We start from the raw sequence: 72,089 nt of genomic DNA, 5'->3' as shown, positions 1-72,089 counted from the left end.
TTTAATACAAAAAAATTAGAAAGAAACATTTATAAATATAAGAAATCTATTTCAAAGTTTGATATATTTAGTAACCCCAAACTTCAACTATGTCATGTTTTCTTATTCCATGACAACCTGAGTCAAAGGGTTAGGACCTAAAACAGATGGTCTGCTAACACTAGATTTCATCTAGCCTAGATCTAGTTGAGGAACTTTTTCAAGACAAAATGACTGATTCAAAAATGAAGTGTGTGCTGCCCATGAAAATAAAGAACTTTCAGGTCCTTGCTTCACTATGACAAGGCACAAAAGGATAAGGGAAATAATGAAGTTGTGTTTAATGGAAAATGAATTTATGAATTAGTGAGGAAATGAAAGAAGCTTTAAATGAAAGCAGTTTGCAGGGATGCCTCCCCTGAAGCTACACAAAATTGAAAAGGCATCTACCGAATCTTAAAACCGCATTCAGTGTTATCTTCTAGTCTGCCCTTTTAATGGATGATTTGTATGCAACACTTCCAAGTGAGATGAGGGTATTACAGACTACTGAATCAGACATAATCATCCTATAGACCCAGCAGGGGCAGCCTGAGATAATAGGGGGAGAGTGAAAAATCCTACATTCAAAAAGTGTTTTTCTCTGAAACCACCCAAGCAACACAGTCTCTGAACACCGCACACGTCATCGTGTGGCCTTAACCATAGCTTATGCCTTTCATCGTTAAAGGGAAAATAGCCGCAACCAAAAATTAGCCTGTCTTCCTTTAGCATTCTGTCTCTAATAAGCTGTATCCCCAAGTAGGTGGCCATTGTCTTTTGGTGGCACTACAGGCACAAAATATGCTTGAAATGAAGATACAGCTATTTTGCTTTTAAATTTGTTTTCAAGAGGTGGCATTTCGAAAGTACTGTAAGCTAATGAAAACCAATGAAGAGAGCTTTATGTAATAACCCAATCACTGAAAAACTAAAACACACAAAAAATATCATTTTATAAGCAAGAAATGGTAAGCTAACTTTAAAGGATTATGACCCTGGGAAGAATACACCCATGAGGGAAAGACTACCTGTGGGGCTATTCTCTTTCGTACAATGTTAGAGCTAAACAACAGCCTATAAAGACTGGCATGCGATGATATAGAAAGACTTCAACAACTAAAATGTCCAAATATAAAAATTAACCATTTGAAGCACCTTTCTTATTAAAAAGTTTGTGTTACAAAATACTGAAACATATTATAACTTATAATCAACTTAGACAAGGAAAATTTGTAAGCTCTTTAAAAATCTCAGAGTGTGTATTCTTTCAGCACTGGTAAATACTGTCACTACCATGCATATATAAATTCTGTTTCATGATATCTAAAATCCTTATTTTTTCTTCTGTTACGTGATCTGTAATGAAGAATAAACTTTGCTCAAAGAGAGGTACGAGCTTTAGCCTTCAATTTCTGGAAGGTTATCTCCAGATCTCTGAAATGTCCTGCCTGATAGGAGTGCCTTTGTTGGCTCAGAGACTTTGGCCACCAGACAGCCCAACAGTGTGATTTCTAACACAAGCTTTGAGTCACACCATATTGGTTCTGAACCCCTGAGGAACTAGGGACTAATGGCATTAGCTCAATCTCTAGGAGGGGCTGGAGACCAAAGGCCAGCTGTACAGGAAGTATAAAGTCAAGCCCAGGTAAAGACTCTGTACACCCAAGGCTTTCGTAAGTTTCCCTTTCTGGCAATCCTCTGTATGCATTGCCTCACACTGTGGCCAAAAGAAGGTAAAGTCGCCTATGATTCCATGGGAGAGGACAACCAGAAGTTCCACATTTGGACCTTTCCTGGACTCTGCCCCATGCATCTCTTCCTTTGGCTGATTTTAATTTGTATTTTTTCACTGTAATAAAAACTTGGATCCTAAGTATAGTGTGTTCCTGGATTAGTTGTTCTAGTGGCTTATCAAACGTGAGAGTGATCAAGGGGACCCCTTGAATTTGTAGTTGTATCATATATAGTAACTATATTATATACATAAACCCTGTTTCTCTTGGGAACCCTGACTAATCATAAAGAGAGAAAGAATTTTTTTATAAGAAATTGGCTTATGAAATTTCATAGTGGCTGGCAAGTCCAAAATTTGTAGAGCAGACTGGCAGTTTGGAAACTCACACAAGAGTTGATGTTGCAGTCTTGAGGCAGAATTCTTTTCCTGGGGAACCTCAGTGTTTACTCTTAAGGACTTCAACTGATTAGATTAGACTCATCTATATTATAGAGGGTAATTTCTTTTCCTTAAAGTAAATTGATTGCAGATGTCAACAATATCTACAAAATATTCTTACAGCAACATCCATACTAATGTTTGAATAAATATCTGGACACTATAGCCTCGCTTAATTGACACATAAGACTAGCAATAACAGTGGCCAACTGGTCTCAAGTGAGGGTAATCCTAGGGAACTCCTGACCTTATGGCTGGTGTCCGAAATGAGAATAGTCTTGTGGGGACTGTGTCCTCTGACTGTATGTTTGGCTAATTTCCAAAAACAGGCTCATACAAATATAGTCAACTGATTTTTGACAAAGATACAAAAGTAATTCAATAGAGAAAGAATAGTATTTTCAATAAATGGTGCCAGAACAATTGGGTATCTGTATTAAAAGAAAAACAAAAACAAAAACTAGAAACAGACTTTACATCTTACACAAAAAGATAACTGAGAGTGGATCATAGACCCGAATATAAAATTTTAAACTATAACATTTTTGGAAGGAAACAGGGTGGGAGTGGGAATCTATGTAACCTTGAATTTGGTGATGAGCTTTTAGATACAAGAAAAGCACAACCATGAAAGAAAAAAATGATAAACTGGACTTTTTTAAAAAAACTAAACACTTTTGAGCTGCAAAGAACTGTTAAGAAAATGAAAAGACAAGCTATGCACTGGGAGAAAATATTTGCAGATCACACATCTGATAAAGTATTTGTACCCAAAACATACAAAGAACTCTAAAACTCAACAATAAAATCCGAACACAATTTAAAAATGGGCAAAAGACCTGGACACTTAACCAAAGAAGTTATACATATGGCAAATGGGCCTAGGAAAAGATACCCAACATCATTTGGCATTAAGTAAATGCAAATTAAAGCAACAATGAGATAGCATTACATGCTGATTCAAATGGCTAGCATCCAAAAAACTGACAATATCTGTCTCTGGCAAGAATGCAGAGCAACAAGAACTCTCATTCATTGCTGGTAGGAATGCTAGGCCACCACTCTAGGACACAGTTTGGCAGTTCTTATAAGCTAAACATAGTTTACCATATGATCCAGTAATTGTGTGCCTAGATATTCATCCAATTCATTTGAAAATTAATGTCAACATAAACCTGCCCGTAAATATTATAGAAGATTTGTTGATTGTTACTAGAAACTGTAAACAACCAAGATGGTCTTCAATAGGTGAACGGATAGCAAACTGTGGGATATCCATACAATGGAATGCTATTTGGTGATTAAAAGTAATGTGCTATGAAGCCAAGCAAAGATATGGATGCACCTTGAATACATATTAATTACTAAGTAAAAGAAGCCAGACTGAAAAGTCTACATATTGTATAATTCCACAGAAATGACATGGAAAGGTCAAAATTTTAAAGACAATAAACAGATCAGTAGTTCCCAGGGAGAAGTGGCAGGTGTGTCTATGGAGAGGGGAAAAATTGATTACTTTTCATGCAGTAAAATTGTTATGTATGATCCTATAAAGGTGGATACATGATATTATGCAGTTGTCCAAATCCATAGACATCTATAGCACAAAGAGTGAACATTAACACATGCATATTAAAAAAAATCATTTAGAAAGTTGAGGGATTCCGTGATGTAATGCAAAATGCCATGAAAGAATATAACTCTATTACAAATGTATAAAAGAAGGTGAAAGAAGATGAGGGCAAAGGGTGCCACGTAAAGGAATTTTGAAAGTGAGCAGAATCTGTAAAACTAAAGTGGAAAAAAAGAAATGTGTATAACATTGTATCCTATATATGTTGGTTTCTGTAGAGGTATGGGTTAATAATTCTGAAATCATTATATATGTCTACCAGAATTGAAAAATTAAGTAATAGTAAGATGGATGGTGGTAGCCAAGTTTCTCACTTTTGGAGTGAGAAGTCACAGTTAGGCAAAGGGAGAAGGCTAGAATGATATATGTGGTGCATTAGGGTTGGAGATATCATACACAGATACAGATAGTTTCATGTAAACTAAAACAACGATACCCAAGAACAATGAGCATATCTCAAAGTCAGATCTTGGTTTCAAATACCACTCTACAATGAAAAGAAGCACAGTCTTGAATAAATAGCTGTTCTAGGAGTGGGGCAGGAAATATATAAAATGAGCCTGGAGTATCTTGTAGTGCCAGAAGGTAAGGAAGTGCTCCAAAAAAAAAATTTTGAAATGATGGCAATATGTCAAAGGGGGATACTTGGTCAATGGAAAGAATTCCCATTGGTAAAAGCAAGAACACAACTGATCTTTGATGAATGAGTAAGGACAACACATTGGAGAAAGAGTCAGTCTTTTCAAAAATGGTTCTATAACAACTGCATGCCCATATGTAAATAAATAAATAAATAAATAAATAAATAAATAAATAAATCTAAACACAGAGCTTACACTCTTCACAAAAATTATTCTAAAATGGAACAAAGACCTAAATGTGAGGTGCTAATCTATAAAATTCCTGGATGATAAAGTAGGAGAAAATCTAGGGGACCCTGCGTGTGGCAATGACTTTTAAACTCAATACCAAAAGCATAATCTACGAAAGAAATAATTGATAAGTTGAACTTCATTAAAATTTAAAAATTTTAAAATCTTATTATGTGAAAGACACTATCAAGAGAATAAAAAGACAAGCCACAGACTGGCAGAAATTATCTGCAAAAGGCGTATCTGATAGAGGACTGTTACCCAAAGTATTAAAAATACTCGTACAACTCAACAATAAGGACCTGATATAAAACGACCTGATATAAAAATGGGCAAAAGGCCTAAACAGACACCTTACCAAAAGATTATACATATGGCAAATAAGCATATGGAAAAAGCTCAGCAGCATGTGTCGTTAAGGAAATGCAAATTAAAACAAGATATCACTATTAGAATGGCCAAAATCCTGAACACTACAACACCAAATGCTTGCAAGGATGTGCAGCCACAGCAACTCTCATCCATTGCTGTGAGAATGCAAAATAGTAGAACCACTTCAGAAGACAGTTTGGCAGTTTCTTGCAAAACTAAACGTGCCTACCAAATGATCCAGCAATCACACTTCTTGGCATTCGCTCAAAAGAGCTGAAAACTTCTATCCACCAAAAAGTTGCACACAGATGTTTATAGTAGCTATATTCATAATTGCCAAACAACCGAGACATTCTTCAGTAGGTGAATGGATAAATAAACTGTGGTGCCATACAAACAATGAAGTATTATTCAGCACTAAAGAGAATTAAGCTGTCAATGTGTGAAAACACACGAGAGAATTTAGACACACATTATTAAAGTGAAAAAAAAAATCCGATGGGGTCTCATACTGTTTGATTCCAACTATATGACATTCTGGCAAAAGCAAAACTATGGAGGCAGTAAAAAGATCAGTGGTTGACAGGGATTAGCAGGAGAGAGGGATGAGTAGGTAGAGTGGAGAGAACTATTAGGTCAGTGAAGTAATTCTGTATGATATCATAATGGTGAGTACGTGTTCTAATACAGTTGTCAAAACTCATAGCATGTACAACACCAGAAGTGAACATTAATGTAAAGTATGGACTTTTGGTGATAATCATGTCAATTTAGGTTCATTTATGGTAACACATATAACACGCTGGTGTGTGATGCTGATGGGGGAGAGGCTGTGCATGTGTACGGGCAGAAGGTGTATGAAACTTTCTGCATCTTCCACTCAATTTTGTTTGGCACCTGAAACTTCTCTAAAATGAAGTTTATTAAATAAAGTATTAAATTATAGCCCAAAGTATAAAATAGATACCCATGAGTTCATATTGATATCAAAGAAGGTTAAATAGAAGAGAGTAAACAAATCTTCCATGCAATATAATTCAAAAAAATTCACATACATATGACCACTACAGTAGTTGGAACTTAACTCCCCACATATTAATTGTGGAATGTGCATAGAAACTTCCTACCAAAGATTACATTATGGAAAAAAGGAAAAAAGAAAGTGGAGAAACCTGATAAACACTACCTCAGTCAGGTGATCTAGGTCAACATCTACAGTGATAAGTCATGTTGCTAGATTGTAATCTTGATACAGTAAGAATGGTAATTTATCTCTGTGATTATCTTCTTCAAAGCCCATAATCCCAGTATCATAAACAGAAAAACCTAAACACATTCCAATTGAATGACATTCTACAAAAATCCTGACCAGTACTCTTCAAAACTATCAAAGGCATCCAAAACGTGGAAAATCTGAGAAATTATCACAAAGAGCCTAAAAAGACTAAGACTAAATGTAGCATGGTGTCCTCAGTGGAATTCTGAAACAGAAAAGGGACATTAGATGAAAACTCAAAAAACCTATTTAGGTTTTAGACTTCATGTGATAATAATGTATCTGTACTTATTCATTGGGGGTGACAAATGTACTAGGTTTGGGGTTACATAGGAACTCTGTACTATCTGCACAATTTTTATGTAAATATAGGATTTTTATTCTGAAATAGAAAAGACTTTTTTTAATTCAATGAATCTTTCCTTCAATTTTACCTTGAAATGTAATTGAAATCCTATGCCAGAAAGTGAAAAAATATTTGCAAGTGGAAAAGATATGTCTCACATTTTTTATTTGTAAACTGTACCCACCGTCCAATCTCTGTTTATTTCAGATACACAGCACTACTTGGTAATGATAAAATTCTTCTCCATCACTCAAATAACATATGGAAACAGGAGATAACCTCAGCATTTGACCTGAAATATAACTGACCACATTAACGCCTACCTACCAGTATATGTAATTGCCATAGCTGACTAATCTCTTCAAGGTTTTGACCCTGACAACAGGAACCAAATTAAAATATTTGAGTGGAGCAAGGGCGGCCTGTGGCTGTGGGAGGCATGGAATCAAAAGACGATGGACATTCTCTAGGCTCAAAAGAAGGGTGAAGACCCAAGCTGGTAAAATGAATAATCCAAAGAAGACAGCAAGGTGGTAGAGTGACTTGTGAGGCAACAGGATTGTAAAAGGGATAAAGGAAACTATAGTAGCAGCTTTGGGATTCATGACACAAAGCAGAGACTTTATATATGGTGCCTATGGTATCACCTGCCCTCATAATTGAAGTGTTCTGTCAATGATGCTGAGCCTGAGCCAAATAGGACAAGAGCTTTTACATTCCTTACCTCTCAGAGTTTAAGCTCGAGACATGAACAGGAATTCTTTTACTCAAACTTTCAGGTACACCAGTTTTGATAACTGTTAAGAATGAAGAGGATATAGGTCATAACAAAGTACACACATATGAGAAAATCCCCATTAACCCCTTGGGGGAAAGCCCCACCCCAAGAGTACCAATGAATAGAACAAACTGGTCATACCAGTGTCTCTGGCTCTCCTACTGATACTCAATGATATCTTTATGATGTCGTTCAGTCTATCTAAATCTGTTTCTCTGACTGACCTTATTTGATTCCTCATTTCTTACCTTTTGATACCTATGCTTTGTTACTTCTGCACCCATTTCTGGCTCCTTGTCCCATAAAATGGGTCAAGTCTAATCCAACATCCAGTCGTGTTCCCCAACCTTCAGTCTGGGCTGATCCACTCTTCTTTTTTTTTTTTTAATGTTTAATTATTTACTTTGAGAGAGAAAGAGAGAGCATGAGCAGGGGAAGGGCAACGAGAGAGAGAGGGAGAGGGAGAGAGAAAGAAGCCCAAGTAACCTCCATGCTGTCAGCATGAGCTGATGCAGGGCTCAATCTCACAAACCATGAGATCACGACCTGAGCCCAAACCAAGAGTAGGATGCTTAACCGACTGAGCCACCCAACCCACCCTTCTTGATAGCACCACATAGAATCCAGGACACCACCCTAGTTTGTATATTTCTCAGAGATTTTATCTCTATAATGTACTCTTTGATATAACTGAAATATTCTAATTTATTCTTGTGAGTCCTCCTAAAATAGGTTCATCTTAAGAATCCTAACTGTATACCACTTGTTAGTGTGCAAAAACATTTCACATCTATGTATTTATCTAATTCTCCTACGAAATCAATGAAGTAGTCAACTAGTAGTTTCCCAATGTTAAACCTAAGTTCTAAGAATGTTACTTGCTCTAGATCCCATAGCTAGTGGAGAGATTTCAAAATCCTAAACCAAAACTACAGTCTATCAAGTGCAACATATTCTGTTAGTCTGGTTTGGGAACCACAATTGATAAGACTGGTGTGAAAAACCTAAGATCACAAATATGTCAAGTGAGAACATTTTTGTTTCCTCTGCTATTTTTGAAAACTACATCTCCACACTAACCACTTACACTTAAAATTCCCTTAAAAGTAGCTTTTTTCCCCAGTTGCTCCCTACCACCAACTGTAGCCAGACTCTAGAATTACTGTGGAGATTAATTATCTATAGGAAGCAAGAATTTATGATTAACCTCCAATTACAATCAGCCACACAATAATCCTATTTTCCTTCCACCATTTCTACATGTATTCAATGCTCATATTTTTTGCAGACTCTTGTCACTCACTGCATGATGAAATTGTTACCTTTACTGCTTCTCTTACTCCTCACTCTATGTCATTTAAACATGGTTACAGCAATCTCTTTTTACCATATTTGGTATATAACTTTCAAATAGAATGCATTTTCACACTCTCCTATTAGTCTTTATCTAAATCTAAACTTCTTAGCAGAGCATTTAAGACCCCAATAAATTATCCTGTTTTGAAATTCATCTCTACTCCCATCCATACATTTCAATCAAGTCAGCATCTCATTGTTCTCCCAAGTAGGTGCTGATCACTGATTGCCCTATCCTGGATTTTATTTTACATTTCTCTCCAATAATTAATATCCTTCACTGAATTATGATCACAAAATTCAGATCTCACCCTTTTAAAATAATATATCTGATTGTCTCTTCTACTATCTGTAAATTCCTCTCTGATAATGCTATTTTCAGAATATATGTTTCTCATCTGGAATAATTGTGTTTCAGATGTCCAGAAGGAAATACATTCTCTGTCCTCTGCCAAAACCCATGCTGGGCACTTAAAACATGAAATATGCTCTTCTTATCTGTTGCTTCAGAACAATCCAACCCAAACTTAATGGTATAAAACAACTGCTTTTTTATTAGGCTCACTAATTTGGAGGCTCACAAATTTACCGGGACACAATGGTGTCATTCACCTTCTCCAGACTCTTGTCTGGAGTCTCGGCTGAGAGGGACACAAATGACCAGCAGCGGAAAGGGCTGGCACTGATGCAAACACTTCCAAGACCGTTATTTCATTCACATGGGTGGTGTTTGGGCTGGAATCACTCAAAGGCTTGGCTTAGCTAGCTCTGTCGATCAGAACATGTACTTGTGGCCAAACCGTGTGACTTGGGCTTCTCACAGTGTGGATTCTGGGTTCCAGGAAGGAATGTTCCAAGCACAAGCTTTCCAAGAGATGATGGCAGAGGCTGCAAGCCTTCTAGCCTGGCTCCAGAAGCCTCTGCAGCATCAGTTCTGCCACATTCTATGGCTGACAGTCCGGACTTAGGTGGCAGCAGGAAGGAGTTAGACGACATTTCTTGATTAGGATGTGGTAAGATCACACTGAAGAAAATACATGAGATAGAAGATTTGTTGTAGCCATCTTTACACCATACCGTCTTACAAAGTACCATAAGGCAAAAATAAATTTTGTCAGGGTGCGTCCTGCTTCCCTCAGTGTTCCCAATATGGACAGCATAATCTCCACTATCAGATCATAATTGTAGACATAGTTTGAATGGCCAACATAACTTTTTTTTTTTTGGTCTAAGAATTCGTGTAATCGTACGGTGCTGTTACATGTGGGGCCCAGCATACCCTGGCTACTGGAAGTGAGAGGGGAGGGACACAGCCAACCTGACTAATCATAAAACCCAGTGCCTTTGTAATTAGTTCTTAGGAACTGAATGTCTTGCAGGACCAATCAGTCTTTTCTGAAGACAAAGGTTAGAGAGAGAGTATCTATTTCCTCTAGTGTTATTAAGCTAGAAACAGATAATTGTGCCCTCTGGTAGCCTCCTTAGCTAACCGCATGTGAAAAGCTCATCTGGAGTATAAAAAATTCAAACTGATACATAGTTAGAAGCAGAGTCGAGGGATGAAGAGAAAAGCTTGATAACATCATTAGAGTCCTAGATTCTAATGTGCATGAAACTAGATCTACCCTTGATTTCCAGTTTATACAACCCAATAAGTTCCCTTTTGTGTTCACAGTGATTTAAATTGAATTTCCAACACCTATGCTGAAAAGTCCTTCTGATCTGAGTAAAGTTTACCTAGTTCTGTCACCTATGATTAAGAATACTTGAAAGAAAATCTTTAACAAGAAATAACTTTCAATCAAAATGGTTTATATGAGAAGGAATATAGAAGGACAGAAATTCTCATACAGATATCCCAGGTACACATTAATAAAGCAACTTTGGATACTACAACATAAGTTATGATGTTAATTTGCTCACTTAAGAACTGGTAAGAAACCTCGGAAATGAAGACCAAAAGAAAATTTTTGAATTTTTGAATCAATTGAATCTGGGTTTCTCTTTACTTACTCATGTCATAGATCCACTGTAACTTTTCTGTATGCCCAATAGTAACCTCACCCCCACAGCATCTGGCACTAGAATTAAATCCTCTACTTCATTCCAGGACTTTCTTTCTAGTTTTTGTGCTTTTACAAATCAAGATTGACCTTTTTGAGGTGCATTGATGAAGGAGGGAAAAAAATCCTCTTTCTTTAGTAAAAAGAATCATTCTCATTGATGGGGATTCATACTGAAAATAACTTTCCTGCTGACGAATTAACATGATACTTTCTGGATAGTATTGCTGATCATCACCCTTGTGGCAGTAATTTGGGTAATTTCCTGTTTACCAATTGCTTATGCTGTTTCACGCTGTCTATACAATGGTTACTTGAGTGCTACATGTCTAGAACTGGACTGAGCACTATACCACACAAGCACAGTAATATATGGTCCAAATACCCACAAACCCCAGTGCAAGGCCAATACTGACCCACAGAAGCCAACTAGACAACAAAATATTATGTAAAAAACTCACCGAATAAAGATACCAAATAAAGAGAAAAACTCTGTTCTTTCATTGCAAGAATTGAAAAAAAAATAATAACCCTAAGTAATACACTGGCATTAGGAAAGTGATACATTAGGGCATATTTATTAGGCAGTACTGCTGAATCTTACAGCTAGGTAAAAGACAAGCAAAGGGAACCACAAGGAATATATTGAAGCAAGCTAGATTTGGGAACATAAGAGCCATAGACTACAATAATGGAAATGAATGTTGAAAAAAAAGAGACACTATTGTGTGACCCTGAGAAACAAAGCTCGAGAGGTCTGGATTACTGAGTTGAACATCATCAGAACTGATTCCCTAATTGAACTCATAGACAACAAATAAATTCTTTGTAAGGACAATAAATAATATCTACATCCAAAATTTTAACAAAAGAGAGTTAAACAGAAAAAGAGAGTTTCTTTCTCCCTTCTTTCCTTCCTTCCTTCCTTCCTTCCTTCCTTCCTTCGTCTTCTTTCTTTCTTTCTTTCTTTCTTTCTTTCTTTCTTTCAATGTAAAGAACAGTTTGGTTGAACCACCAGGCCCCCAATCAGGCAATCAGGTTAACTTGGATAACTATGTCTATTTGACCCTGAGGAAAACTACAGTTGGCTTATCAGTGGTCAAAGAATGACTTTCTCAAAAGCCTAGTGTTTTTAAAAATAATTAAGTCACAATGGACAATAAAAAAATAATGAAGCCTATCACCCACAGTAATATTTAGTTTCTAAATACAGGCAACCACAGCATTGGCTTACAAATCTGAAGCGTAGCTTGGGGGCCTGTGCTGTTCTATTTTCAGTTCTGAATTTTCAGATCTGTGCGCCTTGTGGCAGAATGACTACCATGCAAATTCCCCTGTGACTCTGTGAAGCTGTAAACCAGCTCGTTGCAGCTGGTTTTGTGCTCAGCACTGTTACCAGGCAGCATGGGAGGAAAGAAAGAATATATGGCAATCATTCCTAAATTTTAGTGTGGGTAAGAGTCATTAGGAGCCTTGTTATAAAAAACAGATTCCTAAGCTCTATCCCTAGAGATTCTGATTCTATCAGTCTGGGATGGGCCCAGGGATCTGCATTTTAATAAGGACTCCCCAGGTGATTCTGATGCAGGCAGCCCATGGAGGACACTTTGTGACACTCTGATCTGTGAAAATTATAAGGTAAGTGCTCCATCCAGCATGTCCCCATAGCAGGCAGTGCATTCTCCATTATGTCAGGGAGTACATCATATTAATGTGATTTGTTTACATTTTGTATCGCTAGACTGTGAGCTTCTTGAGGGCACATCTTGGTCAATTAATTTTATGTCCCCAGTGCCTGGAACAGTGGGTTTAATGAAAGATAATCTAAAGTTGATACCGCAAGTGCAAACAGAATGGTTCTCAATGACCAAAAGAGATAAAAGAACATTTCAATTTAATTAAAATTTACTGTTTGCCAGGTTATTCCCCAGCTAATATCTAGGATCCCACTCTGACTTTTTGGGGAACTTTCTTTTTCCTCCAATCTAAGTAAATGTCCTTAAATTGAATCACCACTTTCTCATATTAATTCACCTTTCTATCCAAAAAGGACTTTTGTTTTCATTTTTCTTTTCTGAGAAGTGGGCAACTGACCAAATGTGAGCTAACCTTGCTACTTCCGTTCCTAGTTAAGGTCATGGAATTTATTCAGAAATAGACACAGGGTGGGGCGCCTGAGTGACTCAGTTGGCTAGGCATATGACTTGATTTTAGCTCAGGTCATGATGTCACAGTTTGTAGGATCAAGCCCCGCATCAGGCTCTGTGTTGACAATGAGGAGCCTGCTTGGGATTCTCTCTCCAGCTCTCTTTGCCCCTCCCACACACATGCATGCTCTCACTCTCTCTCTCAAAATAAATAAGTAAACATTTAAAAAAGAAAGAAAGAAATAGACCCAAGGCCAAAGCGAGTGGCTCAGGTATTCCAAGGATTTTTTTTAACCCTTATTTATTTTTTGAAAGACAGAGAGAGAGAGAGGGCAAGTGGGGGAGGGACAGAGAGAGAGGGAGACACAGAATCCAAAGCAGGCTCCAGGCTCTGAGCTATCAGCACAGAGCCTGACGCAGGGCTTGAACTCACCAACCATGAGATCATGACCTGAGCCAAAGTTGGTCGCTTAACTGAGCCACCCAGGCAGCCCCAAGGATTTTTTTTTTAAAGTAGAGCCAGCATGTTATAGTTTTTTCTTTTTTTAATAATCACTCATTAATTTATTCATTCAGCAAAACTGTATCATTTCTTTTCAAGTACTGACAGTCAGCCTCAAGTCTCTTGGTCAACTGGCCCCTTTCTTTCTCCCCTGCCTCTGATCTCCTTCACCTCAACTCCTCACTCTGATTTCTTCCTCACTCAATTTGGCCGCATCATGGACAACTTTCAATCAAACTCCAGCCTGAGGGCCTTTGCACTGGCTATATTCTCTGCCAGAAATGCTCTCCCATATGGTTTACTCCGTTACCTTTAAACCTTTGTGTAGAATTAGCAATGGCCTTCCTCAGTACCATTCCCAATCTCCTGTTTCCCTGCTCCAGTTCTTTCCCATTTCATAGACTCTGTCACCTTCAAACTACGAAAAAATGTACTTTCATAATTAATTTGTTTTCTCTCCCCCAAGTCCCCATCTAATGTGAATTGCTCAAAAGTAAGGATTTTTGATGCATTCCAAATATCTAGAATAGTGTTTGGCACATAGTAAGCACATGATAACTCATTCATTCAATTCATCCAACCAATACTTGAATGTTTCTATGTGTCAGGTGGCCAAACAAACAGATCAAGACTTTCTTCTGGGTGAGGGGATGGATAAAATAGGTGACGGAGACTAAGAACTGCCCTCGTTGTGATGGGTACCGGGTGATGTATAGAATTTTGAATCACTATATTGTACACCTGAAGTTAATATAACACTGTAGGTTAACTAGAAATCATTTAAAATTAAAAAAAATTAATTAAAAAAAAACTGTTCTCATTGAACTTATGTGACTATGGAGCATACGGATAACAACCAACAAATATATAATATAGTGCCCAAGTACTGCTAAAATGCTTAGAAGAAAATAAAACATGGAAAAAAGAGAGTACAAAAAGCATTATTTTAGATGATAGGATGGTCAGGTCTTTGAGGTGGTAGTATTTGAACTGCATCCTAAAGGAAGTAAAAATGAAAACGTAAACACACAGACTCGGAAGCCAAGTTTCCCGGGCTTGAATCTGACTGTGCTACTGACTGTGTGACATTGAGAAAAACACTTTTCAATGAATTCGTTTCTTTCATCTGTATAATGGGGATAACATTGTATCTTCTTCAGAAGTTTGATACGGAGTATTCAATGAATTACTCTCTACATAAAGTGCACAGCACGGTACCTGAACATAATAAATACTCTACAATTGAGTGTTATCTATTGTCGTTGGGGCTGAGAATTCCAGTAGAGGACTTGCAATGGTAGCATGCCTGGCAGTTTCAAGGGACAAAAGGAAACTTAGTATCGCTGGCTGGGGGAACCAGAAGAGTGGAAGGAAAGAAGATCTGAGAAATATCCATGGGCCAAATCTTGGGCCTGTGCTCTTGAAGGTGACAGGGAAGAGCCTGAGAAGTACAAAATCTCATCTTCCTCACAGAATGGAGGAAAGCATTCTTCTGTAGGAGAGAGACAAATTGCCCATGCAAAGAGAGGTAAGGAGGAGACACAAGCAGGAAAAAAAGCTTTGATGTCATTGGAATTGCTGGGATCCACACAGAGAGTTTCGTTTCTCTCCTTTCTGAGAGTCCCTGATCCTCTTTCCATCTCAGAACCACCTCAGAACACTTCCAATATGTCCACCTTTCCTATTCAATGGGAAGCGAGGGTGGTTTAAGCTTGCCCGAGCTGGGTTTCTACTATCTGCAACCAATTGGGTCTGGTATAGTGAACCTCCTGGCAGCCATATGAAATAGGTACTGCTATCATTGCACTTATTTTAAAAACAAGGGGAAAAAAGTGCAAAACAATTAAAAATCTCCAAGGTTATATATCTACTAAATGGACTAACAGAATTGAACTTACAATGGTCTTATTCTTTGGGTTTTTTTTTTTTTTTGGTATTTTTATTTAATTTTTTTTTTTAATTTACATCCAAGTTAGCATATAGTGCAACAGTGATTTCAGGAGTAGACACCTTAATGCCCCTTACCCATTTAGCCCATCCCCCCTCCCACAACTCCTCCCATAACCCTCTGTTCTCCATGTTTAAGAGTCTCTTATGTTTTGTCTCCAACCCTGTTTTTATATTATTTTTGCTTCCCTTCCCTTGTGTTCATCTGTTCTGTGTCTTAAAATTCTCATATGAGTGAAGTCATATGATATTTGTCTTTCTCTGACTGACTAATTTCGCTCAGCATAATACCCTCTGGTTGCATTCCTATACACCAATAATGAAGCAACAGAAAGAGAAATCAAAGAATTGATCCCATTTACAATGGTCTTATTCTTTTCTATTTCTCTTAAATATTTATCACATTGGGGTTAGGAATATAGACTCTGTGGCAGACTGCCTGGATTCTTAGCTTTTCCACTTAAAATTCTGCTGTCACAAATCATTTCCTCACTTACAAAACTAAGCTAATAATAGTGCATGCCTTAGTGGGTTGTTGCAATGTTTAAAAATATTAACAAATGTAAACTCCTTGGAACAGTACCCAGTATATAGTAAACTATCAATAATAAAATATTGTTGTTGTATCATTACTGAATTGGCTGGGCCAAAGCTCCATATATGTATGCCTTATTTTTCTTAAGTTTCTATTGCTCTGATTGGCATATGAATCAATTTCACCATTTCTTCCAGAGAGAGCAGCACCAAGCTCACAGCAGACCTGTAACCGTCCCGCATCCCACTTCTAGCTCTTCTCCCGTAGAGCTGCCTATTTTCTATTTGTCATTGACTGTGTCTTACCTTGAGTTCCTCCTGAGGACAACTTATAATTGTCCTGAGCTCAGTATCTGAGTCCTTCTCATTTCCCTTTACCTTCCCCTTCTGAACACCCTCACCAGTCCCCCAGCTATGAAGCTGCTTTAGATAAATCCCATGCACACCGTTACTGCTGTATCAGTTTCCTATCGCTGCTATAATAAGTTACCACAAAAGTAGTGACTTCAAGCAACAGAAATGTATTACCTTGCAGCTCTAGAGTCAGCAGTTTAAAATAGCTGGACAGGGCTGCATTCCTTCCGTATGGTCTGGGGGAGAATTGGTTTCCCTGCCTTTTTTGGCTCACTACCCCTTCCTCCACATTGGAAGCTGACAATCCAACATATTCCTGTCTTTCTCTGACTCTAAGACCTCTAAGACCTCACCTTCTTTCTTGTCCTTATAGAATCACTTGTGATTACCTTGAGCACATTCAGAAAATCCAGGATAATCTCCTATCTCAAGATTTTTATATTTTTGTAATGTTTATTTATTTTTGAGAGAGAGAGAAGGAGCGTGTGCACGAGTGGGGGAAGGGCAAAGAGAGAGGGAGACACAGAATCCGCAGCAGGCTCCAAGCTCCAAGCTGTCAGCACAGAGCCTGACGCAGGGTTCAAACTCACAAACCATGAGATCATGACTTAAACTGAAGTCAGATGTTTAACTGACTGAGCCACCTGCAAAATCCTTTGATTATAAGATGGCATATTTGCTCATTCTGAGGATTATGACATGGACATCTTTGGAGAAGAGGGGCATTATTCTGCCTACCACACTAGCTTTGACATTTCTCACAAGTGTTACATGAAACTTCCCAATGTTTGCTTCTGAAAGTTCCAAGTCTTCCTAAAAATATTTTTAAAGATAATAATCTCTGAACATATATTCAAGGAACCGACTCCCTCTTCAACCAATGTTGCAGAACCATTATGCCAGCTTTTCTGACCAGAAAACATGATGAAAGGGGTAACATGATGTATAAAAATGTTGTCACTAGGGGACAATTGCCTAGACTCATATCCTATCTTATTTACCTAAGAAATCATCAGCCAAGCTCTCTTACCAAATCCTAGCTCAGATCCTTACCAAAATATAGAGAGAATAATGGTATCTACGTAATAGATTCTTAGAACTAAATAAGAAACTTCATGAGTAGTAAATATCACATAGTACGTGCTCCCTAAATTCTCTTCCACTGTCATTCCTAGAGCTAGGCTTTAAATTACACGTTGCTTAGACTCTTGCCATCATCCTACTGGTTTCATTATTTCCACTGCATTCTTTACACTGATGACATGGTTCCAATCACACCACTTCCTCCTCCAAAAGCTTGTGATAACAAAGCAGTTTAGTATAATGGTTAATAGCCTGGCTCTGGAGTCAGATAGATCTTGATTCAGACAGATATGCTATTAGCCACATATGTGACTTTGGGAATATTACTTCAACTCTCTAAGCCTCAGCTTGATTTTGAGGATTAAGTAAGATAGTGTTTGTAAATTGCGTATTTGCTCACTATAAAACGTGGTATTACCATAGCTCGATTGTCGTGCTCATCTTCTCCACTACCTAAAGAATAAAGCACAAAATTCCTAACATGATGTTCCAGCCTCTGTAACCTGAAATCCACCTAATTTCCAGTCTCGTTTTCTCTGTTTCAGTTTCCCCCATGAACTTCAGAGCGCAGCTCTTCCGTTCTGCATTCCAAGGTCAGCATAAACTGTCTTCAGACTGACCCCATATCCACAAATGTACGTTCTCTTCATCTTGTGCAAGTTTCCCCATCGTCCATAGCCCATCTCAAACACTAGACTGCTCCGTGAAGCCTTCGATGATAATCCAGCCAGAATGAATCCTTTTCTTCCCTCTTTATCTGTGCACGTACTGTATTGCTTACCTCTTGTTCCGTGGATTGCAGACCTGCCTTTATTTTTGCATCCCTACTGGATTCCAAGGCTCTAATTCATCACATAGGAACTGAGGTGCTACTATGTACCCAGAACTGGGCAAAGAACTATGGGAATATTAATTTAAAAAACAGATGTGGGCCCAGCCCGCTTGGGCTGTAGCTTTCCCACAGGGACATCTTGCACGTGAGTGTTTGCTGAACTGAATTATTTTCTTTACACAAGGCAACTTTCTTTACATGAGGAATTTTAACATCATTCCTGCTCTCTCCCCTGGATTCTCTCCAGGTTCTACATATCTATTTAAATTTCTTTGGTCAGTGCTAAACACAAGGCTCTTACCAAAGCTTTACAAACACTAAGAACTGTAAGGATTAACTCATGTCTTCTATAGTTACATTCGTGTTTATGTCCCAGAATCAAGCTTTGCTTCATGAACAGCAGGACTATATTGTGGCTGTGTTTTGCTATACATTAAAATATGTGTTGGGGAAGGACCAGATTCTCAGCCTGTACAACTATAAACATTTTCTCCAAATTGCCTACAATGTGATCCACCCCACAAAGAATATATACAAAAACAAAGCTTTGAAGCAAGGTAGTTTTCCAACTTCAAATGGAATAAAATATAAACTACCTAGCAACACTCCAACACTTCTTTTTAAATTAGCTAATGAAATGTGCCAAGAAAACGTAGTCCCCAGTCCCCAAAAATGCCTTCTCTGTGTACCTGTTTGCCTCAGTGTTCCTGGCAGAAAGTTTGACTTGATCATTTCATTCCCAAGAGAAGGAATAGCAACGTGTGCAGAGAGACCTGTCTCCAAAGCTTGACAATCCCGGGTTCGAGAGATGTCTTTGTCACTTAATGAGGTACATTTTAGCCATGTAACCTAATCCTTCTAAGCCCTCACTGCCTCATTGACACAATGGAGATAATAATATACATTTCATGAGGTGGTTGTGAAGATTAGCAAGACGGTATATATTACGTGCTTAGCAGGTATGTGACATTTAGAATTACTAGCTTTATGGTGGTTATTCGGTGTTGTAGTTTCCTCGCTATCAACCTCTGTTGCCGGACCATGGGTCCCTTGGGAACAGTGACAATTTTTGAAAATGGTGATTATTTCGGTCACTGCCCCCATTGCCTTGCACAGTGCTCAGATAATATTTGTTTAATAGATAATTTATAAGTTCTGGTTGTTTATGAGTCATGTGGGCTTTCTTTGACATCCATTACCTACCTGCCACTAAGCCTTTCTGATTTCACTGCCTGTCACTTCTCTTTGAATAGTGACCTGAAGCTGGAAGCTAGCAAGTGGACTGTTATTTGAATTGGTGTTAGAGGATTAAAGATTTAAATATGGTAAATGAGATATGGATTGAGAATCCTGTGCTAAAGAAATATTGCCATATTCAACTTGGAGTAATGACTTCAAATCAAAAATTTTTATCAATGACCTCAGAACTCCCCTTAAACATTTATCTTTCGCTTTGAATTTTTCTCTGCATGAGAGTGTATGCAAGTATTCCACAGCAACATACCTGCTAAAGAGTAGGAATTTTTTTCCTGCGAATAAATATGTTTACCCTTTTAGAGATCATGAATAGAATGATAGTAAAAGTAATTGTAATATCAGACTACATTCAAATTTAAAAAGTACAAGGTCTCCATCTTATAGTCCATAAAATTTAAAGGGACAAAACCCAGTTTGGGCACTTTTGTCTTATAATCAATAAAATGCCTCTTTCCCTTATTAAGCAGTGTCAGTTGCAGTCAGCCATTGTCAACAACCAATTTGCTCTATCAGTGAAGCAGATCATTACTAACCACATGGTGCTGGTGTCGCACTTCTCCAGTCTGTCTTGAGCATGAAATGGAAAAGAAATTTTTTTTTCTTTTGCTTTTGCTTTAGGAATTAAAATCCGACAAGATACAAAGGAGAGTGAATTTCCAGGCTAACATAAAAGACTCTTTTTCATCTTTTCCTCAAACCAGAGGGGGAATTCTCTATCTATCATATACACTGTCTCCAATTATGCATTTAAAAACCCGCTCATTAGATACAGGAGGTCAGATAAATATGTGACAGCGATCACCTCGGCAAATACAGCAAGCAGAGACAGAAATGGTAGACATAGCCAACCTAGAAGAAGGAAAGGAAAGAAAAGAAAAGGCTATTTTACTTCAGAGCTGGTTCATCAGAATCAAGAGGGTTGAGAAAATTGAAAAAGAATGGGAATCTTTTCCCCTATCCCTCATATAATTGGCATAAAATAGTGCTGGCCACGTTGTTGATACTCAATAAATATTGGCTAATCAACTTATCCAGTGACAGAAAACTGAAGTCTCCGGCTCCTGGAAATATATTTGCAAGAACAGGAGGGCTTTTAACTAGGGCCAGAAAGCCTTTGGGACCGGGGGAGGCGCAGAATGCAGCTGGATGGAGGCCACACAGACTCTTCAAGGTATCAGACTTAGTAGTCATCCAGGCAGGGTGAAGCTCAAAAAAGCAGAGCTGGGAAAGACAGTCAGCTGAGAAGAAGACTGTCTGGCTCCTTGCATTCCCGCATGGAAGGGTTTCTTTCTTGGCACAAGAATCTTCTAGATCTGTAGGGCAGAAGATCTCCCAGCTGTCAAAACCTTCTCTTCACTTTCCTGGTTAAGCGCCAAACCAGAACCGTCAATCATGAAGAGCTGGTTGCCATGGTGCAGCTGACATTTACTCCCATTGACTGGGCCCGAGGAATTCTGGAAAGAACCTACTTCTACAGGGTCACTGGGGAGCAGCTTCAAATTCAGGTGGTGTTCCAAAGATCCCAGGAACAACAGGTGCCCAGGAGACTGTGCGACCCTATTGGGGGAGGCGGAAATACTGCCGAGATAAAGGTTGGAAGGAAGAAGAAAGCTATCCTGTTTTTAATGTGCTTGAACTGGCATCAAAAGGAAGATATTTCTTCTTGGAAGCTAGACCCAGGAGCAACCTCTCTGCTACTATGGGAACAGCTGTGGTAGCTCTTTGGGGATGGCTACATTCCAGAACTCAGGGTTGGCAATCTGAGAAACCTCTCCAGTTTTTGGCTCTGAATTGATCATCACACTAAAACTGAATGTTTAACTGGAATAAATAACACTTCAAGGTCTGTTGTTTCAGGTGCAACTTCTCCCTACTAAGTTTAAAGATACAAGAACAACTACCGTACTTTTAGTTTCTTCATAAGCAAAAGCAATACAAATACGACTTTAAAATCCTTATGGAGATTTTCATCTCAGTGCACTGGGACTTGGGGATTTACACATATAATTCCCATTAACACTAATAGGCGTTAGAGTATGTGTACCAATTCCCTTGTGTCAAAATGGGAACATAACCATATGGATACTAATAAATACATTTTTAATTCTGATTTTATGCAGATTTCACATAATATTTTATACAACACTTAGCAAACTCTGTGGAGACAAAAATTGTCTCAATTCATTCTCCCCAACAGAGATAAACATATTCACGTAAACTCCCACTATTTCTATAAACATATTGATTTCTTTTGTACAGAAGAGGTCTGATTAAACTATGGGTAGTAGTTTAGATGTATGCAATGCTAAGATTTTTCAAGTGCAAAATGTTTATTGTTTGCAAACATACCTTCTTTACATGTAACAACCTCATGACCCATCAGATATTTTTTTCCAGGTGACTAAAATTTAGTTGTGACTCTATCTTTTTACAGTGTTTTAGTGCCACCTGCTGGAGAAATCTTTATTAAAAGCAAGAGATTCAGGAACTGAATGAACCTGCATTTTCCAACCCGAGAAGCAATTACCTGAAAAAATCCACTAATATTCGCAAAGGGGGAGAAAAAGATTTTAAAAAATGAAGAACAACAAGAAAGAAAAGGAGACCTGGTCAAAGAAAAAGGAAGATTTTTGTTTGTTTCTAAGTAAGGATAAAGAGAAAAAAAATGGAAGGGATCAACCATAGAAAGAATAAATAGAGCTGAGACTGAAGCAAATGTGTTTTTTTTTCTTTTTTGTTAGAATTTAGCTTGTTTTTTGATAAGCACATTTTTTTAAGTAGGCTCTACACCCAATGTGGGGCTCAAACTGATGACCACGTGATCAAGAGTCACATGCTGTATGTACTGAGTCAGGCACCCCACTGATGGACAGGTTTTCTAGAAAATCTTGAGATAATGAAAAAACACTTTCGTTTATTGTGTATACATGGCAATATAATAAATACTCAGGATGAATTACCTCAAAAATCATGGAAATATAAATAAACAAAGTCATTCACTTAGAGTTTACTAAAAAGAGCTCAAATATAAGTAATGGAGAGTTGTAAAATTTAGAAAGACTTAAATAATGATAGGATTGACTTTTTAAAAAATGAAATGCCCTCACAGAAACACAATCAAAACAGCACATATGGTGTTTGGAAAGAACATCGAATTTTAAAAATTTAATTACCCTGAACTCAGTGTAGAATAAAATGCAAAGACACAATCCTTCGTAAAAGCAAGTCTGAATTTCACAACACAGCTTCTAACAAAGTGCATGGGGTCTCTTAAAGACATGACTTCTGAAAGGTTGTGCCTTCTCGGTTAAGTGTTATGAACTATCCAATAAGCAGTTAGGCAATGGGACATTATAGCTTATAAGGCCTCCCAGCCCAGGCCCCACACCCACTACCTCCTTAGAGGGAAAAAGAGGAAAACATTCTTTTTTAGAGATCTTATTTAAGGAAACAGTCTATTGGACATACAGTTCTACTTCAAACAAGAAGTGCTTATTGAACTTGAACGTGAGGATCTGGGACAGTAGATTTAAAAAATGTAATGGAGGGCCACCTGGGTGGCTCAGTTGGTTAGGCGACCAACTTCGGCTCAGGCCATGATCTCACGGTTTGTGAGTTCGAGCCCCGCATCGGGCTCTGTGCTGACAGCTCAGAGCCTGGAGCCCGCTTCGGATTCTGTGCGTCCCCCTCTCTCTGCCCCTCCCCTCTTCACATTCTGTGCCTCTCTGTCTCTCAATAATAAATAAACGTTAAAAAAAAATTTTTTTAAATGTAATGGAGGCCACGAAGCCTCATCACACTAAGCTTAGTGATAATTGTGGGAAGATAATTAGAATTTTTTAAATCTCCCCATTTTAATCAATCACAGGTTTATTAGGAAGTTTTTTTAAAAAATAAATTATTTTTATCTTGTGAGGACCAGAAAGAGGAAATTTAAGAAGAAAGGCTTAAACATGTGTTATAGTTTTTTTAAGCCAACAACCTTGAAAAGGCGGTCTCTTGGAGTAAATTGACACTTAGGAAAAAAAAAACACTCTTTATTTGAATTTGATCATTGATTGCTTTACCTCCATCTCTTAATGTGCCATGGAATCATTTCATACCTATATGCACAAACATACGCATAAAGACTCACCAAAAGAATCTTTTAATTTGTTCTCAATTGAAAGCAAATTTTTAAGTAGTCCACCTTAGCCCTTTCAAATTCCAGCCAAATGGCTATTTGTACTTGAATGCTACACAGGACAACTGCAGGCACCAGGTTTATATATTACATTGCATTGTATTGAGATCATTTATTTTTTCCACAGGAAAACTGTTGGAGAAGAATAAAGGTTGTTTCTATAAATACCACCAAAGAGGGCAGTTAAAGTGAATACATTTTTTTTCTTAAACCAGGATTTCAATCATTTTTATGTCTATTCCACAAGAAAACCCTAGTATTATATAGCTCTTTCCAATTCTCAGGAACTATAATATTATCTTCTTGATGCACATGCCCAGCTTCTATTAAATACTAATGGTGGTTCCACACACACATCCTGAGGACATGGTAGCCCTGAGCAGCTTTTACTCCACACACAGGAATGTGGGGATGTGCTTTTCTTGATGTGCTTTAGCCGTGCATTAAAATGGATTATACTTCCATTAATGCACCTCATGAAAACAGATTGGCCTGTCTTCAAATGATACGGATAAAGAACAAGGGGATGGGCTTCAAGCCATCACCAACTCAAACTGGTTTAAGAGAAGATAAGAACAGTTGGTTAACCCCCAAAAGGTGTGTCTACATCATACATCCCTATGCATCACACATCTCTGTTGTGGATGAGAGAGTGCACTTATGTGTTTTTGCCCAGCCTTATGATTCAATGGGTACAAGTGAAGGCATATTAATATACAGAGCCTAAATAATACTGTCTGAATTCCATCTCTGCATCCCTCCCATGTCTTCTAGCTATAGCATATCTCTCCAGCTCTCTCATAGTCATTTCTGGAAAGAATTGGAAATGTGAGGCTCCTACGTAGGTCCTCACATTTGTCTCCATGTCGGCTTGTGAACAAAATCACAATGGCATATTATTATATTGAGTTCAGTGAATGATTAGTTTCCACTCTATTTTGCTATATCCCACGAGCATTCTATCCCTAGTATTGTCTTGACAGTTAAAATTTTTTTTCTATAATATATTGGATTTCATTTATGTTTAAATAACTTATGCTTAGCATTTTTTAATGTGCATGAAATACAATTAAATAAGAGGTTATTACGACTACAAAAAGACGGAAGATTCATGAAGAAATAACCCACTGCTTTCAGGGCTCTAAACACAAGCTGTTGAAACAATTTTTTTCTATCTGAAAAGAAATACATATGTACTCATCCAAAAAAGACTTACAAGCTTTGAAAGTAAGTAGAGAAACATATTTTAGATATCATCTGTAATGCAAAATATTTCTAGCTTTCTCTATATATCGGCCTTAAAAAACTATCTTAACCTCAAGAGCATTTTGTGCCTACAATGTCACAAATTGTTAATTATAGTCATATTGAAACTAACAGAATTTAAATAGCCTTTCTTGTAACAGGAAAAAAATGTCATTTTATGCAACTTTATAAAATAGTTATAAAAAATAAAAACCTTCCTTAAATTATCCTTTCCTATAATGGTATTTCTTAGTGATAACATATGAAATTTAACACTATAGAAGTCATACAAAAAGTCTATCTTCTAATTAACAAATCAAAATCTGGAAATAACCCCAGTGTTCTTCAACTGATGAATGGTACATCCATATAATAGAATACTGCACAACCATAAATATGAACTATTATTACACATGATAATTCAGACGATTCTCAAAGACTCAGTGAGAGAAGTCAGTATTAAAGAGTTACATACCAAATTATTCCATTTATAAGACATTAACAGACAAAACTACAGTAATGGAGAACATATCAGTGGTTGCCAATGAAAAGGGATGAAGAGAGGGTGTGACTATAAAGCGATAGCATGATGGAGTTTTTTGAGATGACGCAACTGTTCTGTATCCTGATAATGGTGGAAACCATACATGTCTTAAAATTCATATAACTGTAAGCCAAAATGAAAAGTCAATTTCCTTTATAAGTAAAAAAAAAAGATATTAGGGGCGACTGGGTGGCTCAGTTGGTTAAGCATCCAACTTCAGCTCAGGTCATGATCTCACGGTTCATGGGTTCGAGTCCCACATCAGGCTCCATGCTGACAGCTCAGAGCCTGGAGCCTGCCTCGGATTCTTCCCCTCACTCTCCCCCTCCCCCACTCACACTCTGTCTCTCTCTCAAAAATAAATAAACGTTAAAACATTTTTTTAAGATGCTATGTATTGCTATATAAGAAAAACTGGAATTCAAAAATATGACTTAAGTTATTAATTAGAAACAACGGAACACATGTATATGATTTTTTTCATGACTTTCCTTTCACTTATTTTATCCACCTAATTCATTTCCTCAACAAATGTTTTTTGAGAGCCTACTACGTCTTATTATTGTGAACATTGGTGAACAAAGTCAGGTACATCTCCTTTTGTAGAAATTCATTACTTGTTGATTTCACTTCCTCATCTCTCACTTTTCTTGAGCCATCTAGTCAAGATGCCACCCTTCCCCCTGAGACTGCATTTCTAGAGATCACTAATTACCCACATATTGTAAAACCCAGTCTTCAACTTACTGGAATCAGGATCTTCTGGTACAGTTACTCACTCTCTCTTCACTTAGCTTCTGAGACACCACCACTTTTGTTTTTCTCCTACCTCACTGACCATTATTTCTTTTTCTCCTCTGCTAGGCCCTTCCCTTCATCCAGACTTCTGTTTCTCTGACTGAAAGCTCAGTCTTTGAGCCTCTTCTCTATTTATATTCACTTCAGAGGTAATTTCATAAAATGACTCCATAATTAACATATCCAGTGCCATTTTTCTGTCTTAATTTCCCAAATCCTCTATCAAATTGCCAACTTAACATCTCCATTTTGATGTTTAATAGTTATTCCAAAAATAATAACTCTTGACTTTTCCACCACTACAAACAATAACAACAAAATTAATAATAATAGCCCCCACTTCTTGTACATTCTTCTCTCAGGAAATGTCAACACCATTCTAGAATTTTCTCAGGCCAAGTCTTTGAGTTAATCTGGACTACTCTCTCTTTGGGAAGACAGGTATACAAGGAGGCTGAAAAGGAGATATCAGATAGACATACAATATAACTATAGGCCACTTAAAATATTTTTCATCAGAGTGAGACAAAGCCATTGTTTTAAACAGAGAGTTTATCTAATTGAGCTTATGTGGAAAATGTGTTGGCTGGGATGGTTGCAAGATAGAAAAGAGATGGTTGTGACATCAGAATAACATTCCTGGAAACAAATTATATTATTCTAGGTTGTGTGGAAGATGAAACTGATAGGGCTTCCTTGTGCACAGGACTTGGAGGATTTCTTTTCTTTTTTTTTTTTTTAATATTTATTTATTTATTTATTTATTTATTTATTTATTTAAGAGACAGAGTGGGGAAGGGGCAGAGAGAGAGGGAGATAGAGAATCCAAAGCAGGCTCCAGGCTCTGAGCTGTCAGCACAGAGCCTAATGCGGGGTTTGAACCCACCAGCAGTGAGATCATGAGCTGATCCCAAGTCGGACGCCCAACAGACTGAGCCCCTCAGGTGCCCCTTTTTAAAATTTTTTAAAATATTTATTTTTTTTTTAAGAGAAGACTTGGAGGATTTCTAATTCATACAAATGACAAATGGTGGTGTCACTGGAAAGAGAACCTGTGTTGTGCTTATTTTGCTTGTTTTCTAGGGGAGATGAGTAGACATCATTTGTTCTGTTTTTTCAACGTTTATTTATTTTTGGGACAGAGAGAGACAGAGCATGAACGGGGGAGGGGCAGAGAGAGAGGGAGACACAGAATCAGAAACAGGCTCCAGGCTCTGAGCCATCAGGCCAGAGCCCGATGCGGGGCTCGAACTCACGGACTGCGAGATCGTGACCTGGCTGAAGTCGGACGCTTAACCGACTGCGCCACCCAGGCGCCCCTCATTTGTTCTGTTTTAGACATATTTGGTTTGAGGTGCCTTTACCACGTCCAAGGAAGATATCAACTAGCAGTTGCAATCCTTGTCAGCAGCATTGACCCTTGGCAATGTCAATGTTTGTTGGGTGAGTAGAGAAGAATGAACCCACACACACACAGAAAGAAGCAGAGAACAGAGGTCTGAGAAAAATGAAGTAAAAAGCATACTTTGACATGGAAACCAAGAGAAGAGAATTACTTTAAGATGGGTGAGTCAGAAACACAGTAGCCTGATGAAAGCTCAAATAAATACTAATGATTGCCTGAAGAATTAAGGAAGACAGAGATCATTTGTGGTTGTAACATGTATTATTTTGGTGAAAAGATGAGATCAGAATACTGACAGGACTAAATTATTGAATACATTGGATGGAAGGAAATGAAAACATTTAGGGAACTATGTGGAGAATGTGGATAATAAACCTTGGGGAGGGGAAAAGGGAAAGGGCATAAACCTAGAAGCAGCTAATGGCTAATTAAGTGAAAACAGGAAAACACCGAACTGTTCTGAATGAAAGTGATAAAAAAAAAAAAAAAAGTATAAGATAATTGGCAAGAGTACTGTTGAAGTGGTGAATCATGAAATTTAACCCAAATGATGAGGCATGAAAAGTAGCTGTTGACAAACAAAGGCATGAATGGCTAGGAATGAATACAGGATATAAATAGGACTGAACAGCTGAAAAAGCGATAGTTGAATAAAAATAAGCTGAACATATAGGAGGACATGGTGAATTACTGATTTTAAGGGAAAAGAAATTGGAGGTGATGATATGATGTTAGGAATGCCCATTAGAGTAGACTGTTAATGTAGAGAAAAAGAGAGTCATGGAGTTGAAGAGGTCAACACCCTGAGAAGCAGGACACTGGAGGATTCACCCTGTGAGCGTTGAAGATATATATATGGGGTGATGGGGTGATGGGGTGATGACAGCAAAGTAGGCAATACAGTCCTCAACACGCTGGCTTGAGGAAAACAATTAGTGTTATTTATAGGACAGTGTAAGAGTAACATGCTGGAGGTGATAAGGGAGATAAAGGGGGTCACCAAAGCCTAATTCCTGGCCATGAGTTATGTTGGGTAAGAGAAGTGGACTGGAGAAGGCAGAAGTGGTGTATGTGGAAGGAGGCAGTTATCAGTGAAGACCAGATGAAGGAGAAAACACGGAGATTTCCACTAAGGATACAGTGGAGTTTGCCAATTATGGAGGAGCAACTCCAGAGGATGTCGCGAATGGTGTAGTAGGTACAGGAAGGCAGCCCAAGGACAAAGTAGTGCAGCGTGGTAGAGAAAAAGGAACATCAGAGCACAGATGGGCCGGAGGAGCTGGCCATAGGATCTTTAACTGATTAAGACAGGGATCAGACATGTGTGAAGTTAGCTACAACAATCTCATTGAAGACAATGAGCATTTATTTCACCATTTGGCCTGGTTGACAGGGATTCCCGGTGCCCGAAACACTGCATACCGTGCGGCTCGCCTGTTAGAAAACTCTGAGACTGTCGACTGTACACAGGGTACGGGCTGGTCGGCAGCAGATCCACAAATGGTAGACTTACTTGCTTAGCCTTCGAAATGGTAGTTAATTCAAATATGTGACATGGTCACGTTTTGAAAAAAGAACAAAACAACTTCAAAGACTATTGACAGATGTGTAACCTGCCTTAACTTCTAGGTTAGAAAAGACAAACGATAGGGACCTTTAAAAGAATGACAAAGTACTAAATCATGTTCCACCTTTAACATGATTTCTCAAATTAATTACGGAATGGAATTCCTTAGCATATGAGCTTGGTCTTTAGGCTTGAAACTTTTGACTCATCCCTCAAACGGGGAAAAATGCTGTGTCCAGGTACACAACAATGCCTAGTTAAAAAGAAAAGGGGTATTTTTTATTCTGAGCCTCTTTTAGAGGGAAGAGCCTTTCCTAGGAGGCTCAGCAGACCTCAACTCAGATCCCACTGAGCATGACTGAGTCACATGCTCTTGGTCTAACTGCAGAGACCCTTCAAAGCATGCTTCTGGGGACAATTCAGCCTCAGTAGCGAGAACTTGACTATGCTGGAAAAGAGGAAATGAGAGGGAAGAGAGGAAATGAGGGGCCACCAGCACCAGCTACCTCACAAAAGTTAGGTGTCTTCTTACTGAAATTCTAGTGTGTGTGTGTGTGTGTGTGTGTGTGTGTGTGTGTGTGTGTATTTAGAGAATATATCTCTAAATACATTAAGGTCAGCATGTTTTTCCAGTTTGCAAATGTCTCTTAATTTTGTATACAGGACCTATGGTTTCCTACAGAAACTTTTAGTGTTTTTCTAGGCAATTCTGTCAACCACTTCCTTTATAGCTTCTGCCCTGATGTCCTGCACAGAAAAGTTGTCCTCTATCAAAGATTCTAAAATAGTCACTTCTATTTTCTTCAACTGTTGTCAAAATTTTACTTTTTAATATTACATGCATTGCTCTATCTGAAATTGATTTCAGTGAGGTATGGATTTTCATTACACTTTTCCCCCAAAGGCTAACTGGCTTTCTCAGCATCATTTGTTGAATAGCCAATCTGTTATCCATGAATTTGAAATACTACATTAACAAAATGCTAAAAATCCATATAAAACTGAGACGGGTCCCAAATTCTTATTTTTTTCATTCATCTATGTAAGTAATGTTGTTTTCCTTCTGTATTTTTAAATGTAAACGGAAAGCAGAGAAAAGAGAGACATAAACCTGGCCACATTCAGTCGGAACTATACCTGGAGGATTACAGGCTTGTCCTCACCTTTTAAGATGAACCAAACAGCCTCATGCATAGACAGAAAACGTCATCGTAGAGGTGAAAAGACCTGAAAATGTCTGTGCCTGACTTTGTCAGCCCCATTCAGCTGCAGGCACTGAAGATAGTTCACCTATAAATTCCAACCCCCTTCTGCTGAACGGCCAGAATATTTTTCATCCATAACAAATAGTTATTGATCTCCTACTGTATGCCATGCACTGTTCTAGAGACGGAAGAAAAATAATGGTTGGGACAAAAATCCACGCTTTCACTACACAAGTAAGCAAATAAACAAGATAATTTTCACAGTGATAAATACAGAGAAGACAAGAAAGCAAGGTGGTGAGATTGAAAGTGCCCAGGGTCAGCCCAGAACTTCTCAGTAGGTGCTCAGAGAATCCTGGCCTGAGTAAGCAGGAGCCAGCAGGGAAAGGCAATCTCAAGTTCAAAAGTCTGGGAATAGAATGAGTTTAGAATGGGGAATATTTGAGGAAAAGAAAAGGCAGAGTTCAGAGGGGTGTTGGTGAGCCGAGTGGAAATGAGGCTGGAGACCTAAGCAAGCAAAGCCAGCAGATCAACTGAGACATTGTAAGACTGGATTTCAGACTCACTGGGTGGTAGGTTTTTAAAGGAGCCCGCTGCCCCCAAATCAGAATCTCCTATATTTAGACGACCCTTCATGAGCTTCTTGCTTTCACTTTCATTACTGCCACTACCACAGTCCTTACTCCGGCCTTTTCCTGCATATGGTCCCACTGGAGCCACTGGTAGTGATGATCAGTAGAGACAGGACTCTGCTATCAAAGCTTTTACAGAAAATGCAAATCTGACTTTGTCACTCTTTTGATACATCTTCTGTGAAATTTTTCCTGATGCTATTTTTTTCTGGTGTTTTGTTGCGCTATTATATTAATAGTAGCATTTAAGTTTAATAGTTCTACTAAGGTCATTTATTGTGCCACAGGCAATGTTTCTGGGGTTTCACATGTATTAACTCATTGAATCTTCACAACAAACCTGTGAAGCTAGAACTGCTTATCATTCCCACTACATATGAAGAGCCTGAAGCATGGACTTTGCCCATTGTCACAGGGCTCCTAAGTGGACGAGCTGGGATTTGAATGCAAGGAATAGGTCTCCAGAGCCTGAATGCTGAGCCATTACGCTTTGCTGCATCCCCAAAGCCCTGTTAATGGTGCTCTGTATTTGACCAATGCTGAATTTCTAACAGAACCAGCAGAAGAGAATAATTTAAGAAATGTAACATCCTAATAACAGGAGCCCACAATATGCCTATTATACATGTGTTTCTTTATTTAATACAACCACCCTGACCCATCTGGTGCCATAGTCAGTTTCACATATCACTACACTGCTGCTTCTCAATGTCTAGCAATGCCCTAAGCACCCTCAGAGGAGAGCCTGGGAAACAACTCTTAGGATCACTCCTCAGGCTAGAGGACTGCCTGTTTTTGCCTTGGTAGAAAACATTCAGGCTGGCCATCGATCCAAGAAGATGTTCAATGGCAATTCTTCCCGATAATCGAGGGCAACAGATGGCAGTATCCCTCTCTGATTGGTTCACCTATTCCTGGAACTTACTGGTTTAGGGCTGCAGGTAGGCAATCTTGTCTGACACACAGAAGGTGTTCAATCAGTGTTCACAGAGTCGATGGATGGTGTCCCTGAAATGCTAAAATACTCAGCCTCTCGCCTTTTTTATTTTTAAAAAAACACATCTCTCCTTGTTCTCTTCCATTTCCTTGCTTGACTCTTATCTAAACACATATATAGCATGCACTATGGGCCTGGCTTTGCTTTAAGTGCTTAATAATCTAGGACCCTGAAACTCACAACAACTCAATGGAGTAGGCACTATTGTGCTCCCCCCTTTTCTTTAAAGGTTTATTTATTTTTGAGAGAGAGCTCGAGCAGAAGAGAGGCAGAGAGAAAGGGGGACAGAGGATCTGAAGCTGGCTCTGCTCTGTGCTGACCAAAACAAGCCTGTTGGGCTCAAACCCTTGAACCTCGAGATCATGACTTGAGCCCAAGCCTGACGCCCAATTGACTGAGCCACCCAGGCACCCCTGTGCTCCCTTTTACAGATTAAAGGAACTGAGGTATAGAGAGATTAATCTACCTTCTAATTCACAAACTAGTAAATAATAGAGCCATACTTCCAACAGAAGAAGTTCATCTCCAACTTCTCAGCTACTGGTCCCCTTGGACCTACCTTAATACGAGTTCTTTTGTCACTGAGAACCTCCTCATGCCTCACTATCTTTATGGCAAAAGTGAGAGGCCATTTATAGATATGCTTAGATTATATTATCTTGAATACTATTCCTTTACTTCTGGTCATTTTTATTTTTCCCAGAATTCACTCTCCACATAAATATTTACAAAAATCCCTAGAGTTTCTTATACTCTGTCCATAAATCAGTCCTTGTCAGAGCTCCCCCTGTGCCAGTGGCATCACTGAAAGCTGAACTCCACAACGGATGGTGCCCCACACTCCCCCAAGTGGTTTCAGTTGCCTCCAGCCTTAGAGTCTGCTACCCCCAGTAGGCTGTCATTGCTAACAGTGGAGCCAGATATTTAGAGTCCTTGATAACCATTTAAAACTGCCAGCAATACTCCTAGTAAAATATATTGTCCTGTAGATGCATAGGTCAGAGAAGGATGTGTTCTCCTCGTTACATTTAATCAGAGGCTCAGCACAACAAAGCTACCTGGGCCTGCAATTGTACCGTCTTTAGTGGCACAGAACTTTCACTTCACATCTTTTCATTTCTCAGAAAATACGCTGAATCTGAATGGGCTCCTAAATCAACTATTCTCTGTGCCTCACACCAGCTCTGCCGGCCTCCCCAACAGGCCAGCAACTGCTGTTGCTGCTGTCCACTCTTTCTCTCTTCAGACTGGGTTCTGTTAGAGCCTTCTTTTATTCTTTCCAATATTTAGCATTGTCTACATTAACCTTAGTAAATGGGACTTTTTTTTTCTCTTTATGCTAAACTTCATTAGGGCCAAAGGGGTCAGGGTTATAGTAATTTCTTATGCTCCATTCCAGAAGACTTCTTTGGCCTTTCATGTAAATACCCAGGTCCATACAGTGGAAAGTGCTTCCCAGCTTTACGAGACAAGTTGTTCAAAGAAGGCTATTGCCTAACATCATCTATGAACATACCTAAGCCATTCACAACAACTCATTGCATTTGGCCGTGAGATTTTCTTGGTCTGCGACTATGACTTTTGTCCATCATCACCATATTCCAACATTCAAGATCTCAAACAACACAGATATATTGAGGTATTATGTTCAAATCCGTAAGTCAATGTTCATAAAATTATAGACCTTCTCCATCAGCCTCGAACCTTCCTTTATTTTTTTCAAAATCTTTTTAAGTTCTTAATTTTTCCAAATTCACTTAATTATACTCTGGAAACTAACAAAATAAGTAAATGATGTGCAACATTAGTGTTTTTCTTTTCTTAAGAAGACTACATACAAGATGATGATTTAGCGCTTGTTAACTGCAGAATAGTCATTTACATGTCACTCTGTTAAGTGTGGCTTTTCTTTAAATCACAAATTTCTTGTAAATTTTTTACTTCTCTTGTGTACAAATGAAGAGAGAAATGATGGCTGCATAAGAATTTCACCAACAAGATTCCAGTTTCATATCTGTGCTATCTGATGCTTCAAAAAATGTTCACTCCAATAATGATTTGAATTGTTCATATAATTCAAGTGGTGAAAATAAAGCTATTCAAAGTTGATTATTTCAAGTTTTAAATAGCATTCTTGTAAAACCTTTTTCTTGTTGTTAATTCAGTTAGAAAGTTTAGCACTGCAGTGATGAAACAAATACAAATGTTAAAGAACAGCATTATTGTAACAATGTTCTTCCCAAGTTGAAAATATCTATTGAGAAATATTCTTAAATTGGGTATAGTGCACATACAATTTTTATTTGCATTCAAACAAATAACAATGTTCTGAAAATAAAAGCAGGAGCTATAATTATCAAATATATAAACACATACATATATGCATATAGATTAACTTACCACAAAACTTTTATGATTAAGTTAATGTTAAATGCTATATATAAAAATATTGGTAGATGTAGATATTTCTACATGACACTACGTAAGATTGTTTTGTTGCCCACATCAATAATATTTTGGAAATGTTTGACTCTTCAAACAACTGCTTCATCAATAAAACTGTGTCCTATAATAGTATTGAACATTTTTTAAAAAATTCTCCAGATGGAGTGCTTGGATGGCTCAGTTGGTTAACCGTTCAACTCTGGCTCAGGTCATGATCTTGTAGTTCATGGGTTCGAGCCTCTCATCAGGCTCTGTGCTAACAGCTCAGAGCCTGGAGCCTGCTTTGGGCTCTGTGTCTCCCTCTCTCTCTGTCCCTTTCCCTCTCGCTCTCTCTCTCTCTCTCTCTCTCAAAAATAAATAAACATTAAAATAAAAAACTTTTAAAAATTATTTTAAAAAGTCTTCCAGATGTTCATTTTTTTTCTTTTTTTTCAAAACAAGACATTAAAAATATTTGAAGTATTCAACAAACGGAGCCCCTTCCAAAATTTCAGGTCTAAAGATTTTGGCAGTTCGAAATTATTGACAGTTTGCAAACAAGAACACATTAAAAGTATCATCACATTCAAGTTAACTATATATGCACTTTCAAAGAATATTTGGAAAAATATTTTAAAAATAAAATAAAGCCATGGTAAATTTTTGTACTTAAAAATGCCAATGACATAGTATTAGAGATGGAAGTATGACATTGGGTCCTTCTGAAGTTTAATTCTGAGTTCTCATTAAAAGAAATTTGCTTTCATTGTTATATTTCTTAATTGCTATGCTTCAGAATCAATTTGTGTTTTATGCGCCACCCCCCCCCCCATATTGTAGAGCAAGTCTTGTGTTAAAAGCCCAGTGTAACAGTGTCATGATGTACTAGTGTCTTACTGGTTTTTTTTTTTAATAAATCCTTTTGTATATATATATAAAAAAAAAAAAAGCCAAGCCATGACTAAAGTGTGTGAAAATGTACAAGAATAATTATTTGCATTATAACAATAAAGTAAGATATCATGTTTTTAGTTATTTTTTTGAGAGAGAGAGAGAGAGAGTAAGAGAGAGAACGAGTGGGGGAGAAGGGCAGAAGGAGAGGGAGAGAGATCATCTTAAGCAGGCTCCACACTCAGCAGAGAGCCTGACATGGGGGTTGATCCCACAACCCTGGGATCATGACCAGAGCTGAAATCAAGAGTCGGACACTCAACTGACTGAACCACTGAGGCACCCCAATATTTTGTTTTTAAATGTTGCTTTAACAACCACTGATTAGGGAGAAAATTTTAGTTTTGAAAGTATTTCTTGAATATAATGATTTCATATCTACAAACATAATTAATCTAATTTGTCCATTCATAAGAGCATATTTCAAAATCATATCACCTTAATCAGTTTTATTGTCCTTCACTCCTTAAAGTGTTCTGGTTCGGAGGATAAATGTATGCTCACCTTATAAGCCTTGAAAGACTTTGGCTTTTATAAGCATACCTTGATATTGCACATTTGGTTCCAAAACACCTAAATAAAGTGAATCACATTAATTTTTTGGTTTCCTAGTGCATATAAAAGTTATGTTTCCACTATACTATGGAAATGACATTATGTCTAAAATAACAATGTACATCCATCAATTAGATAATTTTTTTTTTTTTGCTAAAATGTGCCAACCATCATCTGAGCTGGGATGGGTCCCACCCTGAGAAGGGTCCCACCCTCAGGGACCCACCCTGAGAAGGGTCTTGCCTAGATGCCAACGGCTGCCGACTGGTCAGTGTGGGGTAGCAACGTCCAATTGAAGGCTGGCAATTTCTTAAAATAAGACAATAATGAAGTTTGCCACATTAAATGACTTTTCCTTTCGTAAATAATTTCTCCGTAGCATGCAATGCTGTTTAATAGCATTTTACCCACAGTAGAACTTCTTTCAGAATTGGAGTCAATATTCGCAGTCTGCCACTGCTCTATCAGCTAAGTTTATGTAATAGTCTAAATCCTCTGTTGTCATTTCAACAATCTTCACAGCATCTTCACCAGGAGTAGTTTCCATCTCAAGAAATCACTTTCTTTGCTCATCCATAAGAAACCACACTCCTCAACCGTTAAAGTCTATTAGGAGATTGCAGCCATTCAGTCACATCTTCAGGGTCCACTTCTAATTCTAGTTCTCTTGCTGTTTTCACTACCTCTGCTGTTACTTCCTCCACTAAAGCCTTCAACCCCTCAAAGTCATCCATGAGAGCTGGAATCAACTTCTTCCAAACTCCTATTAATGTTGATATTTTGACCTCTCCCCATGAATCATGAATGTTTTTAATGGCATCTAGAATGGTGACTCCTTTCGAAAAGATTTTCAACTGACTTTGTCAGATCCATCAGAGGAATCACTATCTATGGCAGCAATAGCTTTATGAAATGTATTTCTTAAGTAATAAGACTTGAAATTCAAGATTATTCCTTGATCCATAGGCTACAGAGTACATGCTGTGTTAGTAGGCATGAAAACAACATTAATCTTGTTTTACATCTCCAGCAGAGCTCTTGGGTGACCAGGTGCATTGTCAATGAGCAGTAATATTTTAAAAAGAAACTTTTCCCTGACCAGCAAGTCTCAAGAGTGGGCTTAAATTATTCAGTAAACCATATTGTAAACAGATGTGTTGTCAGCCAGGCTTTAGTGTTCCACTTATAGGTCACAGGCAGAGTGGATTTAGCCTAAGTCTTAATGACACTAGAGTTTTTATAATGGTCATAAGCATTGGCTTCAGCTTAAACTCACCAGCTGTATTAGCTCCTAAAAAGACAGCCTATCCTATACAGCTTTGAAGCCAGGCATTGACTTTTCTTCTCTAGCTATGAAAGCCCTAAATGGCATCTTCTTCCAGTTTAAGACTGTTTGATCTACCTTGAAAATATGTTGTTTAGCATAGTCACCTTCCTTCGTGATCCTAGCTAGATCTTCTGGACCACTTGCTGCAGCTTCTACCTCAGCACTTGCTGCTTCACCTTGCACTCATATGTATGGAAATGACTTCTTTCCTTAAAATTCATGAACCAACCTCTGCTAGCTTCAACCTTTTCTTCTGTGACTTCCTCACCTGTCTGAGCCTTCATAAAATTTAAGAGGGTTAAATCCCTTCTCCGGATTAAGCTTTGGCTTGAGGGTATGTTGCAGCTGGTTTGATCTCGTATCTAGATCACTAAACTTTTCTCCATATCAGCAATAAGACTGTTTCGCTTTCTTATCACTTATGTGTTCACTAAAGTAGCACTTACAACTTCCTTTAAGAACTTTTCTTTTGCATTTAAACTTAGCTAACTGGTGCAAGAGGACTAGCTTTCAACCTGTCTCAACTTTTGACATGCTTTTTCCTTAAGTTTAATCATTTCTAGCTTTTGATTTAAAATGAGAGACATGCAACTCTTCCTTTCACTTGAACAATTAGAGGCCCTCGTAGAGGTATTAATTGGCCTAACTTCATTCAATATTATTGTGTCTCAGTGAATAGAAAGGCCCAAGGAGAGGGAGATGAGGGAACAACTTATCAGTGGAACAGTCAGAATACACACAACATTATTAAATAAGTTTGCCATCTTATATGGGCCTGGTTTGCAGCTCCCCAAGACAATCACAAAGTCACATCAAAGATTAGTGATCACATATCACTACAACAAATATAATAACAATAAAAAATTTGAAATATTTCCAGAATTACCAAAATTTTACATAAAGCCATCAAGTGAGCAAATGTTGTTTGAAAACTGCACCTATAGGGACACCTCGGTGGCTCAGTCAGTTGAGTGTCTGACTCTTGATTTCAGCTCAGATCATGATCTTATGGTTTGTGGAATGGAACTTTGCGTTGTGCTTCACTCTGAACATGGAGCCTGTTTGAGATTCTCTCTCTCTGGGGCAATAGGGTGGCTCAGTCAGTTAAGGGTGGCTCTGCCTCTTGATTTTGGCTCAGGTCATGATCCCAGGGTCATGGGATCAAGCCCCACATTGGGGCTTAAAATTCTTAAGATTCTTTCCCTCTCTCCCTTTGCCCCTCTTCCCCACTTCTGTGCACTCTTTACATATAAAATTAATTAATTAATTAAATCTCAAGGCCTCCATTTATAAAGAGGCCAGAAAATGAACTGAAGAGGACTGTCCAGTGTAACAAGAGGAAAACCAGAGAAGCAGAATACACTGGAAGGCATGTGAAAAAAATGTTTAAACAAGACAAGTGATCAACTTTATAAAATGATAATAAGCCAAATATGAGAAGAACTGAGAATTGACCATTGGACTTAGCAATATAAAGGTCATAGTTGACCTTGGCAATAGTCATTATGGTGAAATGACTACAGAAGTACAATAATATGCTTTTATATACTTCAGCTAAAAAGAAAAGAAATAAGGGAGCATGTATATATTATGGCAAATAATTGTTAAATCTGGGTGATAGGTTATATAAGATTTCATTATCCTGTTTGTGTGTTTGAATTTTTCTAAATAAAAACCTTAAAATGGGAGAATAAAAGCAGAGAATTGGAGAAGTAGTTACACACAACTTTTCTTAGTAGCTTAGTTATATAACGGGGATGGGAAATGGCGTGCTGGGAGATGCTACTTAGAGAGGAAGTAGAGTCCAGAGAGATTTTGTTCTCAAGTATATGAAAAAGTATTTCTTATCTGTATGATGATAGTCAAGATCCAATAAAGAGGTAAAACTTATGATGCACAAAAGAAAAATGAGATACACGCTGGAAAGATATTTGAGCATAAAAAAATGTGGGTGGGGGATCCAATGAAGGTTTAACTTTAGATAAGAGCACAGTTTAGTTATAGGAATGACTTAGGGACTGTGGACACAGTTGAAGTTTCCTGGGTGTTGTGGTGGAGGACATATGAGGCATCTTTATTCCAATTGTTCCTGTTTCTTCAGTGAAATAAGCAAGGACATAAACTGAGAGTGAAGATGGCTAAGAGAGTTTTAAATTCTAGAAGAAATCAGGAAACAGTTACCTATGAGAGCAACAGAGTGACAGGATTGTGAGTTCCAGTGAGGCAGCCATCACGGCTGTGTGCTTTTTTTCCTCCACTATAGACAGGAGTCCCAGGGTAAATGTTGAGTACAAAGACCTGGATTCATTTATAGTACAGATTTTTCAACTTGCATGATAAAAAGCAAGACCATGAAGTCTATATGTAAGACAAAAAGGAGGAGAAAGAGCAAAAAGATTATAGATCGAAGACTATAGGTCCCAATAGGTTACACAGAATCTAAGAGATGACATGAGATAAGATGAGATGAGATGAGAATCTGGGTGATGACTTTATTTGTAAGTTGACTGAGATAAAATGTAAAATTATTTTCATTAAAACACATTACAGAAGTGGAAAAAGAGCCTGAAAATTGGAAAAAAAATTTAATTTTTATATTCATGTATATTTATGTATAGTATACTATACAGATAACTATAACATATATTTTAACTCCTAAAAACCATAAAAAACAAGCATGCAAAGGCAATTCACAAGAGAGGCTAATAAACAGATGAAATGATGCTCTACTTTATTAGTAATTAAGAAAAAATAGATTAGGGTCACCATGAAATACCATTTCATAATAATTGAGTTGGCAAAAATTTTAAGAGTTGATTATTATCAAATGTTGGAGAAGTAGAGAAGTATCAGGAATATTTATACATTGCTGGTGGGATTAGGAATTGGTACAAGCACTTGGGAAAATGTATAAAATAACATTATAAAAAATAAAAGAAATAAAAACCATTTAAACGTTTATAGCAGGAGAATGAATAAATAAATGTTGGTATATTCATGTGATAGGTGAAAAGAATGAATATAAATAAACCTCACAAACCCTATGTTGGATGAAGAAAATGAAATTACACATCAAAACCAATTATATAAAGATTTAAATATTTAAGACAACATGATGTATGACTTAGGGATATATGCATATATAGAAAACTATAAAGAAATTCATGACAGTGCTAAATAAGAACGTTAGGACCCTTCTAGAGGAGAGATTGGCTGTGCCCATGAAAGATTGGTAAAAGAGATTTAACTGTATCAAGCATTTTCCTTGAGCTAGTTGGTAAGTATGTGGGTACTTGATACAGTATTGCTTATATTTTCTTGGAGATCTTAAGTGTTAATAAACTTTAAACCTAAAAATCAGTAATATATGAACTAGCAACTTCAGGGCTACTATAATAATGTCTCCCATTTTTCTATCTCTTTTCATTTTTTTCTTATCCTCATACTCTTTCGTCTTTCTCTTCCTGCTCCCTCACTCCAACATATATTGACTCACTCCCCACTGGGTCCCAACATTGTACTTTAAAAATGAATACATATGTTTCAAAGTGCAGTCTTTTACTAGTATCCTACCTTTTTTTAAGTACTACACTGAGAAACATGTATATATGGATAGGCAATTTTCTTGATCCTGGCCATTAAAAAGGGTAAAAATATTAGAGCAATTATTCTTTTTTGAATTCATCTATTTCCACGAAATCTCATTAGTTAAAACCAATAGCTCTCTTTCTCCCTGAGGCAAGCAAAAACTTTTACCTAATTCATATTATGAAACTTGACAGACTAATTTTCCAAAAGTTTAAGGTGTTCCATTAAAGCTTCTATTCAGGGGTTTTTTGGTTGTTTGATTCTGACTGAGAAACTGTGCCACTCCAACTCACACACATTTGTTATACAGACCTTAAACTTTCCTTTTCTAATCTCATGTTACATCCTTCCAAATTATTAGCCAATACGTGGGAGCTCCTTCTGTCCCTTCTCTGGGAACCCAGTAGTTTTAGCAACTATAATGGACAGTAATACCTAGTTTCTATAAATTTGATTTTCTCTACTCTCCCTTTACTTAAATCATCTGCATGGATTTCTCTTCTCCTCAGATCAAGCTCATGAATGAATTTGCAGTTGTCATTTTGATTGGCACTAGAAACAGACCCAAAATAAAATAGAGCTCAGATTTGCAGAACTCAGTTTACTGCATCTCCGTGGAAATTTACATAGTACGTACAGCACATTTCTTTACTACTTCATATGCCTTTGTGGAAATTTAAAATGAAAAATAATCATATTTACCAACTAATAAGTATGCCTTTTTGGTCCATTTAACCAGCAAGATACCAATGTAGCATCTGTGTCACGGCTGCATATAAGTTTAAATGAGTCAGGAAGTGAACACTCAGTAAGAGAAAGCGTTGAAGTTAAAAGGGAATTTAATGTAAGCCGTGGAGATAAAAATGTTTATTGAAGAAGTACCAGCTTTTTTACAAAATAATAAAATTAGGGCATGACCTCTATGCATAGTGTTCAGCTACAAAGCAATTTAAAATTTGATGCCATTGCGTTTCTGCACTGTCTATCCCCCAGGAGTATCTTTTGAGAATATGGTAGCAAATACTAATGACAAGGACATAAAGTTTCAAAGTATTTTTAAACTTAAAACCCCCTTGCTATGATGGAATGAGCAAAAGTCTAGCAGTCTGAGTTCTAATTTTGTATTTGTTTCTTTGTTTACTCACTTATTCGTCAATTGTTAACTACACACCAATTATGTGCCAGGAACTTTCTAGGCACTGAGGTTATCAAGATAAGTAAAATACAGTTGTTGCCTAGAAATTGGTGACATTCAAGTCAAATAAATAAAGTTGTATGACATTGCCCAAACCAATCTTTCGATGTCTTCTTTTGCAAAATAAAGAAAATTCAGGTCCTAACTAATCTCATTGATATGAGGATCAAATGTGCATGTGAAACTTCTAGGAGAGGAGACTATGGTTTTTTGGATGCCTCCCATGTCCACAACTTCTTCTAAGCAAAACAGCCTTATATATGTGAAGGAAAACAAGTAATTTAACTCCAGAGAAGAATTATATGCTTTCCATGAGTGTCAAGTTCCTTTAATTAAACCCAGATCTAAGACAACCAAGCCAGGACTTCTGGTTTCCAGTCTAGCGTATAAAAAGCTTGGAAGTTGCCACTCCATCCTAAAACATCTGGTGAGCTATAAAATCAACAATGCTTCTCAGATCTGTAAGAGAACTGAGAGCACAGGGCAAATTGCATCCTTAAAGTTGAGACATCAATAGGCAATACTGAAAAAACTTCTACAAAATGCCAAAGGATAAACCCTTGCCTATAGAGGTGCAAAGATCAGAATGACATCTTACTTCTCAGAAACCATGCAAGCAAGAAGACAGTGGAAATACTTGAAGTGTTAAGAGAAAAAAAAATCACTAACCTGGAATTCTGTACACTATGAAATTAACTTTGAAAAGTGAAGGAGAAATAAAGTTGTTCTCAAACAAAAAATGGGGGAATTTGTAGTTAGTAGCTGTTGTAAGAAATTTAAAAGTTCTATAGAGAAAAGGAAAATTATATAGATCAAAAATTCAGATATGCATAAAGAAAAGGGCATAGAAGAAGGAATAAATGAAGATAAAATAAAAACTTTTATTTTCCTGAATCATAATTGATCTAACAGGTAAGTTTATTCGAAATAGTAATAGCAACAATGTCTCTGATTACGTTTGTGTGTGCGTGCATGTGCACCCGTCTGTCTATGCATGCTTATGAATAAGCAAAGTGAAAGACAACAAAGGGACAAAAGTAAAGCATCAGGATTATTTTCATTATAAAGTACTCACACTAGCTGTGAAGCAATAGAGTGTTACTTGAAAATAGATGTGGATTAGTTGTAAATGTATATTGCAAATTCTAGGACAGCCACTAAAAGCATACATAAAAAGAAATATAATTTATGTGCTAAGAAAGTAGAGAAAATGAAATCATATAAAATGACCACATAAAACAACAAAAATCAGGGATAGGGTGAATCACAAAAATAGGAACAAGAAACAAGGACAACAAATAGAAAACTGGAACTAATACGGTAGACATTAATCTAACCATATCAATAATGTTCTACATGCACCAATTAAAAAACTGAAATTCAGAGTGCATCAAAAAACACTACCCAATCATATGTTGTCTATGAGAAACCCATGTTAAATATAGACACAGATAGTTTAAAAGAAAGTGGATGGGGAAAGATATACCGTGCTGACACTTAAAAACAACAGCACAAGAATGGCTATATTACTTTCAGACAAAGTAGACCTCAGAACAGAGAAAAGTTACCAGAGATAAAGAGGGCCATTACACAATGATAGAGGGGTCAATTCTCCAAGAAGATATAACAATCCTTATCATATATACACAAAACAACAGAGCATCAAAATACGTGAGGCAAAAATGAATAGAAACACAAAGAGAAATAGATTAATCCACTATTGTAGTTGCAGACTTCAGTATTCCTCTCCAAACCAAAATAGACAAATCCAGGGGACAGAAAATCCCCAAGGACATAGCTGAATTTAACAACACCATCAATTAGTTGGATAAAATGGACATCTATACACTGCTTCATCCAATGACAGCAGAATACACATTCTTCTTAAGCTCATATAGAACATTCACCAAGATAGAGCACAATCTGGGACATTAACCACACATTAAAAAATTTAAAAGAATATAAATCCTACAATATCAGCTCTCAGGACACAATGGGACTAAACTAGAAATCAGAAACAGAAAAATAGCTGAAAAATCCAAAAATATATGGAGATTATACAAAACACTTCTAAATAACAGATGGGCTAAAAAAAAAAAAATAAAGATTACAATAAAGAATATTTTGAAGTAATTAAAAATGAAAATACAACTTATCAAAATGTGTGAGATGCAGAGAGAAAACACAACTTGACAACAGGTGTAAGAAATGATGTTCATCATTACCAATCACCAGGAAAATGCAAATTAAAACCACAATGAATATCTCTTCACATGTGGATGACTATTATCAGAAAAAGAAAAAGAAGAACTGTTGCCTAGGATATAGGGAAATTAGAACCCTTATATACTGTTGATGAGAAGGTAAAATGGTGCCTTTACTGAAAACACAAAGTCCCTCAAGGAATTAAAAATAGAACTGCCATGTGATCCAGCAATCCCACTTCTGGGTGTATATCCAAAAGAATTGAAATGAGATCTTGGAGAACTGCACTTCCGTGTTCAATGCAGCATTATTCACAATAGTTGAGATATGAAAATAATCTAATTTTCCAGCGACGGATAAATGGATAAAGAAAATGTGGTTGTACACAAAATGGAATATTATCTAGCCTTTAAGGGGCACCTGGGTGGCTCAGTCAGTTAAGCATCCAACTTCAGCTCAAGTCATGATCTCACAGTTCCTGGGTTTCAATCCCATGTGGGTCTCTGTGCTGCCAGCTCAGAGCCTGGAGCTTGCTTCAGATTCTGTGTCTCCCTCTGTCTCTGTGTCCCTTCCCCCACTCATGCTCACTCTTGCTCTTCCCCTCTTTCTCTCTCAAAAATAAACATTTAAAAAATTTTAAAAAAAGAAAATACTGTCATCTGCAACCACATGGATGAACCTGGAGGATATTTTGCTAAGCAAAATACACCAGTCACAGAAGGACAAATACTGCATGATTCCACCTATATGAGGAACCTAAAATAGTTAATCCTGGAAGCAGACAGAATAGTGATTGCCAGGCACTGGGTTAAGGGGGAAATGGGGAGATGTTGTTCAGTAGGTATCAGGTTTCAGTTATGCAAGATGTATGAATTCTAGAGATGTACTGTATAACACAGTGCCTATAATTAACCGTACTGTATTGTGCACCTAAAAATTAGTAAGGAGATAGATATGTTAAATGTTCTTCCCACAATTTAAAAAAAAAATAGAAAAAAAACTTAAACGGAAAAAAATAAAGATATGCAAGTTACTACAATGGTGAAAAGATATCCAATATTGTTTTTTATAAGCAAAACAGATCAGTAAATCCTGATATCTATGATGATAGAAGTCAGAAGTCAGGATAGTGATTACACTTGGAGTGGACAGGAGTCCAAGTATAGTTAAGGGATTGAATGAGACTTCTGTGGTGTTTGTATATTCTTAATCTTATTTGGGCAGTGGTCACTTCATGGTTTTTGTGAAATGTATCAAACTCTATACCTAAGATTTTTAACTTTTCTGAATGCATGTTACATGTTAAGAAAAAATGTTTTTAAAAAGTTAATCTTATATAACCTGGTAACTACCACTGCACATACTAAAATATGCCAGAAGAAAGGCATTGATGTCTCAAATGCCCTTTCTAAGAGAACATGGATTTGTATACGTAATTCCCATACCCCCAGCCAAATATGATAAACATAGGGCCTTGGCTTCTTGATTGTTCACCCAACTGGCCCTAATTTGTTAGATTTTTTCATCATAAATGAACATTGAATTTTGTTTTACGCTATACACAAGATCATAGGATTTTTATCTTGTAATCTTTTAATGAGAAAATTACACAGAATGCATAATATTAAATCAGACATGCTTTTTAGGTCATGATGTAATATATGTTTTATATACAGCTGCATTCTATTTGACTATTTTTTAATGATTTCACCTGTTTCATAAATACCATTGTCCTATTTCTTATTTTTGAATCAAGATTATAGCAGCTTCCTAAATTAAGCTGGGGTGCATTCCTACTGTTTTTATTCTGTAAATAGTTTGTTCAAGATGAGACAGATTTCTTCCATATAAGTGATAGGATTTGCTTGTAAAACCATCTGTGAGTAACATTTAGTGGTATTATCTTTATGGAGATTGTTAATTGATTCAATGTATTTAATGCCTGTAGGATTATTCAGTGTTCCTATTTCTTTCTGAATTGGTTTGGTAAGTCACTTTCCTAGGAAGTTTTCCCATTCCATATGTTTCAGACATACTGGCATACATTTGTTTATAATATTCTATCTTTTCAATCTCTATGATATCCTTTGTTATGCTGCCATTTAAATTCTTGATGTTTTTGTATTTTCATTCTCTTTTTTTTGTTGTTGTCACTCAACCCTGTAAAAGGGGTGATGCTTTATAGGTATTTTAATAATCATTGTCTTAGCTTAGTTGTTTTTTTTTATTTTGTATGTTAGTTTCATAGTCTATTAATTTCTATTCATGTATTTATTAGATTTGTCTTTCTAACACAGTTTTTCTAACTAAAGTTGGATGCTGAGCCCATTTATTTTCAGGCTTGTTTTCTAAGTATTAAAGGCTATACAATTGTATTTAATCAATTTGGTTGCAGCTACCCAGTGTTAACATACAATATTTTGCTACCATGCAGGAAACATAATTATTTATTTATTTATTTATTTATTTTTATTTTTTGAGACAGAGAGCATAGGAAAGGGTCAGAGAGAGAGGAAGAGAAAGAGAATCTCAAGCAGGCTCCATGCTCAGCACAGAGCCCAACATGGGGCTTGATCTCATGACCCTGGGATCATGACCTGAGCAGAAATCAAGTTGGATGCTCAATCAACTGAGCCATCCAGGCACCCCTATTTTTTATTTAATGTCCATTTTTACTTTTTTCATACAATTATTTAATTATGTTTTTTAATTTTCTAACATAGAAAGATATTTTATTCATTATCATTTTATAACATTTCTAATTTGTTTTGGGAGGAGTTTTTTTTTGCATTTTATTTTTTTCAACGTCTCCTGATGTATAATTAGCAAATAACAAATTGTATATATTTAAGGCATACAACATGATGGTTTGATATATGTATATAATGTGAAACGATTACCACAATCAAATTAATTCTCATTTATTTCTAATGTTATATAATCATGGCCAGTTTATTATCTGTATGATATCAATTTATTAAAAATTGTTGAGATCTTTTAATGGTCTAGCATTCTTTAAGACAAACGGTATACATATTTCATGAGTATTTGAGAAGGATTTGTATTCTTTGATTGTTGGCTTCAGGAAAAGATCTATTATGAAATAACATTGGTTAAGCATGTTCTTCAAATTCCACTTGGTTTAATAAATTTTTGCTTCATCTATTAGATAGATTTGCTTCTATCTACAAGTTAGAATTAGTACATCTTCCTGGTGAATTAAACCTGTGATCATTGTATGAAATTCCTTTGGTCTCAAATAACATTCTTATCTTAAAGTCTATTGTTTTCCTCTCTTCATAACACCTATGCTATTTCTCGTATCCATCTTATATAACTCCCTCCATCCTTTCATATTCAACACTTGGTGTCTTGTATTTTTGGTTTACTGCTTATAAAGAACCTATAGCTACAGCTGGGCTTTGAAAACTATACCTGACAATTTCTGTCTCATACAGAGAACACTCAGTCTGCATACATTTGATTACTGACATATTAGACTTTGTCTACATTATTTTATTTTAAACTTTCTATTATTCTGATTTTATATGTGTTATTTTTCTTTGTTGCCTTTTTTGGAGGAGTTTTTCAAGGATTTTCACTTGTTAATTTTTCTTATTATTCTTTAAATCTACATGCTTGGGTGCTATTATATAATTTTTATTCTTTTATGAGTCAAACTTACAATCGTATCATGAGTACCTAACATAAAGAAACTCTAAATATAATCGGTATGTTAACTCTCCTTTCAAATACCAAGAACTCTGAATGGTTTTTATGCCCCAATTAATGTGGTATTTTGCTTTTATTTCCCCAAATTATACATATAATTATTTTATACAATTGGTATGTATGTATATTTACAAACATGTTTACCAGTTTATTTTCTAGCCATTTTTTCTTACGTCTCAGACATTCTTCTAGAATCATTTTCTTTTTTCCTGAGATGCATACATAATTTGTGAGTTCTTTTAATAAACTCCATTTTGTTCCACTGCAAATTTCTTTTTTTTTCCCTCACTCATAAAAAATAGTCTTTGTTGGGTATAGAAATTCTCTTCCCACTTTGAAGATACTATCCATTATTGATTAGATTACAGTATTACTCTTGAAATATCAATTTTCAATACAACTCTGGCTCATAAAAATATAATTTGTGGCTTTTTAAAACTATTTGGTGTAGTTTTTTTTTTGTTTGTGTTTGAGCATGATATAGCTGTTTCACTACGAAGAATCAAGTATCAAAGTATTTCCCCTCTTTTCATGTATCCTATTAGTATTCAGAATGACTTTTGTGTCATATAAAATCATGTAAATTTCTGAAAAATTACCAACAATGATCTCTTCTAACATTAATTCTTAGTCATTTTACTCTTTATTTCTAGAACTCTAATCATATCAATGTTGGACCATCTCCATCTATCCTACATATCTTTTACCTTTCATTCATATTACACATCTTCTTTTCTCTCTGCTAGAGACTAAATAATTTCTTAATATCTCTTCTGGTTCATTAATATTCTCTACATATTTATTTAACCTGCTGCTTCATCTTCTATTCACTTTAAATTTATTATTTTTTTCATTTTCAATTCTCTTTCATTAAAATCAGATCTTTCTGGTACTTTATTGTAACTTCTTGTACATTGCTGTCTTTATGCCCTCTTTCTTAAAAAACGATTAGCATAGGGGAGCCTGAGTGGCTCAGTTGGTTAAGCGTCCAACTTTGGCTCAGGTCACGATCTCTTGGTTCATGAGTTCGAGCCCTGCATCAGGCTCTGTGCTGACAGCTCAGAGCTTGGAGCCTGCTTCAGATTCAATGTCCCTCTCCCTCTCTGCCCCTCCCCCACTCACACTCTTTCTGTCTCTTTCTCTTTCAAAAATAAACATTAAAAGATTAAAAAAAAACAATTAGCACATAATTACATTCTAAATCTGTTAATTCCAATATCTGAAGTTCTTGGATATATTTATCTATTGTGTTATTTCTGCCGAATCTCAAACATAATGGCTTCTTTTCTGAAGTACTCAGTATTTTTTATTTTTTATTTATTTTTTGAGAGGAGCATGAGTTGGGGAGGGCACAGAGAGAAGGAGAGCAAGAATCCCAAGGAGGCTTCATGCTGTCAGCACAGAGCCCTACACAGGGCTCAACCCCACAAACCACGAGACCATGACCGGGGCCAAAATGAAGAGTCAGTCATTTAAGCATCCCTGAAGTATTCAGTGTTTTTTAATTTGAATTAACTTTTACAGAATTTAATTTGTTGGAATCCTGAAATTTTCCTGGATCTGTTTTCCTCCTGAGAGGACTTACAGGTCATTAGAAGAACTGCTCAATTGGGACCAATTTAAGTTAATTTCTTGTCTTGACACGCATTTGACATGAGTTGTAAGAATTTGAAATCCAGAGTTACCTAAGAGAAGCACAATGTTTGCAAATGATCAAATAAGACTATCATTTTGATGATTATCATTATTTTTATATCATAACTTTCACTTTTTTGAGATAGGATAGACCAGTGTTTTTATATGTTTCCTCAGCTGCTCAGAAAATTTTTGGTAACCTATCTTTTCACTAACGTGTAGCTCTTTTATATTACTCCAGATTAATTGTAGGAGTGTTCTATTCATTTGTTTCTAATTTGGTGGCCTAACAATAATGTCTAATTTCCTACATGCTATATCATTTACGTTTAAGATCTGACTAACAGATACATAACATTTGCTGTTAGGAACATCTCCTAGATTTTACTTACTAAATGCTCACTTGTTTGCTTTCAGCAAACTATTCCTATTTGGAGATCCCTGGTAATATTTTTTACTTCTTTACAATTTCAATCACTCATGCAAATACAAGCATGTTAATATTTACCCAGGATCAAGCTGTATTGGAGGAGGAAGGGGTGTTTATTTGTCTCTTCGTTTTTAGAATATCCAGTCAATCATAATGCTGGAAGCTGAGGTTTCTAATATATAATATGGTTCTTTCTCAGATTCCTTGATTTCAAATGATTTAAGAGGGGACAGTCTGAGTCCCAAAACCAAGATTAGAGATGATCAGGATGTGAAACAGTATTTTCCCAATATGACACTCTCTATAACATCAACATTTTTTATTCTACCTTTTTATCTCAAATCTTCATTTATAATTAAGAGGCATGTGATTTACTAAATTGCTATTCTAATATAATCTGATTTAAAAGGTCATTAGAATAAGTTAATTTTGGCTTTTCAAATGTATTTCTTCTGAGGCTTACTAATTAGAAATTGCTTCCAATCTTTAAATGATTAATAGTCATCAAAAATATGATTTGGTAATTTCTGAAAAACATTTAGACTTACCTTGAGATAAGCTCATTCAACTTAACCCATTGTAGTTAATATGTCAATGACTGACTGGAATGCTGTGTTAGGGGATTACATAGGTTTCTTTGCAGTTGATAATGTCCCTCTTCCAGGACTGTACGTAAGTGGATATAATCTGTCATAGACCCAGAGAGAGACTCTCTCCTGACCCTAATTCAATGTGTATAAAGGCAGAAGCAAATTTCTCTGCCATATAGACGGTTGAGGTCATTGAAATCATTGATCCATTGAATGCTGCTTGAAGCAAAAATGTGAACAAAATTGAACAAAAATAACAAAACACACAAATTCAATGTCACATGAGCGAAAGAATACTTAACCAGTGATTGGCATTTTTATAATTATCAGATTACAGAATACTTTTACTTCTAAAGACATTTTACTTTGAGATGATTAAATGATTTTACATTTTTCAGAATAAAATCAAGCTCTGTATTTGAGTTGGCACAAAAAGGTTTGATTTAGCACAAAGATTTCTTTGGGTATAAAACTGCTTATCTCTATTCTGACCTAGTGTCATCTTGATTATGTGTCGCAATGACCTGCAGATGACAAAAATAAGCATCATATTCTACACAATCAAGTCTAATAACATATGCAACTGCTGACTTATGTATTGTCCTTATTTCAAGATATTATTAAGTTTTACAAAATATTAATTCTAGATATAAAAATAAAACACACCATACAAAAAAGTAAATTTTTGTGACTTATCTAGTCCTTCAGAAAAAAAACCCATTATATATTTCTCATTAAAATATACTTCTACAGAAAAAGTAATGTTTTATTATTCTTTAACAAAAATATAATATACAGGATAATTGTAGTTAAATTTTAAGAAAGTAGCTTTGTTTTCATTACATCAACAAAGTTTTTAAAAGCTTTCACTTTAAATTTGTTTTAATGTTTGTATTTATTTATTTTTTTGACAGAGAGAGACAGAGAGAGAAAAAGCATGAGTGGGGGAGGGGCAGACAGAGACAAAGACACAGAATCTGAAGCAGGCTCCAGGCTCTGAGCTGTCAGCACAGAGCCTGACGCAGGGTTAAAACCCACAAGCCTTGAGATCATGACCTGAGCCAAAGTCAGATGCTTTACCAACTGAGCCACCCAGGCACCCCAAGATCTCACTTTAAAATCACATGACAAGTAATAACAAATTTTGTGGTACAATTTTTTAAATTAATTTCCTACATAAGCAAGTTCCTTGTTACACAACTATAATATTTGAGAACTAAATAAATTTTATTGATGATCTTATCCAACTCCTTCACACTATAAATAGGAAAACTAAGGTCTGGAAGTATTAATATGATTTGGCCAAGGTAATAAACTTCAAAGTGCCAAAGTCAGAACTAACATCTCAATCTCCTGGCTTCCCACATCAAAGTTTTAATCCAAAATTACTGTGAGAGAAATAAAAACTCACATATTCCCATACTTCCATAATAGTAAAAAATATTTTTTTTGGAAAGTATTATAATATTGCAAGAGAAAATTCTGTAGAATGTGAGTATGGTTCATTTGATTCGAGGCTATATTTTTGCCCTTTGACATTGAAACCTGACCTCAAGTTAAAATTATCTTTACCATGAAGTACAATTATTGAGCAGCGTCCTCTAAAAGAAGCAACTAAGAGAACAGCCTGAGTTGATGAACCTTACGGCAGATTGCAATCAGCAACATTCACTGTCGACAAGACATTTATGTTAAAATACAAACTCCAAGTCAGTGATTACTGTTACATTTTGGGTTCTGACATGATGATCAGCGATACGCTTTTCCTAAAAATATTTTTTCAAAAGTTAAATGGATAAAATACATGCATGGAATTAACACCACATTTTATACTGAGTTGAGCCGGGTTTCCTTGTATTTCCTTGAATTTCCTTGTATTAAATTCATGTAATTATTTTTTTACAATGTCAACTGTCACTTTTAGCTACAATTTCTTACTGAGTGGTTTGGAAGATGTGAAAAAAAATATGGAATCTGAAGAGACTATGCAAATGTACGTATAACGATTAAAAATTTTATGTCACCTTTATCCTCATACAATGACAATTTAAATACTAGCCACTTCACGAATAAGTCTTTGAGTATGTGCCAATGTCATCAAATATCAAAATAGAAAATATCACAAGTATTGATTTTGTCTCAACTGCATATACTGACATAGAATATACTAATCTTAGGAAACATATCTCAGCAACAAAGGATACTAAAACAGAACATATATTTGGGGATATGATATAAAGTCATTCCCATTCTAATAATGTGTTTGGAAGTTAAAGTAAATGCCAATGTCACCTACCATAGCTGCCTGCTTGTTCTGGTGAAAATTTACTATGATGGCTGGGAGCAATTTTCCTAATCCCATTTTATCCCTCAACAACATATGAAAGCGGTATCACTAGACCATAATTCATTGTCATGAATACAGTAAGAAGCGTACCCAGGAATATCAGCTGAATTTCAACAGCCATTAACATAACTCCATTACCTAAAGAGAATATGTTTGCAACAAATAACACCAACGTGAACGCAGTATTTCTAAAGTGAGAATTAAAATGTATTTCTCGGGCATTTTGCAATTCAAAACATCCTACATTCATTCTTAGACACTTAGGCTCTGCCTGCTCTTATTTTTACTGCTACCAATACTGCCAAGTACCGGACACACATTAAAAGTATTAAAATGGGCAATTCGCAAATGTCAGCTTTCCTTACTACTATGGAGAAGAATCATATTTTTCCTCCCAAGTGTTAAAATACCATCTTCCTCTAAACATCTCCCCTCAAGATCTTTTGTCCTTCTATGGAACATTATTCTTGGGTTCCATACTGAGGAACAGTCTACTGGGGGGAGTGACTGATACCCATTTTTGTTTTTGTTTCTGGGTATCACATATTAAAAGTTTAGACAGTATTTATAAAGGACTGCTTACTTTCTCAGAGTTTGACAAAGATGAAAAGGGCAGCGAGTATAGTGTCAAAGATGAAAAAGCCACCTTTTTTGTGGTCTGGAGTTTTATGCTGACCCATATCAACAGGAGTCATGTGCTGGCTTTTCTAATACTAAAGCAAAATGTTAGACAGATAGGACCTTAATTAATCCCAAATCCACTTACATAATGTTGCACATACTATACCACTCGCTCAAAGATGTCTCAAATCAGTTCCCTGTAATCACCTTTGAGCTTTTATAAGACTGAAGGAATTAACAAGTCATTGTTTTCCTGGAAATTTAGGAAACGGGTAATAAAATGTAGCTCTGGTCTTGGAGTCTCCTATAGGCCATCAATACATGGTGAGTGTGGTATATGTTGCATGCAAATCATGGATTGCTAGTGTATTTTAAAGATATACACTCACCTTGTTAAGTCAGAGAAATAAGGCAAGACTGAAGTATTCCAAATAAATCCAACATTGTTCTGCTTTTCTATTCAGCTTCATTTCTTGCTGCCATATTTTGTGCTTAGAGTTAGTAAGGACTAAATATTTTCAATGCCTAAAATTTGGCACATGTAACTAGCCTCAAAAACAAAAAGAGAATATATTTAATTCTACTACAACTTATACTATGAGAGGGAGAGTGTTGGGTGTTGGGGTGCCTGGGTGGCTCAGTTGGTTGAGTGTCTGACTCTTGATTTTGGCTCAGCTCATGATCACAGGGTTGTGGGATCAAGCTCCATGTTGGGAGCCTGCTTAAGAATCTCTCTCTCTCTCTCTCTCTCTCTCTCTCCCCTTCCCTTCTTCTGCCCCTCTTCCCTGCTCATGATTTCTTTCTTTAAAATTAAAAAAAAAGGAGGGAGAGTGTCAAGATATGAGGGGCAGAGGTAGTCCAGGGGCAAATCATGGAAGTCATTGTAAGCCACAGTGCTCTGGACTGGATATGTCCCCCCAAAACTCATATGTTGTGATCCTAACTTCCAGTATAATTATATTAGCAGGTAGGGCCTTTGGAAGGTGGTTAAGTTATGAGAGACATTAGTGCCCTTATAAATAAGACCATGGAGAGCTCTTTCACTTCTTCTGCCATCTGAGGACACAGCAAGAAGACTAAAAGTAGGAAGTGAGCTCTCACCAGGCGCCAATTCTGCTTATTCTTAATCTTGAACTTCCCAGCTCCCAAATCCGTAAAAAATCAATTTCTCTTGTTTATAAGCCACCTAGTCTATGGTATTATGTCATAGCAGCCTGAACTGGCTAAAATACATGGTAAAATGTTTCACTCTATCTAGCAGTTAGAAGATTCTAAGTTGGAGAATAGTATTAGATTTGCATTTAGAAAAGCTACTCTAGTTTCAACGTAAGACAGAGATCTGCAGAAAGCAAGATTATTGGCAGGGAGATCAGTTAAGCAAATGTAATTATAGGTAAAAGAGATGGTGTTTGGGTAGAAGGTTAATGAATATTGTCAAGTGGTCAAGCAGCTCCTGAGTAGCAGCGTCATGGCAGCTACTAGTTTGGCTTGCCACACTTCTATAGATTCAGTCAGTAAAAGACAATGAATCTAAATGGATTTAGACAGCTTATTACTAACACAAAGAAAAGCAAAAGCAGTATCAGCATGGGTTCCGATGCCTGTGACCCTAATCCCACAGAATGACACAGGACTTAAGGGATCAAATGACAGCACAATTAGTACATTGCTCTGATGTGGATGAGCCATCTCCCGACTGCAGTTAAGTCGTGATGTTACAGCTTATACCTGCATCCTAAGCAGAGGAGTTGGTGGGAAGTCTCATACCTCACCGTAACCAAAGAGGTGAATGAGAGCTGCCTTCCAGGAGTCTCCCACTACACCTGGAGCCTCCCACAAAGTAGAGAGAGATGGATGAGAAACAGTCTTGTAATAGTTTCTCACAAGACTGCATATCTTGCTATATTACAGGGAGAATCACAATGCATACATTAAGACTCACATTGGACTAAAAACAAACAATCAAATTAGAAAATGTTCAAGTGTCCAGCTCTTGGTTTTGGCTCAGGTCATGATCTCACAGTTCATGGGTTCAAGCCCCCCATCGGGTAGGGTTCTGCACTGATAGTAAGGAGCCTGCTTGGGATCTTCTCTCTCTCTCCCTGTCTCTCTGCCCCTCTCACTCTATCTCTAAAAATAAGTAAATAAACTTAAAAAAAAAAGAAAATGTACAAAAGACATGACAGACATGTCATCAAAAAGGACATACAGATGACAGGGCACCTGGGTGGCTCAGTTGGTTAAACATCTGACTCTTGATTTTGGCTCAGGTCATGATCTTGGTCTGTGAGATCGAGTCCCAAATCAGGCTTTGAGCTTACAGTGCAGAGCTTGCTTGGGATTCTCTCTCCTTCTCTGCCTCTCTCTCTCCCTAAATAAATAAATAAACATTAAAAAATAAGAGGACATACAGATGGCAGAAAGACACATGAGAAGATGGTCAACATCATTAGTAGTTAGAAAAATAGAAATTAAAGCCACAATATGATATGACTACACACCTATAAGAATTGTTAACAGTAAAAAAAAAATCAACTTATTATAAATATATAGCAATTATAAATGTGTATATACCTAAAAATGGTTTTACAATAGATAAAACAGAATCTTATAGAACTGAAGAAGTGAAATAAAGTCATAATTATAGTTGAGAATTTTAACACCTCTGACTCAGTAATTGATAGAATAGAATAGATAGATAAATAGATAGATAGATGATAGATACATAGGTGTGTAGATAATAAAATATATGTAACATATATGTAAATCATACAGGAAGGGAATTTGGGGCAATGTTGTTGAGCTTAGTCAAGATGACACATTATAAAACCCCACATTTACTGAGATGGCTGCTAAGGGCAGCAATGAATCAATCTTGGAGAACATTTTCCTGGAAGGCATATAAAGTTCCTACCAGATCAGAATATCTTTGGGGAGAAAGGAAGAAGAATTTATTCACTTATTCTCCCCAAGTGTTGGTTGAATACTTGCCCCCCAGATAAACATGTAGCCTCCATTATAATTGGTTCCAAAATACATGATGGGGGCTCTAATTTTGTGAGAAAATGATGACCTTGATTCTTCCAGAGAGTGGTGATACAGATTTGATAAGTCATAGTTTCCTTTGAGGCAGAAGCCAGCCACGATCTTTGCAGAACCTTAAGGGCAGAGGTTTAGAGAAACATGCTACCAACCCCACTGTTGCCACGGACCTTGAGACCTTGAGTCACCATCTCCCTCTCTACCTCCCACTCTTTCAGCCAAGCTAGTCTTGGATATCTGCCAAGTATGATGGTACAGACCTTTAGCTCAGGGGGAGAACTAAAGGACCCTTAGTTATATTGTCCTTGCTGGGCCATTGTTGCTGCAATTTGCCCATTTGCCACTATTATTGGGAATGGAAGCACCAAGAATCCTGAGGAAACTAGATACACTTACCCTACCCCCATTGTGTAACAACATCCCAACCTTCTTATGGTGATCAGTTGATTGCTTGCACTAATATTTATTTTTCTGCCCATATGACTACTGACATGAAAAACTCAAAGTGACCAGCCAGGGGTAGCTTCAGCTTCAAGTTAAGTAGAATTCTCACTGTATCCTTGGAAGCCAAGATCTCTAATGTGGCGGAATTGTAAACACAAATCCTACAAATGGAACACTTCAAGTGACCCCAGTGGGAGCCTTGGAACATAGCCCCTTCGATAAGGGGGGGTGGGGGGGGGTGGGGAGGGGTGGAGCTTGTAGTAAAAAATGAAGTTTCAGGCTTACAGAAATAGAAAATAAGGGCTTGATCAGAATAACTCTTATGATATATTCAGTGCAATTACATTTATTTTTCCATTTCTTCAACACAAATAATTGGGAGTTAACCATGCACTGATCTGGAGTAGGTGTTGCAGCTCAGAGAGAAAGTATTTGTGGCAGCCTTATTCACATATCTCACTACCTGTATCAACACTAAAGCTGTTTAAGAACTGAGTCTTGTAGATAAGGTAAAATTAAATATTTTCTATTATATCCCATACTCTGCTCCTGCTAGCTGTATGATTTGGGGCAAGATAATAAACATTCCTGGCCTCATTACCTTCTGTAAGAGGAACTAGAAAAGCATGTTTCACTTAGTCTTCTAATAAAGATTAAGGTTTAGCAGTCTGACTGGCACATATTGTTAGTGTTTTCACTAAGTCAATAAGGCTGTTGATGCTACTGTCAGCCTTGCAAATAACACACTGTCTAGTTTACTGTCGTATGTTTGTATGGGAAGATCTTGGGGGTTCATCAATATCACTGGCTAAAGAGACAGACATTTCTAATTTCCTCTGTAATATGTATATTTTTATTATATTAAAACCTGTGCCTCATTTGTGTTAAATATTGCATTTTTAAATGCAAATTGGAAAAGGCTAAAGATATGTGAATCTAAAGTAAAATACATATTTTAGCGGCACCTGGGTGGCTCAGTAGGTTAAGCATCTGACTTCAGCTCAGGTCATGATCTCATGGTTCGTGGATTCCAGCCCCGGGAGCCTGCATGGGATTCTCTCTCCCACTCTCTCTGCCCTTCTCTCTTTCTCTCTCTCTCAAAATATAATAAATAAAAACATTTTTAAAAATAATAAAATAAAATGCATTTTTCATTTCTTTCTACTCAGGGTTCTCACATATATGCAACCCACAATACTGGGAAACTTAATGCCCCATGGAACAAACCTTTGACAAATATTTGTGCTTGAGTTAAGTAAAGAAAATAAACAGAACATACATGATCTAAGAATTTTTGGGGTGAGTTTAAGTTAAAAAATTCATTTGTCTTTCCTAAAAATGGAACAAAACAGCAGAATTTACATTGGTGTGAGAATTGAAATAACCGACACTTCTTAAGTTCTCAGCAATATTATATATTTTGAAACTATGTGATTTTTAAAAGTAAAAGTTGATACTTTTGATTTCAAGTTATTTAAACTCTGTGATTTTGTGGTATGCTTTATAGTCTTCACAGAATAGTAGTTAGGAGTTGGATTTGAGTTAGAAAGAAAGCTGAGTTTCAAATATGTGTCTATAATTTATTGGATGTTTGTTAGTTTTTCAAATATGTGTTTACATTTCTTCATCCAAAATGAGTAGTAATTGTATCTTCTTCATAGATTTTCTGTGGCTGTTAAATGAGATAATATATGCAAAGCACTCAGAAGTATGTGTAGTCATTGGAGACACTCCATAAATTGTAGTTTTAATTTACTGGAGGATGCAAACTTTGATTTATAGCTACTCTAAATTTTCATGTGTACATATAGATAATAAAGAAAAATAATATTACTTTAATTTATGTCAATATTAATTGCAATTTCCTGTGAAATGTCTAATTTATGAGAGTCAAAACATACATTTATTTTAAGACCAATATGGTGTAGTGCAATCGAAATTGTGTAAGATTTGGAGTTGGAAACCTCTCTCCTTGTGTCTGAAGTGTGACCGATGTCTGCCATTGTGATCTGATGCCCTCTTGTTGAGAGCATTTGCCCAAATAATGCCTTCTGCAGGTCAGTTTCTTCATCTTTCAAGTGGAGACCGACATTGTGCCTTTCATTTTTATTGCTTTGCCATTTATTAACTTGTGTAAGCTTAATCAGATTTGTCAGCTTCCATGTGCCTCAGTCTCAACGTCTGTGCATTGGGTATAATATTCACCATGTTGTTGAAAGAATTAATGAGATAAAACAGGTGAAGTCTTGGCATAGAGCTTGGAAGAAAGCAAGTGTTGATATGTGCTACTGTGTTTATTACCTATTACACCCCCCAGGATTTCTGGGAGAATCACATTAGTCTGTAGGCTGGAAACCATCTAAACAAATTCTGTTGTCATTTCAATGATGCCTCCATCTTTTGCTAGATTATTAAACAATCTAAATTCACATAAAACCACTATTAGAATAAAAGTATAATTGTCTTACTTTTTTAGTCTTTAAGATATACTAACAATTGCAATATCAGATTACTGTGACTGAAAATTTGTTTAAAACTACAAATATTATAGGGGCACCTGGGTGGCGCAGTCGGTTAAGCGTCCGACTTCAGCCAGGTCACGATCTCGCCGTCCGTGAGTTCGAGCCCCGCGTCGGGCTCTGGGCTGATGGCTCAGAGCCTGGAGCCTGTTTCCGATTCTGTGTCTCCCTCTCTCTCTGCCCCTCCCCCGTTCATGCTCTGTCTCTCTCTGTCCCAAAAATAAATAAACGTTGAAAAAAAAATTAAAAAAAAAAAAACTACAAATATTATAGATATATTTAGTAGTCAGATAACAATGGAAATGATTTGGCTAAAGAAAAACAACGTCTGATTTCCTTGCAATTGTAGATCTGTATTGACTCTAAAATTATTACAGTTAAGTTCCCAAAATGATTATTTGAGTATTTATTTTTAAAGTGAATTTACAGTAAAGTTCACATTAAAATAAGGTAGTCTGTTTTATTTCTTTTTTTTTTTCTTCTCTAGGGTCTGTAAATAAATTTTAATTTGTTATCATCAGTTTCCTGGGAAGTACATGATGGATAACACATTAGAGACAGACTATTGGTTTGGGGAACATTTATAAACACAGAAGCTTCAGAATCTTATATGAAAAACTAATAGATATTTAAGAAATTCTTCATAGTATTAATAATCATCAAATAAGAAGGTATTTTGATTTGCTCCTTAAAATGAAGAATATCAATTAAAGGAAGACAGAATTGACAAAATAGATGTATTACAAAAAAATGACATTGCAGTGTGGTGGAAAGTGATTCTTTTAAATCTTACCTCATTGCAATATTATCTACTTTTCAGGGGTGTTCATGGAACCAAAATTGCATTAGAGAAGGTACTATTTTACCTCAATTAATTATTAGATCTCATTATATTAGTATATATGATAATAGTGTTTTCATAATTGAATCTACAGTGTAGAGTATTTAGGCATTTTAATATAAGTATGGCTTTCACATTTGCATGTTCTTCAGGGAAACAAAAGCACATCCATTATTTAAACCTATTCCTCATATTTCATTAAATAGAATTGAACATGCTTGTAATTCTAGAGTGGTATTTTATTTATCAGAACTTAACCTCCAGAAAGAGACGATTTATAGTTCTAAATATGAAAGGATATTTCTAGTGGACTGCCACAAAAATGCTTGGAAATCCTAGGATGTAAATGATAAGTATAGTAGAAATCACCAGCCCAGATCCAAAATCCAATCTCATTAGGTTAAGAAAATATATCCAATTTGAAAGCTGAAGTTACCTTCTTTCTATAACTTTTTCAAGCTTTGAAGAAATAATTAAATTTCATCATATATTTTGCCAATTCATGCAGAATGTAACTAAGACTGGTTTTTGTGGGGAGTTTCTTGTTTGTTTTGTTGTATGTAGTAGCCTAAATTCCATTGCGCACTTTTGCCAGATAATTCTCAGCTCAAGCCAACCCTGGACTTGAGGAGTCTCTTCTGCTTTGTGCTCAAGGAGCTAGAGCATAATTTTGAATGCACAACAGTTCATTCCAATATCAATTCAATTGTACCAAAACCATATAACCTAGATTAGTTAATCAACTCCTATCATATGCAGAAAACAAAGACAAAAGCAAACAGTCAGTGCTACTTGATATTTAACATATTTAATATAATTTCCTGGTTTTGTATTTCAAGGATGCATTCTACAAATATGTTCAACAAGGAGAATTATATTCTAATTGCACACTAATATTAATGTTTCCAATCTTACACAAGAATATATCATCACTATAAATTCTATGGACAAGTGTATGAAAATAGCCCTCTCAATCTCTTTATCATAAAACCATTACTTGACTTGGGTACATATGACAGATAGCAGATTCATAGTTCTTATGAAAAGAATATGTTTCATATCTCTCCCTATATCTCTGTACAGATATGTATCTATAAGGATAAATCCTTCAATAAATCTTTGAAGGTAAGTGTCCAAAGTTTAAGGGTTCAATATTTCTATATCACCCTTAAGTCCTCCACATCAAATAGGTCAGACCAAGTTTGGGTCTTTGGAGATTACCTCTCAGAATAATATTCTCCTTCATTTGTATTGCTTTAACTTCTCTTACATCATGACTATAAAATGAACCGAAATTGTTCAATGAGTTCACAGTGAAACTACTCATAACCTCAAAGGCCACTTAAAATCCTCTTCCAATTTATCAGGGTCAAAAGGGTCTATTTTCCCAACAGGTTAGTTGATATTCACCTAGAGTTCTCAACAAAAATTGTGTCAATACCATTGTACAACTGTGCAATCTCCGATTTTTTTTTTTACCATTTTCCAATGGTATTGTGTTTTTTCTGACAATATTTATAACTGGTAAAGAATTACTAAATATCCTATTTCCCGGTAGCAGCACTAGGTCTGGTTGATGTCAGTGACAGATTGAGGTGAAGTATCAATGCTGAATCAATGGAATTTGCACTACTCTGAATGTGAACATCAGTTGTGGCCACGATAAGTGTTGTATATATTTAAGTTTTTCCTCAAAAATTAAATACAAATTAAATATTTTCCCACTAATATCTCTATTAAATTCCATCATCAGCAAAAAAAAAAATCCATCATCAGCTACTTAGAGTGTCCAGCAATTTCCTCACAAAGGCATGTTAATACGATTTCCTCACCTATTTATATTTCTATAAATTAGTCTAGAAATTTATCACATTAAGCTTTTTTATTTAGATGTATTTTTTAATCTTTGTATGTGCCATTCCAAAACTCTCTCTACAACTATGTAAATTCACCTCACTCACATAATTAGAATCTTAAAAATTAAGTCAATATAGAATACATTTTTCACTTATTACATTTGAGGACATCATTTGGGTTTATGGCTTTTAGGTATTAAAATATGCATACAGTTAGTAAATTTAAAATCCTTAAAAGTGTCAAATTAAAAGTAAAAGACTTTTTACCCCTCTACTAATCCTAAATACTCTTTACAAAGGACAGTCGCACAAGGATGCGGAGAAAGAGAATCTCTTTTGCACTGCTGGTGGGAATGCAAACTGGTGCAGACACTCTGGAAAACAGTATGGAGTTCCCCAAAAAATTAAAAATAGAACTACCCTATGACCCAGCAATTGCACTACTAATTATTTATCCAAGGGATACAGGTATGCTGCTTCAAAGGGGCACATGCACCCCAATGTTTCTAGCAGCACTATCAACGATAGCCAAAGTACGGAAAGATCCCAAATGGATGAATGGATAAAGAAGATGTGGTATATATATATATATATATATATATATGTGTGTGTGTGTGTGTGTGTGTGTGTGTGTGTGTACATACAATGGAGTATTACTCGGCAATCAAAAAGAATTAAATCTTGCCATTAGCAACTACGTGCATCGAACTAGAGGGTATTATGTTAAGCGAAATTAGTCAGTCAGGTAAAGACAAATATCATGTGACCAGAGACTGTCAGAAACATAACCCTGTAACTCCTCTGCTAACAGTGGCTCAGTATTCACTAATTCGTATTCATAATAACTGTACAGGACATAATTACTCTGAATCATGAGAATCAACTGTAGTTACTGTTTATCAAGTACCTTTAAATCTGAGAATTTGGCAATGAATAAATTAGACATAGTCCTTTATTCAAGATGCTTGCATTTCAGCGGGTGGGAGTAGGGGAGAGCCAAACCAAATACAACATGTTGGGAGGTAAAACTATTGAAAAAAAATCTAGGTAGGGCAATAGTGAGTATGGGTGTGTTGTATTTTTATAGAGGCTGCTCAGGGAAATTTTCTCTGCGGGAATGACCTTAAAGCAGGAAATGGAAGAGAAAAGTGCCAAACAGAGGAGGGAACCAAAGCAAGGGGCTCCAAGTAGAAATGTACTTTTTAATGGGAAAAAGGAACAGGCCAGGGTTCACAAGGAAACAACTGTTAGGTAGAATTAGAAGAAAAATAGGTAGACAAGGGTAGGGCAACTCCAGGACAACTTCATTGGACTTTATAAATCGGATACCTTCTATTTGTCCCTTGGATTTATTCTTCACTCTCTACACCTTCATCTGTGCCCTTTTAAGGACTACATCAATGGGATGTCTTGCCCTTTGGCTTTTGGTTGGATTTGGCCAACAAAATGTATGAAGAAGAAATTAGAGGAGGAAGTGGAGTAAAGGTAAGGTGCGCAGTCTTTCAGCTCTCTGTGTTAGTTGCCTCCGGTTGGCTTTGCCCCTAAGCTGATGCCACAGTTCCTGACAAGTAGTCCTCCATCACTGGGCTCCAGTAATCATTTTCTTCCATCAGCCCTTCAGACCCAGGGGTGGCAATGGCATCTGCTGTCGCTGGTCCCATGGTCCCACACTATGCCCACTATACCTTGAAGTTCCTCTTTCACTTTGCCCATATCTTTGTAAACAGACACTTGATTATCTAGAAAATTGATGAACTTGAATATGCCATTTGTTTCCTGTTGTTTACAAGGGAAGGATTTGGTGTTTATATGGGTGCCCAAGGAGTCTCTGGAGAGTTTTGAGTATTTAAATACTTGTATCATTTTGGCAGCTGTGTGGAGAATAGATGACAGACAGACAAGGTTGGTAGCAGAGAAGACCATCTCAGAGGGCATCTTAACAATCCAGATAAGAGATAATGTTGGCTGGTATAAAGTGATAGAAGTAGATGTATCAAGAAGTGGTTGAATACCAGATACATTTTGAACAAAATTTTAAGGTACTTTAATGGATTGAGTTTAAGATATAAGAGAAAAAGAGAACCCCTCTCCTCTCTGGCAAAAAATAAAATACAGCTTTTAGTCCAAGCAACCAGAAGATTGGAGATGCCTGTCACCAATATAAGGAGCTATAGAGGGGTGCCTGGGTGGCTCAGTTGGTTGAGCGTCTGACTTTGGCTCAGGCCATGATCTTGCACTCCATGAGTTCGAGCCCCACATCTGGCTCTGTGCTGACAGCTCAGAGCCTAGAGCTTGCTTCAGGTTGTGTGCTCCCTCTCTCTCTGCCCCTCCCCCACTCATGCTCTGTCTCTCTCTCTCTCTGTCAAAAATAAATAAACATTAAAAATTTTAAATAAGGAGCTGTAGATTTTAGGAGGAAATTAAAAATGTATTTGGAAAATTTTAATTTAAAATGTCAGGGAGACAGGGCACCTGGGTGACTCAGTCATTAAACATCTGACTTCAGCTTAGGTCATGATCTCACGGTTCATGAGTTTGGGTTCCACATTGGGTGAGCTCAAGCCCACCATCAGGTGAGCTTGAGCCCCACTTCGAGTGAGCTCATGCCCTACTTCAAGTAAAACATGAACCCTGTTTTGGGTGAGCCCACTTCTCAATCTCTCTCTCTCTCTCTCTCTTTCTCTCTGCCCCTCACTCATTTGCATCCTCTCTCTCTCAAAAAAAAAATTAATAAAATAAATAAAATAATAAAATAAAATAAAATAAAGTAAAATATGCCGACTAGACAGAGAAATATAAATCTTGAATTCAAAGAAGTGAATATAAGAATCATCAATACAGGGGCGCCTGGGTGGCTCAGTCATTTGAGCGTCCGACTTCAACTCAGATCATGATCTCGCTGTCTGTGAGTTCAAGCCCCATGTCGGGCTCTGTGCTGACAGCTTGGAGCCTGGAGCCTGCTTCAGATTCTGTGTCTCCCTCTCTCTTTGACCCTCCCCTGCTCATGCTCTGTCTCTCTCTCTCTGTCAAAAATAAACATTTAAAAAAAAAAAAAAGAATCATCTGGGGCGCCTGGGTGGCGCAGTCGGTTAAGCGTCCGACTTCAGCCAGGTCACGATCTCACGGTCCGGGAGTCCGAGCCCCGCGTCAGGCTCTGGGCTGATGGCTCAGAGCCTGGAGCCTGTTTCCGATTCTGTGTCTCCCTCTCTCTCTGCCCCTCCCCCGTTCATGCTCTGTCTCTCTCTGTCCCCAAAATAAATAAACGTTGAAAAAAAAATTTAAAAAAAAAAAAGAATCATCAATACAGAGATAGCATTTCCTGCTAGAGAGTGAAAAAGATCACTAACATTGTGTGTATATACAGGGGAAGAGAGAGAAATAAGTCTTGGGGCAATGATGTCTAGAAGATGGGAAGAAAAATAAATCCTGGGAAAGGACAAAGAAATTCAGAAGACAGTGAAGTAAGAGAATAACCAACAGATTTTGAGGCTTCAAGAGAGAGGAAATGACAATTTTGTCAAGTGCTATTTACAAGGCATGTTGGAATTGACCAACGAATTGGCTAACAAATAAGTTATTACTGGCCTTGACAAGAATATTCTTATTAGAATACCTAGTTACAAAATGGAAGAGTAGAAACATATCGTAAATGTAGATAACTCTTTCAAATTCTCATCAAGTTCAACAAGATCAAAAGAGAACAGAAAACAGGGAAACTGGATAGTGGCTGAAGGAAGATAGATATTTGGTGTTGGAAGAATGTGACATTTTCCTGTGCATTTCTTTACTCTCTTTTTGAAATATAAAGGCAAGCTTTCAGCTGAGAGAAAAGAGGGGGAAAGAGGGTTAAAACTTTGTGGACAGAGGAGAATGTATGTAATAGCCATCTAAGACAGAGAGCATCAAACTTTTGTTGCAAAGAGGCAGATATTAAATATTGTAGATTTTGTAAATGATACAGTCTCCATCACAGCTACTCAATGTCTGTGTTGTAGTGCAAACGCAGCCACAGACAATACATAACCAAATAAGTGTGGCTGTGTTTCAACCATGAAATAAATAAATAAAATGTTATTTTCTAAATCAGACAGAGCTGACTTGGCTCACAGGAAATAGTTTGCTGATCCCTGATCCAAGAAGATGTAAACCCCATTGAATTTACAGGAAGCTGTAAAGGCTGCCTTGAGGTAATAATCATCAACATAGAGTGGGACCAGTCAGGATGGAGTGGGTTTTCTCTAGCGATGTTCTAGCTGCTTGAGAGCAGATATTGTCATGTGCTAAAGAAGATGCCGAATAAGACACGAATCTTTTATCTCCAGTTTCTGCCAAGATGTGAGCTCCTCTAGGCATTTACCCTCCCCTCTCCTTTCATTCCTAAAATCTTGTACTTTCTTGTGCATCTTAGACATCATTCTCCCCTTAGCAGCCCGAGTGATTTTCTTAATTCCTCCATTAGACAGGTGTTTCCTGCTTTCCACCACTCAGAATCACTCACTGTAGTAGTGTATCATATTGGAGGTATGACTCCCTGGGCCTTGCAGGGTCTGGGTCCTCCCTCCTCTCCAGCATCACCTCACAGCTCTTGGCTCTCTTGTTACACTCCCCACACAGGTTCTGTCTCTGTTTCCCAAATGAATCAAAGCTGATTCTGTCCTTGGGCTTAAAATACTCCTTCTCTGAACCTTCCCTGAATCCCCACTCATTTTTCATGCTCTATTTTAAATGCTCCTTCCTCTTGGAGGCGTTCCTTCACCTTTGTGAATACTCCTTATCCCCCTCGCATGTCCCTTCCCACCCACACAGCAGCCCATTATTTATCTCCTAGGACTTTGCCCTTCTCCTTCACTGCATTCAACATAATCTATAATGATGAACTTATAGCTGATATCTGCTTTAAGGCCTACATGGCCCATCAGATTATACACCCCATGAGGGCAGGACATGTGTGTGATTTGTTCCACCAACACGCATCCTAGCCTAGCCCTTGGTATAGTAGATTCATAATCATTATTGCTGATGAATGAATTGAGGAATTCTCATGTACTTCAGGCTTAAGAGGTAAGAAAGGACTACCCTTGCTGCTTTCCAACTATTACTCCTTGTGTTAGTTTGCTCAAGCTTCCATAACAAAATATCACACACTGGGTGGCTTAAACAACAGCAATTCATTTTCTCACAGTTCTGGAAGGCGGAGGTCCACAATGAAGGTGCCCTCAGGGTTCGCTTCTAGTGAGGATTCTCCCCTCAGTGTGTAGATGGTATCTTCTTGCTGTGTCCTCTCATGACCTTCTCTTTGCTCACAGAGAAAGAGTGAGCTCTGGTCTCTCTTCCTCTTCTTGTAAAAACACCAGTCTTAGATTAGGGGCCCAACCTTTGACCTTATTTTGTCTTACATCCTTAAAAGCCCTATCTCCAATTACAGTCATATTGGAGGTTAGGGCTTCAACATATGAATTTAGGGAGACACAATTCAGTCCAAACACTCTCCACTCCTAGACTGGGTCGGGTTCTCCCTCATTTGCTCCCATAGTGCCCTGCACTTCTATTGCACACTGCACATTAACTGTCTGATTCCATGTCTTTCTTTCCTACCAAACATTTAACTTTAGAAGAGCAGTAATTACATCTTTTTCATTCAACATTCTATCCCAGTTACACTGCACACGACCTGGCACATAGTAAGCACCCAAAAATACTTTTTGAATAAATGAATGAGTCTTATCTTACAGAAAAATACCTAAGATCTGTGTGTTCCAATTACTTACATACTTCTTATGGAAAAAAATAATCCTTAGAAGATATTTTAACTTACTTTCTACAGGAAGAGACAACGTGAAGATAGAAAAAAAAAAACACTTAACTTAATCTAAAAATTAAAATTAAAAGAAGGAGGGCTTATAGTTTATGAGGCTTATAAGATAGACACCAAATACAGTGTATAAAACTTGTTTTGATATCGATTTGGCCAAAACACTAAAACAGACTACTGGGGGACAATATTAAAAATATAAACACAGGGGTGCCTGGATGGCTCAGTCAGTTAAGCATCTGACTCTGATTTTGGCTCAGGTCATGATCTCACAGTTCATGAGATCAAGCCCCAAGTAGGGCTCTGTGCTGACAGCACTGAGCCTGCTTGGGATTCTCTCTCTCTCTCTCTCTCTCTCTCTGCCCCTCTCCCACTCACTCACTCTCTCTATGTCTCTCTCTCTCTCTCTCTCTCTGAGAATATATTTAAAAATACATATAAACACATACTGGACATTAGAGGATGTAAATAGTTTTTAATTTTGTTAGTTCATGATAATGGCACTGATTGTTTTTTAAAGTCCTTAGTTATTAGAGATAAATTACTCAAGTATTTATGGTTAAAATGATATGAGACATAATATCTAGGATTTGCTTAAAGTATCCCAGGAAGAAAAAAAGTAGAGGAGAGAAATAAAATGAGATAGTAAGATGATACTTGTTGACGCTTGATGATGGTACATGGGGATTCATTATACTATTCTTTCTATTTTTTTATGTTTAAAATTTCCATAATAATTTTTTTAAAAGAACACAGATGAAATGGAAAGAAGTGCTATGTACAAAGTTATTGACTTCTAAAGCTTTTTCCATGCAAAATCAAAACTATGTCCCTTTTGGGGGATTAATTCAGTTATAATGATGGAGCATAATGGCAACTGGCCAAAAAATAACTTTGTTCTTTCGTTTAAACTCACCAAGTCTCTGGCAACACAGCTTGTCATACCTGTCAATTTTCAGTATCCTGGGGGCCAAAATGGAAGAATTTACATCTCATATCAGAAATCAAATCGTGTTCTGAATATATAGAAAGGCAACTTGGAAATTTTTGAAAATACCATCAAGAGCAAATACATACAGTTTGAAAAATTATAGTGCTTCATATTGATTGTTGAAATTGTATGAAAGGCAGTAAAATCACCCCATTCATTCTGGAAGAGCAATCTATCTTGAAATCTGTCCTAAAATAAAGGCCCTACAGAATTTACTGTGTTCAGTTTTTAAATGACTAAGGTAATTGCAGTAGTAATATTAAGATAGCAAGACATCCCCTCATGATAGCATATTGAGCCATTTTATATTATCATTATTTACATCTTGTAGATATGATATAGAAATGTTCAGAAGTGCACTGCCCTTAGAGATCCCTTTCATTGCCCTATAACTATTAAAACATAAACGAATAACCTAAAAGACGGAATAAAGGGAAAATAACCTTTTATGGAATACCCACTTTTTAGTATTAACTATGCAGGGTGATATTCATTCTGTGATTTAACCTACAAGTAACTTATTTACATTATAATCTACCAAGTAGAAATCATTCTACGGCTAAACTGAGAACCAGAGTGTTTCCAGCAGTTCTACAGGTTGCACGGTTAATAGAAGAGCTCTGATTAAAGCCCAGATGTATGTGACTCCAAACCTGTTTGCTTAATCTCTAGTGTACATTGTGTCCCATTTATAAGACATCCGCTGAGCACAAGAGAAGTTATATATGTTCTTGGTGAAGGTTGCAGTCTGAGGTTTGAAAAATAGAAATTTGATGGGGCGCCTGGGTGGCGCAGTCGGTTAAGCGTCCGACTTCAGCCAGGTCACGATCTCGCGGTCCGGGAGTTCGAGCCCCGCGTCAGGCTCTGGGCTGATGGCTCAGAGCCTGGAGCCTGTTTCCGATTCTGTGTCTCCCTCTCTCTCTGCCCCTCCCCCGTTCATGCTCTGTCTCTCTCTGTCCCAAAAATAAAAAAAAGAAAAAAAAGAAAAAAAAAAAAAAAAGAAATTTGATCTAGACATACTGGTTGTTTGTGCAGGCAGAAAGTCTTAGTTGGGGGGGACTGCTGTAACAAAAATGCCATGGACTGGTGGCATTAACAATAAACATTTATTGCTTCGAGATTCTAGAGGCCGGGAAGTCCAGGGTCAAAGCACCCTGGTGTCTGGTGAAGTCTGTTTTCTGGTTTGCAGATGGCTACTTTTCTGCTGTGTTGTCACATACAAGACTGGGCAAGAGAGCTCTGAGGTCTCCTTATATAAGGGCACTAATCCCTTTCATGAGGGCTCCACACCAATGGCCTAATCACCTCCCAAAGGCCCCATTTACTAACACCGTCACACTGGACATTAACATTTCCACACACGGTGCAGGGAGTGGGGGGTGGGGGTGGGGGACCAATATTCAGTCTATACCGGAGACTCAGATCCTATAATACTTCAGGGCTGGCCCTCCCTTGGAAAGTTCCTAAAACCATTTTTGTCAGGTCCACCCGAGTTAATTAGACTTGAGGACCTCCTACATGATGACCACAGAGTCAGTATCAGTTGGTCCTAGATTAGGAATTAACGAAAAATTTTCTGACACACAATATTAGCCAATACCAGTTTACAAAGCTTTCCATAACATGAGCAGGGAACCAGAATACAAGCAAATAGCAGTTGCTTCAAGATGTCTCATCACATGTAAGACACTGTTTCCAGACCCCCTCCGCATCACCACTGGGGCTATGCTCCATTGCAAGAGATAAGGGCAAAGAAAGGAAGGACAACTTCAGTCTTCAGTATGGAAAAGATTCCTTCTCTGGTCCCTAGGTAGCATTTGTAGTGTGCTTGTCACAAGATCCCTTTAAGAGTCCATGGTACCCTTAATGAAAGAATATCTATTTAGAAAAAAAAGATATTGCCACAACCTCTGAATGACTTCCAAAGTTGTGTTTATACTGAACGTCATCTTTCCAGAGTGATCAAAACACTCCAGCCTTTGTTACAATTTTATAATAAAAGTGATTATTTATAATAAAAGTGAATAATATAAAAGTGAATAAAAATAAACATTTCAAAACTTCGGGTATCACACGAACAAAGATACGCATGTATGAATGTACCTATGTTAAATATATCTATTTAGGAAAATGTTTGCCCTGCTGTAATGCAAACTATGGACCTTGGCTGATAATGTGTCAATACAGGTTCTTCAACTGCAACAAAATGTACCATACAGTGCAGGATGTAAATAGTGCGAAAGGTTGTGGGTACGTGGAAACGGGAAGTATATGGAACTTTCTGTTCTTGCCACTCTATCTTGCTGTGAACCTAAAACTGCTCTAAAAAAGGAAAGAAAGTTTATTAATTTAAAAACTTCGTCAATAGATTTTTATCCCTGAAGTATATTCAATTGCCTAATTAATTTAATTTGATTTGATTAACTATTGGTGTAAAGATAGGTTCAAAGCAACAAATTATAATGGAGCTTAAGGCATTTTACAAAATATTCCTCATCTTTTGAAAAGTTAAAGTTAAAATTCATTTTGTTAAACCAAACTGACATATATGAAATTATACGTCTTTATAGTAGTAAAATATTATTTCATAACCTTTTGTTGGTGGTTTTTTGTTTCAGAGATAAAAACAAATTTATCGTTCCTTCCAGCACAATGAAACCACTGAAGGAAATCTTCTCACGCTATTTTCGGCTTTCCTGATATATCCAGAGATTCTATCCATATGAGTCCGTGTAATTCAAAGCAAACCAACTATTTCAGTCTTTCCGTGTGCTTAGATTTTAGAATCAGATCACTGAACTGAACTGGTTAATGGGTGAATTCAAAAAGAGATCAAAGTTTCTAATAGATTTTGCAATGAAC

At 36.9% G+C, this 72,089-nt stretch overlaps 1 long non-coding RNA gene across 1 annotated transcript; it reads left to right on the top strand.

Moving 5' to 3' along the window:
* The first annotated feature begins 35,273 nt into the window (after positions 1-35,273).
* Positions 35,274-56,461, top strand: LOC123600007. Its single transcript, XR_006713417.1, has 3 exons — positions 35,274-35,398; positions 54,325-54,331; positions 56,452-56,461. It is a non-coding gene; the product is annotated as an uncharacterized LOC123600007 (long non-coding RNA).
* Positions 56,462-72,089: the final 15,628 nt, after the last annotated feature.

This window comes from Leopardus geoffroyi, chromosome C1, assembly GCF_018350155.1.
Source record: "Leopardus geoffroyi isolate Oge1 chromosome C1, O.geoffroyi_Oge1_pat1.0, whole genome shotgun sequence".
Taxonomy (NCBI): domain Eukaryota; kingdom Metazoa; phylum Chordata; class Mammalia; order Carnivora; family Felidae; genus Leopardus; species Leopardus geoffroyi.
The sequence above is the reverse complement of the archived record's forward strand: the minus strand, read 5'-3'. Positions and strand labels throughout refer to the sequence as shown.